Source organism: Lygodium microphyllum, chromosome 3 (genome assembly GCF_053477565.2).
Source record: "Lygodium microphyllum isolate KBCC chromosome 3, Lygodium_microphyllum_v1.1.10, whole genome shotgun sequence".
Taxonomy (NCBI): domain Eukaryota; kingdom Viridiplantae; phylum Streptophyta; class Polypodiopsida; order Schizaeales; family Lygodiaceae; genus Lygodium; species Lygodium microphyllum.
This window is the reverse complement of record NC_141137.1, coordinates 33,235,150-33,307,238: the sequence shown is the minus strand read 5'-3', so window position 1 is coordinate 33,307,238 and position 72,089 is coordinate 33,235,150. Positions and strand designations below refer to the sequence as shown.

The following is a 72,089-nucleotide window of genomic DNA, read 5'->3' as shown; positions in this document are numbered from 1 at the left end:
ATAACCAACTGGCCCCACTATAGCAGCTCACATTTTTTTGCGCCTGTTTCAAAATCTAGCTCAAAAATCCCATTTTTTCTCATATCTTGGGCATCCAGAACCCGATTTAGGCAAGGTAAGAGTCTACTTGGGATTTTGGCATGCTGGAATGCAATGGCAATGTTAGATTTTTCAAATTCTGATCGCATATTTTTTTACAACAGATCTGAGTTGATTTACAGTAAAAAAAATGTCATGCTCTTAGCTTATGTGATACTCTCGAGGCTTGGTATTTGATGCCCAGATGCTTTGGCCCATTATCCAATGGTTTGAGATGCTTTGGGGATGTTTGCCCAATGTTTTGAGATGCTTTGGGACTTGGTTTGAGCTTCCATAGCTCAATTTGTGCAAGGATTTACTATTGTACATTGTTTGGGTAGCAGCAAGGTTTTATCAAGGACGGCTTATGCATAATGCTCTTTGTTGACATTCAGGTGTCTTGTTGGATGTATTGATGCTTGGTCATCATGGTTTATGCCTAGATATGCTATTTGAGAGCTATTGAGCCTTGATTTGGATGCAGACACTTTGTTCTTGGTTGGGATTTATGCTACCTTGGTTGACATGTTATTTTACCTCCAGTTTGGTTATGCCTATGGTCTACGGGTGCTCTTGACTACTCAGGATAATATATTGATATATTTGGATGATGCCACTTTGATTTTTATGCTCCCAGATGCTTCTTGAGCAAAGAGTAGAGCTCAATTCTTGGTTACTGTCATTTTCTTTACAGCTGGCATTTCACTTGACAAGGTTTATGCCCCGTGCTACCCATTATGGGACTGATGTTCTGATGTGAATGCTTTTGGGTTTGGCTGTAGTATGGCAAATGTCTAGGCTTGAATCGACATGCATTTGAGAATTTTATGGAGCTGTTTGCATTTGGTCGGCTTATCACTTATGCAACTTGGATACTATTTGGCCCTTAATGCCCCGATTATGGATCTTGGATTTACTTGGGTACAGATACATGTTTGAGCAATGCTTGTTCCATTATCTTGGCAGTTGGTTATTGAGATTTCATTGCTCATTGATGCTTGATTCTTTGCAGGTTACTCCTTGATTAGTGGACTTCTTGATAGTTCTTGGGTTTAGTAGTTATGGCTTTGTTGCTTCTATGTTGCCTAGCTTCTATGCTAGTTGGGTTGATTTTGCCCATAAATGTCAAAGAGTAGTTTCTCTTGATGCTTACTCGGCTATGAACTTTGTCTACTATTATCATGTACTTTACAGAGCCACTTATTTGGATGTTGTTGTACAGATACTTGGGCTTCTCCTAGAGCTTGATTCTTGTAGGATGCTTCAGTCTTTACTTGACTTGGATGTTCCTAGGTGGCATGATGTACTGCAGAGCTATGCATATGCATATGGTTATGGTTATGGATTAATTTCATGGCTAAATACCGTATGCTCTTATGACATATGTCTTATGCTTTACCGTATTGTGGTTGGTTATGTCATGTAGTTGGTTACAAATCTTCTTCATGTGGGAGCTTTTGCATCCTTGGTTGATGCCTTTATGTCCTCTCATCCATTGAGGTTTCATGAGCCTTTGCAGCATGCTTCTACCACTAATGTACTTGCAAATGATTGTGTTCATGAGCAGTTTCCCTCTGTTGGGGCAGCCCTTGACTCCTTGAGCTCCATGTGGATACTATGGATAGCCCTATTCATGATGACTTGGATTTCTTGTCGTCTTCTACAAGTTCTTCAGCTATATAGATGTTGTATGCTTCCATTGTAGAAAGCTTGGGCATGTTAAAAGAAAATGTTTTAGACAGATTAGAGGGCAGCAGAGATAGAGATGGACTCGACATGAGCACAGAGTTAGCGATGTAGCAAGTGTTACCACTCTTTCTAGTGGTGAGGTACATGCAGTTATCCATGATGATGCAGTTGAGCATAACCTCCTATCATCTAGTTTCCCTATAGCTTACTTGCTCAATGATCAGGCCTATGTCTTTGATTGGCTGTTGGATTCTTCAGCCTCTTGTCATGTTACCCCCCCTCGTAGAGCATGGTTCTCTTTTTCCAGGGAGGTTGACAAATTATTGATTTGGATCTTGAGCAGACTTATGCTATTGTTGGTACAGGGAACATACACTTAGCTTTGCCTGATGGGACTTCTCTTGTGCTCCATGATGTATTACATGTTCCTATACTCAATAAGAGCTTAATTTATGTCTGTCTGCTGCATGATGCAGGTTACTCTATTTCTCTTCAAGATAGGTCATGGAAGATTTGTCGTGGTTGTTTGGTTTTGGCCAAAGGTTCTAGAGTTGGTTCTCATTACACAATGCATGTCTCTCATGCAAGAGATTCTATGGTTGTAGATATCCGAATACCACATGCATTGTTATGGAATTATCGCTGAGGCCATATACACCATAGAGAGATGGAGACGTTGTCTCATTCAAACTCCATGCTGCCTCCTTTGTCACATGCAGATCTTGATGCTTGCCCTAATTGTACTTATGGTCCTTGCAAAGCCCCTTTGGCTCATGGAGATCATGAGAGGCATGATCCTCTAGATCTTGTCCATTGTGTAGTATATGGACCTATTCCTTCCTAGTCACTTGGTGGAGCATTGTACTTTATGACCTTTGTGGATCATGCTATCCACCGTTTTTGGGCTTTTCCCTTAGTACGTATTGAGGATGCCGCAGTTATGCTTGACAGGTTTATGGATTCTGTTGGTTGCAGGCCTAGGTGCTTATAGATGGATTATGAGAGCCATGCTATCTCTCCCAGCTTTTAGTCCTATTGTCAATCATCTGGCATTGATTTCCTATGCCCATGGTATTATGGGATTGCTCATGGCATGTGCTTGACTCTATGGGCAAAGGTTGCTTCTATGCTTACCACATCTAGGTTATCTTATGGCTTTTGGGTTGAGGTCCTACTTGCTTAATAGGATGTCGTGTCTGACTTTGGATAGTATTACACCACACGAGGCATGGAGTGGCATGAGACCCTCCTATGATTACTTGAGGATATTTGGCTAACAGGCATTTGTATGTATGCCAGATATGCTTATGTCACACAGATGTATCCTCCTTGGTTATGGAGATGGTGATTTTCAGGCTTACAGGTTATGGGATTTGGATGCCCAATAGGTTATACGTAATCGTCATGCTGTCTTTTATGAGACACTGACATCTCTCAAGCCTCTTGATGCACATTCAATGCACTTTATGGTTGATGCTACAGTCGTATGTCAGTCTTCCACTTCGCTGAGGCCACATACTATCGTGAGACCCCGTCTGACATGTGTCTGGATGCTGGCCCTTCTTCTATGATTGACTTTGGAGAGTCTATGTGCTCTCAATTGTCTCCTATGCGCCATGCTGATGCTATGCACTACTTTGATGCTTATGCATTATAGCTTTACACTCATGAGTTGTGCTTGCTTCATGAGAAGCATTCTTGGATTACTTCACTGTATGGAGCTACGGGATCACTTGTCTCCTGAATGTCATGGACTCAGAGATGCTTGACCCTTCTTTCACAGAGGTTCCTGCTTATTGCACAGCTCGCTTTTTCCAATTGGACGTTGGGTGAGATGTCATGATTCCTTACCTTTTCTCTTTTCCTTTTTTCTTTGTTTTTTCACTCACTAGCCCATTGGCCTTTTAGTGGGAGGTTGTTGGGGTAAAAGGCCCTTGGGCCTGCCCGTGTACAGTGACCACCCATATTCTTTATTCATATGTATGAGATGGTGCAATAAGGTTGTCATATATCATTCTTGACAACACCTACATTGTGTGTGCTCTTCTCTCTCACATCTTCCTCCTCCTTCTCCACTGCCATTGCATCCCCTTCAATTGCCATTACTTGTTGATAAGAAAGATAAGACATGGACACACACACACACACACACAGATGCAACACTTATTCTCCCAAAAAGAGAGAAGTTGATTTACAATGCCAATGCAAATAATGACGTAGCTTATGTTTTCAAGGATAAAACGGAGCAAAGGCTAGGGGCCTATTAAGGGGAACAATAGATGAAGTTGGACAAAATAGGGTGATAAGGAATATTGAGGTCACAAAGTGAAGTCGTCCAAGTACACAAGAATTACAAATCATGTCAATGGCAATGCATTGGACTATTGTCTTTTTCTTGCCTTGGCTTTTTGGAAAATCAAAGTGGAAGCAAGGATTGAAGTGTGCACAAGAGGGAGAGAAGAGCTCACAAGTACAAGAACAAGTCTTGCTTATTCAGTTGCTCATGAAAGTACAACTTGGGTCACTCTCACTCAAAGGTTGACGTAGACCCCTGGGCTATTTATGTAGCCCCAACTGGCTAGGGTTAGGGTTTCCCCTTCCCCTTAGGACCATTCACGCATGCCTTCCCTTATCCACTCCTGCACATGAGGGTTCATATGCCTATACTCTCAACACCCCCCCTCAATGCCAAGTGTTATTGGAATACAAAGCATAAGAGAATGTCCCCCCCCCCCCCTTTAACCAAAATTAGGATGCCTTTATAGAATGGGCTTACAAGGATTGGGAGGAAAATTTGGCCTCCAATTCCTTAGGCACTTTTGGAACACTGGGACACTTATTGGTGGTGATATGCCCAGTCTTTTTACATTTATTGCACTTCATTTTTTCGGGATGCTTCTTCTAGAAATTACTTACAATATACCCTTTTTTATGACAAAAGGAGCACTTTGTGGAAGCTGTATGGACTAACACTTGCTCACGGGAAGTAAATGTTGAAGTGCCTTCATTATGGCTCCTTTTCTCTTCATCTAGGCATGATTGGATGGTACTTGCCAAAGTTGGGTTCGGGATATTAGTAAGGGTAGTAACAAGGGTTGGAAAGACCTTCTTTACATACTTTAGAAGGATGGCAATGGCATCTTCATCATGAATTGGTGCTTGAACAGAGGTCAGCTATGCCATGAGCCCCTTCATATGTGAAATAAACTTACTTAGATCTTCTCCTTGTTTATACTCCAAGCTAAAAATTTTAATCTTTAGAAAAATCTTGGAGTTCTTCCCTGTAGCGCCATAGAGCCTTTCAAGCTCATCCCACTTCTCCTTGACAGTGGAGAGTTGGTCAATATGATGAATCAAGGATTCATCCAGACGAAGCATGATGATGGCCTGATCTCTTTCATCATCTTCTACATCAAGGGGATTTGATGGGTCAATAACTTTGGTCCCTTTTATGAAGGGCCAATAGCCCCGTTCCATCATTTTGTATTTTATTAGGACTTGCCCAGGGATGGAAATCTTTTCCATTAAACTTGTGGATTTGAGGCCTTACATCTGCATAGGCCATGGCCATTATAGGAAGGTCTTACTTATTGCCTTAGGCAATGGTAGTGTCTAGTCCTTTACAGGTGGCCAAGTACACACCAAATAACAGAATTGATAGCCCTACAAATGATAACCAAATTTAAAGTTGTAAGGATGAAAAAGGTTGGAAATCGTGCATATGTAATATCTCAAGGTAAGATTTTGGCGGTCTTGTCCTTCAAACAACCCTTGATTTAAGTCTCATTGTTTTCCTAGGTTTCAATGAGGTGAGGACTTCTTGCTCCTCCCCACCTTGTGGTTTAGTGTATGAACATTTGGTTGAGCAAGGTTGATCAAGATTATATCTACAGCTATTGGGCAAAAAATAAGGGCAAGCAATGAAGCAAGGAAAGAAATTGTGGTATTAGAGCTCAACTATCAAGAACTAGGTCAAGGAAGAACATATGCTTATCAGCCATGGCTTGGTGTTGATGCAAGCAAACAAAAGACCTTACAATAAATGAACAATAGAAAATTCTTAAGTAGATCAAGCATCATCAAACATTTTCCAAGCTAAGAAATTCAAATGTTGAAGCGGGTCTTGTCTCTAGCATTCATAACACATTGACTCAACTCAAGGTACCCACTCAACAAGTGGGCTTTGTCAAGAGAACCTCTTTGATGATGATCTTGAGTAATGGTGATACAATAACATCTGTCAATCAATCAAGAATTGCTATTGTATTGGGTGCTCATTGAAGGAATATAGCAACTACAAGTACGTGATTGGATATGAAAGATGAGGATGAAGTGTTGCCACTTAGTGCTTGTCACAAAGATAATTTCCTTGAAATAGTAGTATCGCATATGTAACTAGAGATTTGGTATATGCCTTCTGGACATTGCAAAGATGAGAGTTTTACCAAAAAAAAAAGGACATATGTAAGCAAATAATTGAGGTAAATTTTGTTATCAAACATCCCATACATCTTCTCAATGAATCTTAGGTAACATGTTATTCTTGCCATCTTTGATTGCTTGGATTTTGATTTGGACTAGTGTTCATGAGTGCATTCTAGAATATTAGGAAAGCCTTTGAACCAATATCAAATCTGATATTGTAGATTGATACTCTATAGCACTGGAGTAACAAAACTTTTTGCTTATCATATGTAGGCTACTTGTTCCATATGTCACCAAAGAAACTAGGTTTACACTACCCAATTCATTCTAGAGTACCAATCAGGTTATTATGATGTTTAGCAGTCATTCCATATAGTACCAAAAGCTCAAGGATGCACCTTGGCTTTTCTCTCAAATAGAAGGACTTTATAGGCACCAAGTGTCCTCTTTTTATAGAACCAAACCCTATGTGAAGTTCAAATTTGAGATTTTCCCATATATTAGAGGGTTGTCTACATTTGTTGTTAGGTTCCTCTTGGTATCCTAGATAGTCCCTAAGAATGAAATTGAGCACCAAAATTGAAGCTTAATTGGATAGTAGTAGTGGTTACATACAGTACCAAAAGTAGAAGATTTGGTAACAAAGTGTATGTGCAGTACTAGATTTCATACTTATTTGTGGTTCTATGCACCAAATTCGATACTGCAACAAATTTGATGATGTATTCTACCTTGAATAGTACCCAAGCATGCAATATGCTCCAAATATGAAGCTAATTTGAATAGCAAGAGTAACATACATTACCAAAAGTATCTTATAGGGTACCAAAGTGAATGTGTAGTACCTAATTTGGTGCTTTTTTGTGTTGCACTGGTTCTATAAAATACCAAAATTAATATTGCAATAGATTTGGTGCTTTATTGTACCCTCTATAGTATGAATCTAAAATGAATAGTAGGCCTGATACAATACCAAAAGTGCCTTTACTAATACTAAATTGTATTCACATTACCAAATTTGGTGTTTTTTTGTGTTGCACTAGTTTTATACAGTACCAAAGTTAGCATACAATAGATTTGGTTCCCTACATCAAATTAGAGTTGATATTCTATAATACCCAATAGGTATTTTTTTCCATTTTGATACTCTATACCAATTTTGTAAGGAGTACCAAATTGGCACTCTATACTAGTTTGGTAAGAACAGTATCAAAATTAGGTACTTTGTAAACTGTACCAAATTTTGGTACTATTGTGGATTCATGGGTTTTTATAAAAATATTTGGACTATTTTATTGTGAAAGTTTGAGCTCTAACTTGGACTATTTTCATGTGATAGGTTGAGATCTACAAAAGATTCAAGAGTACTTATCCTATAGTGATGCTATCACTTAGATCCTTTGAGACACTAAAACCATTCTTTGTTCGAAAGTTGAAAGAGCGATATACGTGCTATTATGTATATCATGTCTTGATGACATATTTTAAAGAGGCTTTCAATCAGATGTGCCAAAACAAGCTTGGGCATCATGGAAAAGGCCATCTATGTGCATGCTCCATTTTTTGTGCAAGGAGTGGCTCAAGTCAGTGTTCTACAAACTAAGTAGTATGTCAGCACGTAAGTATTTTGTGGGTATCCATATTGTGCCCAAAGCCTATTGTCAATCAATTCCTTTGTAAAGGAATGCTTGCTTGGAAATTTTCCCAAATGTGGTGTAAGCAAGTTATCATTTTGTCAAGGGCCGAATTGCAATAGATAGTAGGCCCTTGGAGCATCTATGAGCTCAGATGCACCCCCTTCTCAACCTAACCCACCTTCCTCAAGCTGCCCTCACAAAGGTCCTCCTCAGCATCCCCACAAGAAATACAAGTGGAAGCCATGTACAGTGGCCTTGAGAGAAATCAGGAGGCATCAATGTTGTTTTGATCTCATCATTCCGAAAGTGAGCTTCTCGAGACTTGTTCACGAGATTGTGCAAGACCTCTACCGCACAGAAAGCAGGACGTGGTTTTTGGCACAAGGTTAGGATAGAATTGATCGCTTCACAAAAGAATAAATTGGTATAGAATAGTACCAAATTTGGTGCAAAATAGTATTCCCAAACACATGCTAAAACCACAATCTAGGACAAAGATATAGATGCTAAGCATTGTACTTAGCATATATACAAGTTGTATAACACTACCAAAATCTCTACACTACAATACCAACTTTGGTACATCATGGTACCAAAATGAATAGAGGTACAGATGTCCAATATACTAGTTACCATTTACACATGCTGCTTTATATAGTACCGAATTTGGTACACACTATCAAAATTAATACCACATACTACAAAAATTAGGCAAAGTAAAATAACCAGTGTATAGATATTAACCACAAAGTAAACACCACACAAATACAAGTGTACACCATAGGCAAAGCAACAAAAAAACCATAGGTGGAATTGCAATAATCTATATATTACCAAGGGTAGAAAACTCTAGTCACATTGCTCACTGGATGGCAGGGGGTTCAATGTAGACATACCCCTTCACTTGTATGAAATGGTCAATACAAATGAGGAGATGACATTCTCTATATCAAACAAGGGGTTCCTTTGAGAGTAAGCAACTGGGAACAAAACTTCTATCAAGCCACGCAACCATGGGTAGATGGCATCCATAAGGTAGAAGGGTTTAACCAGGTCATAATACATGGGCTCATATAATCTTATATAAAGACACAACCCATAGTCATTCTTCAATGATTTATATCTAGAATCATCGACGAGAATTGTATTAGTACCATTGAACTAGGGGTGCTTCTCCCATACTTTCTTTAGTGACTTCAAAAAAATAGGCTTCTTATTATACTCTGCTTTTATGTTTTGCACATGTTGGAGACTCTCAACCCAAACATCACAATCATTCTAGGAAGGCATGTCTATACATGTAAAGTAAGAGGTTAGTTTATAGTAAATTACATGCATGCATCTCATTATTAAAAGCTAAGTATAACAATACCTAGAAACAGTCATCCCATTTTCATCGATCGAGGAAAGCATGCATTCATGATCTTGCACAAATTATTCTTTGTGTAGCATGACCACAACATCCCATAAGCCTTCTTCCTTAGTTGTTGGATAAATAAATTATTTTGCATCGAGTCTTACAACATAGTAGGCCCACCAAGATACTTGCACAACCTAGGGTCTACTGACCCCATACGAGAATAGCAAGTCCCAAACATTTTTCAAATCTTTTTGATAACCTTTTAATAGCACATGGTTGATGTCAAGTATTACAAGCTAGTCAAAACTAGCCTGCACATCCTTGAAGAGCAATGTGTGCAAGGGTTGCTTGTTTTACCACCAAGACTACCTTGCTACAATATCCAAAGACCAAATGAGAAAAGGAAGACATATAATTTAATAATAATGTTCCAAATAGCAATACACATACCCAAGTGAACTATACAAACACCACAAAACCAAGGTTGGTACTAAGCAATATCCAAATGATACAATGCACTACTAAATTGAAAGTACAGATTGAGCAACAAACTCCATTAGCTGAACCCTAAAGCAAGAGAACATGAATTATGATACAACACACTAAAGATAGAAGACGATGAAAAAACCAAAAGAAAGTGCTATTGATTCATATAAAGCATAGCACGAAGTACAAAATGCCATCATGCATCTTTTGACCACGACCTACTACAGGGTGCTTCTTTACTTTGACACAAAAAAGCCCTGACAAAGTAGCAAGCTCTGACAAAGTAGCTAAATCATTCCTTCATGTTCTCTGTGTACTCCCACTTCTCATCAACAGCCTCCTTAACATCACAAGCCCTAGCATCGCTAGGCTTTGCATGCAACACACACCTTGGCATCCTTGGCAACATCATCCTTTGCATCAATCACCTTGGGATCAATAGCATTAGCCGCATCATTAGGCATTACCTCATCATTAGCATTGGCTTCCTCATCCTTGTCACGTGCACTAAGTAACTCTTCATCCAACTCTATGTCTCGAGGACTATCTCTCCCAAATTTTCTTTCTTTCCTATCTTGTTCTCCATATCAGTCTTAGCATCTCCTTCTCGGCACTCCAACATGTTCTCCAAGTTATCAATGTTTGAGGTATCCACCACATTGTCCACAACCATGCTCACTCCCTTTCCCATCCATGGTACTAGCACCCAAGTCATGCAAGACATCCCATACATCCTTGTAAGCATCATCCTACCCACACATATCATTGGTAGCTGACTTGGTAGAACCATGGCATTCCCTCACTCCCTAACAAACATCTTCTATTTGACAGCCTCGACAGCACTTTTTGTAGCCACGTACACACACAAAAGGAATACACAAGGTTTGATCAAATGACCCCATAAACATAGAAAACCAACTTCGTACAAAACATTATCTGCATACTCTTTAAAGTAGCATGCCTAGTGATCCATGCATTTGTCTCCATAGGAATAATAGTGAGTTACAACCAAACTTAAGACAAGTGTCACTTGTTTGCAAAAGAATAGTAAAGCATAAAGAATGGTACTGTTGTCAATAGAAAAGCATAAAGCTACCGATAACATAAGATGAATCCAAATCCTCCCCCCACAAGTAACACAAGACCTAAACACATGGATGGTATTCTCAACATCCACAATATGAGGCCTTTGTAGCAAGGTGAACATCGTTCCATTCTTCATATTTTCAATGAGCTTGTTCACAAATTTTAACTAGAGCTTGCATTCTACACACTCAATCTAAAACTTTTCATAATCTTTCTACAAAAGCACATCAAAGGATTAGCTATATAAACCCCTAATATCTCAAGTTCCATACTTGCATGTCAGATAGTACCATAAAAAATAACAACAAACACTATAAGCGAGAAAGTACCAAAAGTACCAAAAAGCTTCAAATACCAAAAAGTATCAAAAGTACCATAAACCAAATACCAAAAGACAATACTAGAGGTACCCTAATATCAATTTAACAAAGTAAAAGAGGCAACAATAAAAATTACCCAATAGTGCCAAAGGGATTCAAATAGAACCAATTATTATATAAAATAAATACCCTAAACCAAACATACAACTATGGTAGTACAAAGTACCCAATAGTACCAAGAGCACCCAAGTTTCATACCTACCAATCAATACAAATGAAGTGGAAGAAGCATCAATAAATATCATAAGCCAAGAAGTACCAAAAAGTACCCAAAAAACCTAGCAAAACATTTTCCAATACAATATCAAAAGCACCAAAGAATATCATAGAGAACCAAAAACTTGCAAAGAGTATTGGAGAGTACCAAGGAGTACCAAAAATATCAAATAGCACAAAGAGTTTCAAAAAAATACTAAAAGCACAAAAGAATATGATGGAGTACCAAAACTAGCAAAGAGTATTAAAGAGTACCGAGTATCAAAAATATCAAAAAGTACAAAGAGGTTCAAAACATCAAAAAGTTCCAAACAAAAACAAAAAACTCAATAAAATTACTAAAATTTTAATAAACAACTCTGGCTAATACCACCAAAATTATCAAAAGTAGTCTAAAAGTACCAGAACTACCAAAATTACAACCATAAGGACTTTCACGACTTTCATAAGTAATAGAACTACCATAGCAAACCAAAGCCACCAATGCTTTGAGAATAAACAAGGTTGTAAAATTATAAATACTACCGAAATAGTCAAAAGAACCCAAATTATTAAAGCTAATGGCATTGTCAAAACTAGCAAAACTACAAGCAAAGCCAAAACCTTCCTCCATACCAGAATTGTCTACACTACCAAACCCTCAGAAGGATCAAAATTATCTATAAGCTAGTGCTACAACCCACCAAGCAATACACCAAATGTACCAAGAAGTACCCTAAACCCTAAAAACACCACCAATACAAGCCAATTTTCAAAACCACCATGTAAGACACTTATATGATCTCCCCTCCAAAGAGGAGTTTCTTGTCACAACTAAAGAAAGCATGCTTCCAATGAAACAATATTCTCCATGTGTCTTTTGTAAGACACTTATATGATTTCCCCTCCAAAGAGGCTCAATCATCCTAAGATCTCTCAAAAGAAATATTCAATCACTATCGATAATATAACATCACAAATATATCCCATATTATAAGATGAAGATTCGCATCCTTTTTGTTTCCATAGTATCCATCATAATGTTTGTATATAAGAGGATATCATAGATTATAAATTAAGACATCTAAAATACCAATGCTATATATATCTTCATCACAATGCATGTTATATATGCATCTATAGAATGAAAAATATTTGATATTCCATAGTAAGACAATAGAAATCTTTGTCCCCATAGCCAATTTTGAGATGATCCACTAGATCTTCATATCCATAGTAAGAGAATAGAAACCTTTGTCCCCACAAACAATTCTGAGATGCTCCACTAGATCTTCACGTCCTTCTAATCGCTATGAGCTCTCTATGGATTATGTTATGGTGATAAACTCTACTGAGCCACTTACCTATGAGGAGACTATGCGCAAAGATGATTCTCATTCTTGGGAGAGGGCTATGTAGTGTGAGTTTGATTTACTACAGAATAATCATATATGGAACTTAGTTTCCATACATTATGGAAAGTGTGAATTGCCATGCAAGTGAGTCTACAAGTTGAAGAGTACCCATGGTCATCCTAAGCCAACATATAAGGCTAGATTGGTTGCTAAGGGCTTTAAGCATGAAAAGGGAGTTAATTTTGATAGGTCTCTCTTGTTGTCAAGATGACTATCCTATGCTTGATCTTGGCTTTTCAGCATCTCATTATATGCAGTAGGAATCGAATGAAAGGGTCAAATGATAGGAAAAAGGGATTATCATAGGCAATCACTGACTCCACTATATTGCCACTTACTTACAATGGATTTTAGATTATCAAGGATCAAGCACAAAAAACCAATCTAAGTTATGGATTAGAGTGAAAGGTTCAACTATAATGGAATTCCCTAACGATTTTAATCACAAATACATTACATGAAGCAAATAGGTTATTGACTTGATTGAAAAATGCATTCTAACAAAGGGAATAACTTCTAATCCAATGAAGGACTCAATGCTTGAATCTCCTTAACAATTGAATCAAGCTCCACAAGTGGTTAAGGAGAGATCAAAAATCAAGAAAATACAAGCTTTTAATTGACTTGATGCTAGATTCCACTCAAGTCCAATAATGCAAAGAAGCTCAAATATTGATATACCTCCCTTTTCTAGTAACCTTCAATGCATCTCAATGCTCAAAATTGAGGAATGTCCTATAAACCTTCATAGCTCCAAGATTTCTTCCATTGATTCTTTCCACAAACTTGAAGTATAGCTACTAGGTAGTGCCTTTTGTTAAAGATTTGAAGCCTTCTTCAATAATCTTCAAGATTTCATGAAGATTTTAGAGTTTCCTTGTTTTCCATAGAGTATGGAAGAAGAATATACTCAAAAAAAAAGGGAAAATACTAAATCTTAGCACAATGATTTTCCATTAGTATTGATTACTCTAATCAGGGACCAAGAAATGAGGATATCTTTGAGAACCTTTGAGTTTTCAACCAACTTTCATGGCTACCATGATTGTTTCCAATAGTTAGAATTTCATAGAGTGATGGAATGGCAAGTAGAGTGAAAGAAGGCCTTCAATACTTTGTCAAAGAGGCTCTATATAGTAGAAATCAAGCATTGAAGCTTATCTAGTATGAAAACATGGTGAATAATGAAGACACCATACTACTGTATACTACGAGAAAATTGCACAATTTGCATTGAGTTAATTGTTGCACCTTTTGCTCAAAACCTCATCACCATGATTATAGGTAAGCCCCAAATAGCAAGTAGAATCATACTACAACAAGCACCTATGCTATAAATGCATAGAAGAAGAAGAGAGAAGAATAAATCCACCATGGGAGCTTTAGTAGAAAGCTTGGGAAGAGGAAATAAGAGTCTTTCAAATAATAAAAGAAGAAAAAGACTAATTCCAAGCCCAATGACCCCTATTTTGTCCAAATGTCATAAAACATGGCTCAAAGTTTGATAATGCTCTACCAAATTTGAAATTTGATATATCTCCACCATTTTCTTCTAGATTTTCTCTAAAAGCTTCGAAGTAACCATAGTTTGCTATAAGCAAGTCTACTTAGTCATGATTATGGTGTATAGTGAATGTGACTAAATATTTAACTCACACCATGTCTTCAATATGCTTGAAACTAGATGACTTAAAATCAACTTCCCAATTGAACCAAAGCTACTATAAAGAATCTGATTCCCCTAAAGGTGTGGCAAGGCCTTACTCCATACCTTCTTCCTAAACCTTGAAACCTTGATTTCTAGCAACAAACTATCTAGTGCAATGCATCACTAGGCTTTTCCATAACTTGCACCCCTTTTTGTGCCATTAAGTGTGCATCTACACTTCCGATTTTTGTATAAGTTTGGCCAAAAGAAAATGTCTTAATATTACTAAGCTCCTCATGCACATATGCTTTTCCTCTTGTAGGATGAGTGAAGTAGGCGACAACAAAAATTCAAGCAATTCTTTCTAACAATTCTATCCACATCCATTTGTGATGACTATTAACCTTAGCCATCAATTCTTATATAAGCATAACCCTCACATTCCCTTTCCAAAACCACTTGCTATTTCATAATATGAGTAATTTGGAAAAGCCTAAAAAGCAATTCTTTCTAATGTTAGCAATTATTTCTTACAATTCCATCAACATCCATATGAGATGGCTATTAACCTTAGTAGTCAATTCTTATATAAGCATCACCCTCACATTCCCTTTCCTAAACCACTTATATGAGCAAATTAGAAAAGCCTACAAAGCTACTTAGCACTAGTTTTTTGTTTTGTGTTAGGTATGCCACAACTAAGATTCAAAAGGCCAAACTCTTAAGCCCTTGGCCTCATCAAACAAGGAGACCAATATTGTACTAGCTGGATATGCATCAAGCACCCCCTTTAGGAAGCCAAATAACCTAGGACTTCAGAAAGAATCAACCAAACCCTCAACCCAGTAAAACACGTTATCCCAACAACCTCCTCCATAAAGAGTGCCATGCCCATCTTGGACATCTACTTGTATCTCTAGTACTAGTTTCATGTTCCCATCACTTGAAAGAAGCATCTAGAAGAAAATTTCTAAGTTGGAGAAAATGGCACCCCTACGGTTGGGCTGGATTTTCTAAGTTGGAGAAATTTCCTGCACCATTATGAGTTAGTCCATTCATACAAAGATCAATGACACATCATCTTTTGCAACTTTATAGCTGTTCTTAGTGTTCCCTAAAAGAGTTCACCCATAACGCTAGAGAGTAGAGATAGGTAAGATGAACGCATTAAAACACCCAACGAAAAGATTAATGTGTTGATAGTTTAATCGTCAAAAGGCTCACAAGCAAATGGTAAAACATAGACAAGTGGCAATTGCATCGCTTGAAAAGCAGCAAGAACACACATACTTCTAAAACATAGATTCTACCAATAATGACTTTAAATCCTGAAGTGTAGCATAAGTAGAGTGCGTGTTTGGATAAGGCAGTCACGGGAAGTTTCTGACTGCATACACTAGGTGGAGCTGCTTCTCCTGTACGTACAGGCATGCGAGCGAAGAGGCAAGGGAGGACCAGGTATAGGAGGGCGGTAGTTTGCCTGAGGTACTAATGTCTGAAACTAAGAAACCAATAACAAACTCAAAATACCTGTGGCTTTGGTGATGAGTTCTGACCTTGATTATGAATCAAGGCCTGGTGGGAACAGATCCTAATGGAGCAATGGACTTAGATTCATATGTCTTGGCACAAATAACAAGTCGTTTGATTGATGTTCAAGCAGTAACTAGAGCCATGGCAGCAGACATGCAGACAATCAGTGACTCAAGGACGCAAGCTCTGTTGGCAACCCCTAAGAGGTGTTTGTTGCACAACCATGCTCAAAATGTATTTTGACAATGCATGGATGATCCCATGGAAACCCATTTTACATGAGCAAATGAGCCTCTGAATACAAGGTTTACAAACTCACAAGCACTTATCACTGTTTTCACACAGACAATGGGACTATAAGAGGCTGTTGGAAGTCAGAATGTCACTCTCCTTTTGGCAAGAGAATAGTTTTTCCTTTCCCAGTAAAACCAGTTCTATACATGATCATCAAGGGGATCTGGGTATTCAGGCTGGTGGCTATAAAACAAGCTAATAGATGACTTCTATATAACAGATGGAAAAGCAAAGCTTCTTCAACGTATCCACTTCAGGAGGTCAGTTTATATGTGCAGTGCTTTTATATAACAGATGGAAGGGCAAAGCTTCTCCCAAATATTCCTCAGAAACAGAATTTTATATGTAAAGTGCTTGCATTTGGCTCCATAGGCCCCATAAGAGTATACAATATCATTCTCTTATGGCATTCATCGCTTTCTCCGTTTACTGATGAACAACTCTTCAGCAGGTCCAATTGCACGAGCTAAAACTGCAGGGCTTTTCTTTGCTTTACTCTCCAATGCTGCTTTCTTTGCCTTCTGAACTATGGTCACTTCATCCTCCTGTGTATAACATCAGAAAAAAGCCAACTGTTTGTGAAAAACTCATCACAATTATTGTTTATACATCAGAAAAACCATAAAAACTAGTCAGACACCTTGTCCCATAGGCCACACTTCCTACACATGCGGCAGGATTCACCAGCACTCCTGAAATGCTGCAGATTAAATGCCCAGGCCCATTCAAACTATGATTTCAGATAGTTGTTATTGCAGATAGAGAAATGTATATTTTTCACACAGCTCGATATGTAAATTTTGCGCACACGCACACACAGAGAGAGAGAGAGAGAGAGAGAGAGAGACTTCACAGAAATGTGTGTAGTTCTTGACAGGCTGCCGGCATACGTAACATATAGAACTCCCACATCTACAAGTAAGCTGCACAGAGACGATATCTTGGTAGTGGAATTCCTGAAATCCATCTTATTGGACTGCCCTTTTGGATGCCAAATAAGATTCGTACCTTATTGCACCCACCATCTTTGACTAGTTGAGCTTTACATGTGGTACATTCTCTTATCAAACTTCTGGACATCAACTGAAAGGGAAATATTTTATGTTATGCCTAATGGAAATCCAGGCGGTATTAATTGCAAAAAGAATTATAAATTCAGTAGTCTGTGAAAAGTGCACCTCTTCAACTTCATTTCGTATCTGTGTGTCAGCTGGCTGCAACAAACTTATTGACAAGTCACAGTCAGCAGCTAGGACAAATATGTACCAAAAACACACCAAAACTGTTCAATGAGTTATATGAGTTGGACCTTCTCCACTTCTTCGCAACAAAAAGGCTTATGTGAAGCCCCTTTGCACTTTAAGCAAGATGCCTGAAAGGATGAAACAGCTCAAATGAAAACAATTTGCAGGTCAATTATCACTTGAAACCTCAGAATGCAGATGCTTACATTTGAAGCAATTCAAGCCAATTAATTATCATCCATATTTAAGAGAAGCAGAAAAAAAATGTAAAATATAATCTATGAAAATATAAGGATCTGGAGTGGTATCATCTAGAGTTGGATCTCTCCAAGTTGAATTCCTGATACATTTGCGACTGAACAGGTTCACTAGCAATCTGATCTGACACCAGGAAAAAAAGAAAAAAAGGGACAAAGGCTGTCAAAAAGGTAAAAGCATCATAAAATATGTCTTGTATAGGGTATTCTAACACAAGCCAGTCATCTAGAACACCAATGCATGGAGCTGAGGCAAGATCATCTACAAAACCAAGGTTCTCCAAATCCTGCCCGGTGGTTTCTATGGAGAGAAGCACTCAAACACTTGAACCTGTTCCTAGGGATTTTTTATTTTCATAGTTGTTTTTTTTCCTCCTCCCTCCTTTTTTTTCTTTTTTTTTTTCCTCCTCCCTTTTTTCCTGGTTTGGGGGGCAAGAGAGAGATTAACCCTTCCTCTTCAAAGTCTGCCCGTTTGGGGCAGAATGCTTTTGCAGTTTTGGCAAGCTTCTTGGATGATGGAATTTTTTAGGCATTGGTAGACAAAGCTCAACCGAGGCATGAGCAGTCCCATCTCTGATCTTTTGTGGTTTCAGATATGCACTTTGCCACTTGGAATGTTCATAGGATTTGTTCCCGTACTAAGCAGCATGGCATGGCATATTTTGCAATAGAATTGTTGGGATGTGTTGTGTGCTACTGAGCACAAAAGTCATGATGATGCTGGTCAGATATGCACTTTGCCACTTGGAATGTTCATAGGATTTGTTCCCGTACTAAGCAGCATGACATGGCATAGTTTGCAACAGAATTGTTGGGATGTGTTGTGTGCTATTGAGCACAAAAGTCATGATGATGCTGGTCATATTTTGGATTTTCATGGTTTCCATCTTTTTTGTGCTGGCAACAAGGCAATGCACTATTCAGGTGTCCTTATGGTGGTGCATGAGTGTTGTCCACTTGGGGGACAACTATGCATGTGATATTGCAAGCATTGGCAGTGTGTACCTGAAATTTCAGCACGGTTCAATGTTTACCCTTCATCATGTGAGGCATGTACCCTAGGTCAAGAAGAGCTTGAAAAGCACAGGGAAATTCCAGCCGGTGCACATTAAGAATGATGTCCATGGATGCTTTCTAGTGGTTGAAATTGTTTTTGAAGGGCAGGTTTTATGGCTGGTTGACCTTTATGTGCCTACTCGTTGCATCACCAAGCCTTCTGGAACCGTCTTCATAATTCTCTCTCTCTGGATAGACCAGGTGCTTGTGGGAAATTTCAATATATGCATTGACTCTTCCCAGCTACTTTAAAGCTCTCTCTGCTGGATACCCCTGGAAAGCCGGGCTTGGAATGCTTTTGCGATGAAGGTTCTCAAACAAGATCTTTGGTCATGGCTTTCTCCATCAACTTTGGGGTTTACATTTCACTCGGCCCAATACTTGGCCATGTGGTCTCAATTGGACCATGTCTATACTATGCACAAAGATTCCTTTTTACCAGAAATTTTGAAAATGCAAGTGGTGCAGCAATATGTCTTGTCAAATCCTTTTCCTTTATAGTCGGATATGATTAGGCAACCTATGGATGCTTTCACGGGTCTCTTGGGCACGCTTCCCTTGCAATTTAACTCTTCTTTAAGTCATGCTGTCATCAAGGGATATACGAGCCAGCTCCTTGAAAGGTTTCTATGCAATTTTCCACTACAAGGCTTAGCCTTGTTGAAAGACTGCTTCTTAACATGTAGACAGTGTCAAGGCAATATCGGATTTACCATGCTTCACTAAGCAACATTTGCATGTTGTGAAGGACATCTTGGCCTTGGTTCATCTACTGTTTCTTGATTCTCCAAATGATGCTTTTCTAGTCTCATTATTGGCAAAGTTGGCTCAACTTTTTCAATGTTTTCAGCTACAATCTTATCAACAAGCTAAGCTCTGGGAGTTGACCAAGGGTGTTCGGGACAGTTCTTGTTAGACTCGTAAATTTTTTCAAGCTTTGCCTATACCCCATGTGCAGGAGAATATGACAAGGTTGCAAAATGTAGATGATCACATGGTTACCGACCATAGAAACAAGGAACGGCCGTTCCAGCCTGTAGGAACGGCCTAACGCCTTCCAAACCCTCCAAGGAGGTGAAACGGCCAGGGAATGTTCCCTACCGTTCCCAAGGCCATTCCCCACCGTTCCTTGCCGTTCCCTGTTTGGAACGGCCATTCCAGGCCCGTTGACCGAAAATTGACATTTTTCTTGGTTTTTTCTTTTTGCTTGGGTCACACTCCTACCACATGTTCATCCATCTCCATTGCCTAATGTGCACACACTACTCTCTCTCTCTCTCTCTCAAGTTGAAGATTCAAAGTGTCGAGACAACCCACAAGCTAATTAGGAGTCCATGCAAAGTTCAAATTTGATGCATTATCAACTTTTGCAAATCACAATCAAATTTCAGCCTATCCTCAATTCCAAGGTATTCATCCATTTATATTGTCTAATTTCAAGGGAAATTGAGAAAATTGGGGCAATTCAAGGAAATTTGGAGCTATGGGGGTAATCGAGTCAATTTTGGGACATTTGGGTCAATTTCAAGCATTGAGGGGTATTGGGGCAATTAGAGGGACATTCTTTGGGGCAATTTGGGTCATGCAAGGCATATTTGGGGCACTTAAGACATGTGCCGTTCCCCCTGTTCCCATTCCCCGACCTTGGATGTTCCCCCTTAGGCGGAAGCTGACCTACTAGAGCACAGTCCGCCTTTCCTTATCAAGCTGAGCCCTAGTGGTCAACCAAGTCCTCCTAGCGACGGCTTTGTATACCACCTCTTGTTGGTGCTTCTCCTCATCTTGTGTGGCTCAAATTCACCATTTAGTATGGAAATTTCTCTAGGTTGGCTCAAACGATTCCAAGGATTCTCGGGCCAAGGTAGAGTGGGCGACCATCATCCGGTATCGATCTGAGGGAGGGCTTGGGATCATTGACCCAAAGTTCTAGAGCCTAGCCCTTTTGGGCAAGCTAGTGGTCAATGGTCTCATACTAGGTGGGCAGACCTGGAAAGTCCTTCTATAGGAGGGTCTCCAAGAGCGCAAATCGAGGCTTGGCAGTGGATGGAGGCCATCCTTGAGATGGATGTTACAAGGGGTCCCGTTCCCGTTCATGTTCCCCGTTCTAGGTAACTATGTCACCAACCCCCAATCTATTGTATGTACATATCGGGACTACATTGAAAATCTTTTGGATTTATGGCAAGCATGCTCTCCTCAAGTTGCTCACATTTGTGCAATCTTTTGTACCTTGGTCAAAGATTACATTCCCCAAGACATGCAAGACACCTTAGAGATTGATATCCGTGCGAATGAAGTTCTCGAAGTTTAGTTGCATTTGCCTAATGATAAAAGTCCCAATTGGGATGATATTACCAATGAGTTCTTTGAAACCTGTGCATCTCTTTTGGCAAAATCATTAGTGGCCATGTGTCAACAGGATTGGGTTTCCGGTAGCATGCCTTTATTGTGGAAAAAAGGGATGATTAAGTTGATCCTTAAACTTCCCTCCCCTTCAAAACTTACACATTGGAGACCGATTTCCTTAATGGGCATTATGTATAAGATCTTTACGAAAGTGTTGGCAAATCATCTTCATAACCATCTACCTAGTCTTGTGCATCCTCATCAGTATGGTTTTATTAAGGGCAAAAACATTCTACACAATATCCTGAATGTGCAGATAGCCATAGATTACGTGTGACACACGCAACATGAGGTGGTTTTGGTGCAATTGGATTTGGAAAAGACCTTTGATTTTTTGGAACGGTCTTTTCTTGCAAGTCTCGTGCAAACCATGGGTTTGGACCTCATATGTCCAAGTTGATCTATAGCATTAGTATGGGCACTACTTCCCGTATTATGCTAATGGTGGAGTCACTAAGCCCTTTCCCTTGCACGTCGATAGGGCTATCCTTTGAGTCCACCTTTTTTACACTTGCTACTCACCCTATTCTTTCTATGTTTTTATACCTTGTTGATGTGGGATAGCTAGTTGGTTTCTCTCTTCGCACCAATATTTTATCAGCCAGGCACTGGCTGATGATGCACTTATGGTTCGGAAAGCATATGCTTCTAACCTTAATAAATCTTTAGATGTTTGGAAATTGTTTGGACATGCATTAGAGTCTCCATAATAATGCTACCAAATCCTCCCTTATTGCTTGTGTTGGCTCGAATTTGCTAGATTTCAGATAGTAGGGTGTGGTTGTTTAGCAGGAAGACATTGTCTGCCATCTTGGTTATCCCTTGGATATTGATGTGCAGCCAAGACTCTTGCTGAAATGAATATCACAAAAATTGGAAGCCAAGTTTGCTTATTCGAAATCTCAAGCTTGGCCATTCCATGTGTGCCTTAGTGGCATAGACCATTATGCTCCCTATGCTCACTTACTTTTTGCCATTGCTGCCTTAGACTAATCTTGCCTTGAAGGATCTCATCTGGCACTTCCGTTTTATGCTGAAGAAAAATTTGTGCATGTACTAGTATATCTTGGACAGCTTGGAGCCATGTTTGTACCCTAAAATCCATGGAAGATGGGGCTATTCTTGATGTTGAGACCCATATGGCAGCCCTTCGTTGGTCTCTTTTCCAAGCAATGTGTGCTAATCAACAACCCTGGACTATCATTGCCCGTTGTTTTCTTGAGAATCAAGGCCTTTGGTATGGTAATACAAAGATTCAAGGTTTGTGGTGGCATGTACTTAATGCTAAGGTTCAGTTCTCTACATCTGCTTCAGTTCTTCTCAACCATTTGATGTGCTCATGGAAAATGATGCTTTGCAAGGTCCAATGGCAACCAACAAAGGACAAACTAGCTGCCAATTCATTGCAAATGGAAATTCTAGTGATATTTCATCTACTTTCTTGGGAGGACAAATCAGAGGAGAGACATAAGTTCAATAGCATGGCTCGCCTTGGATTGGTGATTGGTCTCAATGGCTGATGCCACTCTTGCCTCAAGACACACTAATTCCACCATTAGACAGATCTTTGGAGTCCCTCATGGCTACCATGATCTTTGGAGCAAGGTCTCCAGACTTTTGTAGAACCAACAACCCTTTCATATCCTAGATTCTAATTGTCCCGAACAAGATTAGAAACTTGTAGGGCGTTTGACTCTCAAGTCTTCTTCGATCACATTTATCGTCTCATGATAATCAAAGATTGCTTATCCATTCAAATGTAAGTTATTCATTTGGAGAATGTTGGTGGATGGCACAAGAAGTCGGTATGGATAGCAAGCACATTCGTACAAGAACACAAAACATTCTCAATAGGAAGCAATGAAGTAACAAAGTTCTTACCCTTACCACAAACGATGGTCACCATCAAGTAATAAATGGGCCCTCCACTCATGGAAGGGGCCTCCCTTGCTTGGTAGAGACCCATGCGGGTTCACCGCCAAGCAATACGAGGACCCTCCATGTGATAAGGAAGTCAAAAACAGTTTTAGCCTTGTTGAATTCAAGTCTTTGAGCTTCTAATTTCTGGCATGCTTCCCAATGCTGCTGCAAAATCCTAATTTTTGTTGTCTACAAATTAAGGTTACATCAGAGAAATCTGAAATTTCTCAACCTCTCATGATCTCAATGTTATAATCTTCCGAGTAAGGCTATAGAAAGACTAGGGGATGAGAAAGAATGCGAAGGAGAGAGAAATTTCAAACTTTCTTCACGAAGAACTCAAGAAAATCAACCATTTACTGCTGTTGCTCTATCTCAATACCCTATAGATGTTGTCACCTACTGCAGATCAATCTTCTCTTGCCCCTAATTGCCTCAAAAGATCCTTCAATGGCTATAAATCAAACCAGCAACATCCCCTCCCTCTCTCTTACAAGCTAAGTGCACTAAAATGCCTTTCTTCAGTCTCTAAAGATATTTTTTAGTCTTGCATAGGCATTTTTGCCAAGTGGCAACCTTCCCAAATGGTTTTTCTAGCATTATCCATAATTAAATATTATTTTTCTGTCTTTAAATACTAAAATTTAATCTAATAATTATTTCGATACCCAGAAAAATAATAATCTAACCAACCAATAATTAAATTGGCTAGGCAACTTCCATTCCCGCGTGTCTCTAAGCCATCTTTTACCATCAAATTGGCATTAAGTACCATTAAAAGTGACTTCTCTAATATTACCAATTAACACTTATGGCCAAATGAATGACCTAAGCCAACAACTAGCACCAAATACCACCAAGTACCTATGCAGCATAACTTATAACAACTTTTGCCATTGACATCCCATGATTCCTCAGGTCCCAAGCTCGTAAATTTACTCTAATCCAATTACACCTCACATGTGCAACATTTACTTAACCATGTGATTAAATATTAATCCACATGTTAAGTGAGGTTTCAAAAATATATGTTCTCATGATAGCCCTCCCCCTTAAAATCCTTGCAATCGTCCTCAATTGCACTACCAAATGCGTCAAAAGTAAAATAGTAAACTAGAATTTCCACAATGCATCATATTTAGCACAACATTACGAACGGCTGCTCAACCATTTCATATGCCCAACATATGCTGAAAATTACCAGCCCACATAACATAACATATGAAACCAGTCTTCCTTCCATGGATGGGTGGTAATTCCCTGATTATAACTTAGTAGTTACAATAGCAACATTTATTACAAAGCTGAGAAATGCAAATTAACTCACAATCTTGGACAAAGAATACCCTATTGGCGCCAAAATCGATGCCCCTTTTAATATTTCTTTAACTTAATTGAAGAATATAATAATGTCCAATGGGAGTTTCCCAATCCCTTTTGGTATTCCAACTCCCCTTCCTACCCAAACTGACCAACAAGTCTTCAATCTGATTTACCCCTTGATTCAAGGGGTCAACTAGCCATCATCCGCTTTGATGGAGATACAATATGCTCCAAATTCATTAATTTGCTTGTCCCTCCACTTGAATTTGACTAAAAACAGCATAAACCCTATTAAATCCAAGTCTTGGAGCTTCCAATTTCTGGCATACTTCTCGAGGCTACTGCTAAACCCTAATTTTTGCTACCGATTAGGGTTTATAGGAGAGAAATCTGAAATTTCACAACCTCTAGTGATTTTAATTCTATAATCTTCGGAGCAAGGCTCTAGAAAGGGCTGGGAGATCAAACAAAATGCTGAGGAGAGAGAAAATTCAAACTTTCTTTGCAAAGAATTGAAAAAAATCAATCATTTACTGCTGTTGACCTATCTCAACAGCCTATAGATGTTGTCGCCTGCTGCAGATTGGTCTTATCTTGCCCCTAGCTGCCTGAGAAGGTCCTCCAATGGCTGCAAATCAAACCAACAATATCTCCTCCTCCTCTCTTGCAAGCTAAATGCACTAAAATGCCTCTCTCTAGCCTCTAAAGACGTTTTCCAGTCTTGCATGGGCATTTTTAACAAGTGCCAGTCTTTCCAAATGATTTTTTCAAAATTTTCTATCTTTAAACACTAAGAATTAATCTAATAATTATTTTGGTCCCCAAAAAAAAATCTAACCGACCAATAATTAAATGGGCTAGGCAACTTCCGTTCCCGCATGTCTTTGTGTCATCTTTGACCATCAGATTGGAGTTAGTTACCATGAAACACCACTTCTCTAGTGTCACCAACTGACACTATGGCCAAATAAATGACCTAGGCCAATAACTGGCACCAGATACCACTAAGTACCTATGCAGCATAACTTATAGCAACTTTTGCCTTTGATATCCCGTGATTTTCTTGGGTCTCGAGCTCGCATATTTACTCTAACCTAGTTACACTTCACATATGCAACATTTACTTAACCATGTGATCAAAAATTAATCTAGATATTAAGTGAGGTTTCAAAAATGCATGTCCTCATGACTACCCTCCCCCTTAAAATCCTTGCAATCTTCCTCGATTGCACTGCGAATGCATCAAAAGAAAAATAGTGGATTGGAATTTCCACAATGCATCATAGTTAACACAACCTTACGTATTGCTACTCAACCATTTCATATACCCAACACATGCTGAAAATTACCAGCCCACATAACATAACATATGAAATCCAAATTAACTAACAATCTTAAACAATGAACACCCTATTGGTTCCAAAAATGGCATTCTTTTCAATATTTCTTTAACATAATTAAAGAAGAAGTTAATGTACAATGGGATTTTTCCAATCCCTTTAGGTATTCCAACTCCCCTTGCTTTTCAAAATGACCAGCAAGTCTTCAATCTGATTTGCCCCTTGATTCAGACAATCAATTGGCTTTCACCTGCTTTGATGGAGATGGAAAATGTCCCAAATTCATTGATTTGTTAATCCCTCTATTTGAATTTGATTGAAAACAAATTCAAACTTTTTCGCGAAGAACTGAAGAAAATCTGTCATTTACTACTACTGGCCTGTCTCAACAGCCTGTAGATACTGTCGCCTACTACAAATTGGTGTTCTCCAGTCTATGGCTGCCTCAAAAGGTCCTCCAATGGCTATAAATCAGACCAACAACATCTTCTCCCTCTCTCTTGCAAGCTAAATGCCCTAAAATGTCTCCCTCAAGCCTCTAAAAAGGTTTTTTCAATCTTACATGGCCATTTTTAACAAGTGGCAACCTTTCCAAATGATTTTTCAAGCATTATCCATAATTAAATATTAATTTTCAATCTTTGAATCCTAAAAATTAATCTAATAATTATTTTGATACCCAAATAAATAATCTGACTGACCAATAATTAAATTGGCTAAGCAACTTCCATTTCCGCATGCCTGTACGTCATCTTTAACTATCAAATTGGTATAAGGTACCATTAAAAGCCACTTCTCTGCTATCACCAACTGATACTTGTAGCCAAATGAATGGCCTAGACCAACAACTGGGACCAAATACCATCGAGTACCTATGTAGCATAACTTATAACAACTTTTGCCTTTGACAGCCCGTGATTTCCTCAGGTCCTAGACTCATACATTTTCTCTAACCCCAATTACACTTCACATGTGCAACATTTCCTTAACCATATGATTAAAAATCAATCTACATGTTAAGTGAGGTTTCAAAAATACATGTGCTCATGACAATCCTCCCCCTTAAAATCCTTGCAATTGTTCTCGATTGCACTATCAGATGCATCAAAAGAAAAACAATGGACTAGAATTTACACAAGGCATCATAGTTAACACAACACTGCGCTAGCAACATTTAATATAAAACTGAAAAAATGAAAATTAACTCCTAATCTTGGACAATGGACAACCTGGATATTTCCAATCCCTTTCGATATTCCAACTCCCCTTGCTGTCCAAAATGACCAACAAGTTTTCAATCAAATTTGCCCCTTGATTCGCGCAGTCAATTCGCCTTCGCCGCTTTCATGGAGATGCAAAATGACCCAAATTCATTGATTTACTGGTCTCTCCACTTGAATTTGACTAAAAACAACTCCAACCTTGTTGAATCCAAGTCTTGGAGCTTTCAATTTCTGCCATGCTTCACGAGACTACTGTTAAACCTTGATTTCTACTGCAAATTAAGATTTATAACAAAGAAATCTGAAATTTACTCTAACCCCAATTACAGTGAAATTTACTCTAACCCCAGTTACATCTCACATGTGCAATATTTTTACTTAACCAAGTGATTAAAAATTAATCCATACGTTGCATGAGGTTTCAAAAATGTATATTCTCATGACAACCCTCCCCCTTAAAATCCTTGCAATCGTCCTCAATTACACTACCAGATACATCAAAAGTAAAATAGTAGACTGGAATTTCCACAACGCATCATAGTTAACACAACAATGCGCATTGCTGGTCAACCATTCTATATGCCCAACACATGCTGAAAATTACCAGCCTACATAACATAACATATGAAACCAACCTTTCTTCCGTGGATGGGTGGTTATTCCATAGTTACAACTTAGTTACAGCAGCAACATTTATTACAAAACTAAAAAATCCAAATTAACTCTTAATCTTAGACAATGGACACTCTGTTGGCCCCAAAACTGGCCCCTCTTTCGGTATTTCTTTAACTTAAGTGAAGAAGATATTGATGTACAATGGGATTTTCCCAATCCCTCTAGATACTTCAACTCCCTTGTTATCCAAAATGACCAGCAAGTCTTCCATCTGATTTAGCCCTTGATTCGAACAGTCAATTGGTCTTTATTTGCTTCAACAAAGATGGAGAATGCCCCAAATTCATTGATTTGCTGGTCCCTTCACTTGAATTTGACTAAAAACAACATCAACCCTGTTGAATTCAAGTATTGGAGCTTCCGATTTCTTACACACTTCCCAATGCTGCTACTAAACCTTGATTTTTGTTGCAGACTAGGGTCTGCAACAAAGAAATTTGAAATCTCTCAGCCTCTTGTAATCTCAATGCTATAATCTTTTAATCAAGGATGTAGAAAGGCTAGGAGATGAGAGAATGTGAAGGAGAGAGAAAATTCAGACTTTCTTCGCAAAGAACTCAAGAAAATCAGTCATTTACTGCCGTTGCCCTATCACAACAACCTATAGATGCTGTCACCTGCTGCAAATTGGTCTTCTCCTGCCCCTGGCTGCCTCCGAATATCCTCCAATGGCTGCAAATCAAACCGACATCTCCTCCCACGTTGTTGCAAGCTGAATACACTAAAATGCCTCTCTCCAACCTCTAAAGACATCTTTCAATCTTGCATGGGTATTTTTAGCAAGTGGCAACCTTCCCAAAACATTTTTTCAAAATTATCCATAATTAAATATTAATGTTCACTCTTTAAATACAAAAAAATAATCTAATAATTATTTCAGTTCCCAAAAAAAAACTAACTAGCCAATAATTAAATTGGCTAGGCAACTTTCCCTCCCGTATATCTCTGTGTCATCTCTGACCATCTGATTAGTGTTGTGTACCATTAAACGCCACTTCTTTAGTGTCACCAATTGACCACTTATGGCCAAATGAATGACCTAGGCCAACAATTGGCATCAGTTACCACCAAGTACATATGCAACATAACTTATAGCAACTTTTTCCTTTGACATCCCGTGATCTTCTTGGGTCCCTTACTCTAACCCCAATTACACCTCACTTGTACAACATTTACTTAACCATGTAATTAAAAATTAATCCACATGTTAAGTAAGGTTTCAAAAATGAATGTCCTCATGACAACCCTTCCTCTTAAAATCCCTGCAATCATCCTTGATTACATTGCTAGATACATCAAAAGCAAAATAGTGGATTGGAATTTCCACAATGAATCATAGTTAACACAACATTGCGCACTACTACTCAACCATTTCATATGCCCAACGCATGTTGAAAATTACCAATCAACATATGTAACCAATCTTTCTTCCATGGATGGGGTGATAATTCCCTAATTACAACTTAGTTATAGCACCAACATTTATTACAAAACTGAGATATGCAAATTAACTCACAATCTTGGACAATTGACACCTTATTGGCCCTGAAATTGGCACCCCTTTCGGTATTTCTTTAACTTAAATTTAAAAAAGTTAAAATACAATGGAATTTTCCCAATCCCTTTCGGTATTCCAACTCCCCTTGCTATCCAAAATGACAAGAAAGTCTTTGATCACATTTACCCCTTGATTCGGATAGTCAAATGGCCTTCACCCGCTTTGATGGAGATGAAATATGCCCCAAATTCATTGATTGGTTGGTCCCTCCACTTGAATTTGAATGAAAATAGCTTCAACCCTATTGAATGCAAATCTTGAAGCTTCCAATTTCTCGCACGCTTCCTAAGGCTACTTCTCAGCCTCTGGTGATCTCAATGAGGTAATCTTTGGAGCAAGGTTGAAGAAAGGCTAGGAGATGAGAGAGAACGCAAAGAAGAGCGAAAATTCAGACTTTCTTTGCGAAAAACTCAAGAAAATCAATCATTCGCTGCTGTTACCCTGACTCAACAGCCTATAGATGCTGTCGTGTGGGCTGCAAATTGGTCTTCTTCTACCTATGGCTGCCTCAGAACGTCCTCCAATGGTTGCAGATCAAACGAGTAGCATCTCCTACCTCTCTTTTGCAAGCTGAATGTACTAAAATGCCTCTCTCCAACCTCTATAAATATGTTTCTTAGTTTTATATGGGCATTTTTAACAAGTGGCAACCTTCCCAAATGGTTTTTCCAGTATTATCCATAATTAAATAATAACTATCACTCTTTAAATACTGAAAATTAATCTAATAATTATTTCGGTGCCCAAAAAAAAAATCTGACTGAAAGATAATCATCCTCGATTACACTGCTAGATGAATCAAAAGTAAAATACTGGATTGGAATTTCCACAATGCATCATACTTAACACAACATTACACACTACTACTCGACCATTCCATATACCCAACACATGCTGAAAATTAGCAACCAACATAACATAACATATGAAACCAACCTTCCTTTCGTAGATGGGTGCGCAATATTTATTACAAAACTGCAAAATCCAAATTAACTCACAATCTTCGACAATAAACACTATGTTGATCCCAAAATTGACACCCCTTTCAGTATTTAACTTAATTGAAAAAGTCGATGTACAATGGGATTTTCCCAATATTTTCAGTGTTCCAACTCCCCTTGTTGTCCAAAATGACTAGTAAGTCTTCAATCCAATTTGCCCCTTCATTCGGGCAATCAATTGGCCTTCGCCCGCTTTGATGGAGATAGAATATGCCCCAAATTCATTGATTTTCCGATCCCTCTACTTAAATATGATTAGAAACAGCTTCAGCCCTGTTGAATCCCAATCTTGGAGCTTCTAATTTTTGGCACGCTTCCCAAGGCTATTGCTAAACCCTAATTGATGTTGTTGCAAATTAGGGTTTATAGCAGAGAAATCTGAAATTTCTCAACCTCTCGTGATCTCAATGTTGTAATCTTTAGAGCAAGGCTCTAGAAAGCTTGGAAGATCAAACAGAATGCTGAGGAGAGAGAAGACTTTCTTCGCAAAGAATTGAAGAAAATCAATCATTTACTATTGATGGCCTTTCTCAACAGCTTGTAGATGTTATCGCCTGTGACAAATTGGTCTTATCTTGCCCCTAGCCACCTGAGAAGGTCCTCCAATGGTTGCAAATCAAACCAACATCTCCTCCCTATCTCTCGTAGGCTGAATGCACTAAAATGCCTTTCTCCAGCCTCTAAAGACGTTTTTTAGACTTGCATGGACATTTTTGACAAGTGGCAACCTTCGCAAATGATTTTTTCAAAATTATCCTAATTAAATATTAATTATTAGTCTTTAAATACTGAGAATCAATCTAATAATTATTTTGGTCCCCAAAAAAATAATTGGCTGGCCAATAATTAAATTAGCTAGGTAACTTTCATTCCCCGAGCATCTCTGCACCATCTTTGACCATCAAATTGCCATTATATACCATTTAAAAGCCACTTCTCTAATGTCACCAACTGACACTTATAGCCTAATGAATGACCTAGACTAACAATTAGCACCAGATACCACCAGATATCTGAACAGCATAACTTATAACAACTTTTGCCTTTGACATCTCATGATTTCCTGGAGTCCCAAGCTCATAAATTTATTCTAAACCCCAATTACACCTCACATGTGCAACATTTACTTAACCATGTGATTCAAAATTTATCTAGATGTTAATGAGGTTTCAAAAATACATGACCTCATGATACTCCCCATGGGAGAGGCATCCCTACTTGATGGTGACCCATGCAGGCTTCACCGCACACAAGGGTCACCAACAGGCGATATGGGCACCCTCCACCCATCCTTTCGATTGGATCTTTGGCAAGGCTAAATATCATGGTCCAACACAATCTCATATGAAGATTTGTTTCACTTTCTTAGATTCTAGGGTTATTGGCATATTTGGGTCACTCGCAATACATTCATTTTTTATGCACCCTCCAACATCTAGCATCATGTTGCAAAGCTTAAGGGACTTCTTCAATGGTAGCTTGATTTTATTCAGCATTTTGATCTTGACCAAAGAAGATTTAGTTTCTTGGCATCATGCGGTCTTTTCAATGACCTTGCCCTAACTTTTGTACTTCTTTTATGATTGATATACATATTCTTTATTTACAAAAAAACACAGAGAGAGAGAGAGAGAGTCCCGTTGTGCTACAATTCAGCAATATATCCCATGGAATAGATGTATCTTCTACAACACATCTAATGAACCTCCCACTCGTCTTTTCATTCATACCCAATGGCCCAACAAATGTGAGCTTTTCTTTCCCGAGCCTCAAATTCTGTGACATGTCAAGCACGACCATCTGTTCATGGCTCTTGGGTAGATTGCCACCAATTTCCAATTTGCAAATAGAACATTTAGTCTCTTTTAGTTTCAAAATTGGACTGGCCTTTGGCATATTTGTAGGACACAAAAGGCATTGATATCTGATTCAGTCACAAACATCATGGTTGTATTGGCCATCTAAAAGAATTGTTTGTTGCTATGGCAAGTGGGTTCCAAGGTTCCAGCTGGTCATGTTCTTAGAGAAGGCAACTCTGTGGATGGAGATTGTGTCTTCTACTCTAGTTCACCCTCCTTTGTGAAGTACCTTTCTCCCATTAGCCTAGTATATTCTTGCACGGTTTTCTAAACACATGGGCCAAAAGGCCCTCGCATATATCCTCATCCTTGAATTCAATATTCTGTGGGTGGTCTATGGTGTTGGAGGCGGGAGGTACTTGGTTGCATCTCGTATAAGTTTAGCTTATTGCCATTTTACCATGTTGCATATATAGTGGAATCTATTCCCTGTACTTTCAAATTATTGTGTTAGATATATCAGAAATTAGATGGACAAAAAAACAGGACTGAAAAATGAAGGAACAAGAGAGCACAGAAAATCCACAGTACAAGATGAAGAGCTTGAGGGCAAGATCGGTCATGCACATAGTGAGCATGGACTTGTAGTAAACTGTGCACGGCACAAAGGATGCAAAGGCTGAAGAGAATGATTTGCTGAAAGGCTTAGGTAGCAAGAGTGTCAGTAGACAGGCATCTATATTACAGACTACAAACACAAAAGGGGGCTGCCCAGAATACAATGGCCAGATGAAGCAAACAGTGGCTATCTCCCAGAATATCAACTTCATGAAGAGAGCTCCTAATGTCTTCATTAACTAGTGATCGAATTCACAAGGCCCCTCTCAAATCCTAGGCCTGTCTAGACTTTCAATGCCTATGGAGCACAGATGATAGAAGTGCTGAAGGCAAAGAATGAACCTAAATAGGCCTAGATTGTCCCCAGTAGCACAATATATAGCTTCAACTCCTGACTGAGAATCCACTTCCAAATCTAGCAACATTCAACCTTGCTGTGCTTCATGCAAGCATGAAACACCAGATCATCAATCATACAATCTCTTGGGTTGCTGCACACACCCAAGCCTAATACTTTGCTTCCATCAAAGGAAGACCAGCAGTAGGGTCCTTGCTTCTCAAGGTATGGCACCTGAACCCCAGGTTAAACAAACCTAGTGTGGATCATCAAGTGGCAATTACAGGCCCTGTCCATCCTGCAAAGTAATACCCTCTACATGCATGTGATCCTATGGGCCTGAAACCCAGGTGAAACAATCCTACTGTGGATCATCAAGTATCAATGTCACAGGCCCAATCTGAATCTGTCCATCCTGCAAAATAATGCCCTCTACATAAATGTGATCCTATGGGGACTTGTGCCTTGCATACACCAAACTAGATCAGCAATCAAAGTGTTGACTGCAATGCCTCAAGCACCTTCTCCCTTACAGCATCCAATTCTCCACCTTACTACTTCCTCTCGTGAGACTTTGAGGTAGGATTGTTCACCTAAAAAGGAAAAAGACTCTTCCTCTTCATCATTTCAATTAAGACCTCCAGAACATGTTTGACGTGGAATTTCGGACTATAACAATAAGAGATTGTTCATCGAGGCCCATCTTTACTCCTCTACATATTCCTCCATCTACTTCTACACAGATTACCATCAACTTACCCCGAACAAAAAAGCCAAAGGGAGGTGCATCTCAGTCATGGCAACCAAGCTGGTAAGGAAGGCCAACCCTCAACTAGGAAAGAACAAATCATCAAGGGAATGACTGGCAATCCAATATCTTCATCTCAACTAAGCCAGATGGCAAGTTCATATGCACCATTTGGTTTCTACAAAAATCTCCCTGTATTGGTCCTCCTGATATGCAAGAACCCATTGTGAGTTAATCCACATACTTTAAGCATCAAAGGACTAAATTCATGCAAAACATGCAAACAGAGCTAACGTTCTAGGGACCCTCCAATGATCATTACACAATCCATACGTGCAATTCTATTTACCCTTATTAATATGGAATATAACTTAAATGACATCATCTCAGACACTATGGATGAAACATCCACCTAGGATCCAACTTGCACACAAGACACGGCACAAGCTACATCCGCAAACATATATGGGTAATGGACATCAGACTTGCCTCCTAGCCATAGAGCCAAACAAAAGCCTAGGAGCTAGTAGCACATTGGATCACAACCATGTCCCAAGAGATCCAACTTGCACACAAGACACAACACAAGCTACATCCGCAAACATATATGGGTAATGGACATCAGACTTGCCTCCTAGCCATAGAGCCAAACAAAAGCCTAGGAGCTAGTAGCACATTGGATCACAACCATGTCCCAAGAGCTAGCATCCCATACCACCGATTCACACTATCCCAATATATGGACACGTTGACCTACGGGCCGAGAGTCCAAGAGTAGTGAATCGTGATCACAGAAGAATGTGCACAATAGGGCCTTTGAGTCCTATATACAAGACTTGGCTGCCCTAACCTTGAAGTGCCCTTAGTGAATCGTGATCACAGAAGAATGTGCACAATAGGGCCTTTGAGTCCTATATACAAGACTTGGCTGCCCTAACCTTGAAGTGCCCTTAGTGCATTAGCACTAAGTCACTTCATGGCCAATAAGACCAGTGCTACTAACGCCCATCCAGATGTCCAAGGATGTAACAATAGAGATCTAGTAATTCACAAATAAAAAGATGAGATCAATCTCACGCGTGCAGTGTGCACACGCATAATAGACTTGATGACAACGTCTCCAAAAAAATTGGACACATGGTAAAATCCATTCACAAGAGAAGAGTCTATATCACATACAAAGCAACTACCATATCATGTTTGTTGTTAGCTAACAAGTGTCTACATTAGTTAGAAATGAGATCGGTGATGGCTTCGCTCCCAAAAATACACAATTCCTTGCTTCCACAAATTACTTAATTGAAAAACTTGAGTATTTTTGAAACCAGCCTTCCCTTTACAAAAGGGTGGTGGAACCCTAAAATGCACTGATTTATAGCAATTTACACCAAGTAATAAATTCATCAAATAAATGATAAATTGAAAAATTAACACTACCACATTGGCCTAGAATGCCCTAACAGCAGTCACCAACTACCATTGTGCATCAGCTCCTGTCAACTTCCCCCAAACTAGTCTCCACAACCTTCTCCAGCCTTGCATGGCCCAAAACCACCCTAGGCTATCAGGGAAAGATCTCAACATGGAATATACACTTACATACAGCCCAAAATTGACCCAGACTTAACATTTGGCAAATTTCTATTTTCATTGGGGCCTCCACAAGCAAATTCAACATGAATAGCTCTGTGGCGCTGCCTCACTTAAATAACATTAAATATTGCCCAACTTTGATGTAAATCCTAACCTCTTTGAACTTAAAAAGTGTTGAAACTTTCCACAAGGTTATTAAATCATTTAAATCTCTAACCCCTATGACACCAAAAGTCATTTCCAAGGGGTACCAAGATCTGTCGTAGGTACCCCTCTGGCACCTATCCACAACACTAGGATTATCCATCACCATGACACATTCAAATTCATCTCACATGCAACTCACATGTGCACAACTTAAGTGTCCAACGAGTATTAAGTTAAAAATTCACGTCCTTGTGACAATTTTAATAATCAAGATGAAACTTTTGTCAAAAATGGCATCAAATCCCTGGTTAGAGACTTCTACGCAAAGATATGTGCATTCTAAACTTTCGGCCCACATATTATACATTGCACAAACTTTCACGATCATGCTATATGACTAATTGTAACTATCCATTCTAGCAAATCTAGCCAACAATTGTCCCATATGCAGGTCTGACCCTAACATCCAATTGGGATGGAAGTATGCACTATCCTTCTTTCAACCCATTGGGTGAGGTCCACCATATAACCAGTGATGAGTGGCCAACTCTAATACACTATTCTATATATCTAAACATTTCATTTGAAATCCATATTCAGTAGGTTGGATATACAATGGCCTACCTTCCAAGAAGGTAACGGTCATGGCAGAAGTTGGTGGCAGCTATTTCACATTGCTGCAGTATGAGCCTTTCCTTTATTGTAGAAAGCCACATGTGAGCCAAATCAAGTGGCTATTGCTTGATGCAGAGATAAATGACCATCAGTCCCCATGGAGTCAATCTTTCAACCATTTAATATGATGAAAAATTATATGAGTTGCCCCAGGGAGTGATGCTTTATCACCTCCACAATTTTGTTTTAAGAGTTTTGGTGAATGCAAGATGGCATCCTGTCACAGAGACTCTTAGGCCGTTGTCTAGCATCCAGAAGAGTTTTTGTGAATGCAAGGTGGCATCCTGTTGCACAGACTCTTAGGCCATTTTCTAGCATCCAGAAGGGTTAATGATACCAGGAGGCAATTTCAAACCATCCAAAGCTTTGCTATTGACCAAAGAATCATCAAATTCTAATGCAAATCAAGCACTAGTGACTACATCCTGTTCAGTGCATATGTTAGCTTGAATAAATTTGTCAAGATTGCTGACCACACCTTTCCACAATCTTTGTTTGGGCAGACAAAATCCACAATGTCCGGATCCACTTCACATGCCAAACCACAGAAAGAGCAGTGCACCTAGAGAAAACCATACGCCAGTTAACAGGTAATTAAACATCCTAGAGAAAATGAGAATGTGAACCAAATGTAGAGCTGTTGAGTGAGACTAACCAGTCCTTGAAGCTTGGAGCGAGCAAGAGAATCACTAGCCTGACGATGTTCAAACTTCAAAAGCAGCTCAGTTTCTATAGCCCTGCATATCTTTTAAACATAGTGATCCCATGAGCTAACTTATTTTGAGCATATAGGTACCCAATGAGGAGCTTGAAATTCCCTTCTGTATTAAAGAAAGGGCATCACAAAACCAAGGATAAAGTGTACCAGGCACTTCCAAAAATTGTCACGTGCATACAATTAAGTGTGCCATTGGCTACTTACCTCTGACCAAGGAATAAATTTATTGCAATCCGCCATGTCCATACATGCAAGAGGTCCACAAGCTGGCAGACTCCCAAAAGTGGACTCTTCAATGCGCCTCCGCAGGCATGCAAAGCAAAAGAGATGTCCATCTCCACACTGCAACCATTCAGCTACGGTGCTCATCCATGGACTTGAGAAGCGAACCTGCCCTTGTAAATTGTTGAAACTTACCAAGCTTACCTGCACCATCTTTTCAAAGGGCACATCCATGCAGCAACATCCACACTCAAGTTTTGAATCGAGATCATGTGACCACGATGCTTGGGCTTGATCTGGTAATGCAGCTTGCATAAGAGCACATTCTTCGTCGTGCAGAGGAGGTAGTGTATCAGGCGCATCATCAGAATGGCACGAGCTTTCCACCCTCATGATCTTCACACGAGGCAACCAATTCACTCTACCTTTCTTGGACGAATCTGGAAACAAATGCTCACAATCGTTAGGAAAGCAGCCAAGATTGCTGTCCACAAATCCTCAGAACGTGTGTGTCCTATCAGGCTTATTTCAATGTCACAATCAAATCTTCAGAATCTGTTCTACAAGGCTTATTTCAAGGCCACAATCAGATATCCATGCAAAATGGTTTTTCTAGCTTCTTGTCATTTTCCAGGTTCTTCATTCTCTTACTGTCTTATTGTGTACAAGTAATGGTTTTTCTAGCCTTTTGTTGTTTTCCAGGTTTCTTCACTCTCGTTCTCTTTGTATGTGCAAGTGGTGAAGTAGCTGCATGTCAAAACGAGAACATTGAATCAATATTAAACCAATACATTTGATTCCTCACAGATATGCTGAATTGAGAGCCTCAGTCCCCAATAAAGCTCTGCCAAGCTAAAGCAAAATGACTAGGGTGCTGCCATATCTGAGCTGGTTTGAAGATAAAAATCCAAACATAGACCCAGTACAGTCTCTCGAAGAGCCCCATCAATGTAAACCCTTCATTAAAGAGAACTGCATGTACGGAGCACAAACCCAGAAGTTTTTCTTGCCAACCCCAATTTTTCTATATCCAAAATGAGACCACTAAGATTCATTCTAGTGGAGGTTTTATTCGGCAAAAGCTGAAAACAGAGCAGGAAACACACTGTTCCGGTAGAAGAGTAAAGCTACAAGCAATCGAATTTTTAGTTTCATGTATGAATGGAGAGGTACCACGCGTGATGCATGAACAAGTCACAGACATGGCATGCCCCATTTTAGGAAGTGCACAAACACACAGACGGAGCACGGAGAAGAGAGAGGAAGAAAGAGACATGCAAAACGTTTGGATGATAAGCCAGCAAATTTGGCTATCACGCAACCATCGGAGAGTGATTCCTAAGCAAAATCTCCAACAAGAGTCATGGACAAAAGAAAATGAAACAACTGGGCAACACAAAAAGAACAACAAAAGTGGCTAGGGTAAGGGGGGCCATAACGTTGCAGCTAAGTACTATGTGCAATAGTATCGATTTTTGAACTTCAAAGTGGTTTTCGAACTTCAAAGTGGTTACTCCTTGGATCTTGTGTCACAATGTAGCTGGTCAAGGAGGGGTTTGTTCGGTACTCGTTGACCTTCTAGCACTCATGATTAGAGTAAGGGGGGCCGATAAAGTGACGGTCGTTGAATTAGTGGCAATTCTCTGTCACACCTCTCATGGTAATTTAAGAATGTAGAAATACATCATTTTGGGAAGAAGAGATGACGTGCACACCAATGATTGGAGGGAAAAGGGTCACAGACTGTCACTGAAGTAGGCCATGGCTACCTTTTCTCAAGGCTTCTTACTATCATAGTTTTGCAAGCAAATTTTCCAACAAGCAAAATTACTTCAATAGACATTACAAGGGCAAAACTTGACTGGTAGCAAAGCCAATGAGACCCATTATACACTGGTCAGTTTGACTTGCAAGAGCCAAGCGAGACAAGTTAATGAGTGTGTGTACAGGGGTGCTCAAATTGCACTCTAGTTCAAACATGATTTTTGGCAATCAACCTAGTGCCCTCCCAAAGGGGGTTATCGAATTTGCTTACCAAATCTCAATAGACTTGGCACAAATTCATCGGGATAGAATGACCAAAACTCTGTGTGAGAGCTAATTTGATAAGTACATGATAAATGAACATTGATCGCAAAATCTTTAAGCATATTTTTTAGTACATGCTCTAAAGAAATTATGTTCCATAGTGCGTGATGTCCATAGGAGGAGTGAAAGGGTTGAGTATTGGGTCCAAGGAGAATGATCTACTTACTTGACACCTTGTTGGCCACCTAAGACAAGATGTGTGGTTACTTAGGGCATACCCAGTTGAGAGCTCGAGGGTTGAATCCTAGATTATCACCACTTTTTTTTTTGCCAATGGGATTGGCATTTTGTAAGTATTAAAGACAATCATGTTAATGACAGCTTTGTTAGAAAGTATTGCTTTTGTGCATTGTTGATTGTTGAGGGAAATTGTTTTAAGAAACTTTTATTAAGGTTACGACAAAGGAATGTGTATGTTAAACAAAGTGTGATAGTAATTAAGCAACTAGAAATATGCTAAGTAACTGGGCAGAAAGTAGAAGAATGGAAGTCCCAATGACCCCATCCTATGGATGGGTAGACTCAATCACTTGGGTGGCTATTTCACTTAAAACTTGTAGAGCATTCAATGGCATTTAAAACCTAATATAATCCCATTTTAGGGAATATATTGTGTGACTATGCTACAGCAAAGAGGTTGATGCTTTCTTCCTCTCAATTCACACTCTATGAACCAAGTGTGGGATTAGTTCATCGAGATGATGGCCAACCGAACCCAAGGGTACAACACAAGCTTGAGTACTTTAAGTTGTGAGCACATTTCCTTTACAAGGTAACATTGGATCCTCTAATCATTAGTTCTCCCAATAATGCAAATATGAGTGAAGAGAATAGATATTTGGCTCTCGATGGATTTAGTTGACTACTAAAAGTTTACCCAATAGTTTTAGGTTGGGTACCCACATAGTACTACAGCAAAAAGAAAAGAGCATAAGCTAAGAGTGCATGCCAAGATTGAAAAACGAAGAACATAAGTTAAGAATGCATGCCAAGATTGAAAAACCAATACAAATGCATAGTCCACAATTGGATCAAGTGATATTTATTCTATGAATTATCCATCGATGTTATTATAGTCTATGGTTTCATTGTATAAGGCTTCTTCCTCTAACTTGTCAATGATTTTACATTAAATACATGAGGATTCTTGCATGGTAGCCTCAACACTTGGCCTCTCTCAAATCTAGGTATCTACTATATTACATGGTCGTGGGTTGTTGTGGTTGCCTATAGTAAATTTACGCTATGGCATGGAATCTTTGTGATTGATTGGCTTACCCATTGAATTATATTATTTGCAAGTCTTAAGTGAGTAGATGAATAAAATTTAGAATATGCAATTTTGATTCCATGAGATCCTACAATTTGCACAAGAGGGATCCTTGCTCTCACTTTTCTACCAAATATATTCTAGTAGGTTCTAAGGATGATATGATACAATCTAATATAGATATCCTACTTGTAGACTCCTAATGCCTTTGATGAGATATTTTGACACCTTATTAAGCTTCCAACTAGCTTTCTTCAACTTCAAGTCTACTTCCTCTTATTAGTTGGCCTCCACTAACTTCTTTGATTCTTCAACTTTAACTTTGTAGCCTTCATGGGTTAACACTAGATTACTTGATACAAGCCAATGTCCAAGATGGACATATCACACCTTTTGCAAGAACCTATCACAGGAGAAGGTGTTTTATTGAGTGAGGATTAGGGCTATCCTTTCCCATTTCCCTGCCTACCTAGTCCCCTCTATGCAGTGCTTAGTGCATGCCCCCACTAGCATGATGGTCTTCCAAAAGCTATCAATAGGAGGAAGTGGAAATAAGCAAACATGTCTGATGAAATTGGGGGTTTAAGGGTTTAGACTTGTGATAGTGCTTGGACAACTTGTTGTGCATACCTTGCTCACAAAACAAACAAAAAACTAGATTACTTGACAAATATATCCCATGTCTCAAAGATGTAAACATGGTTTATAGCTTTTAAAAGAGTCAATAAGATTGCTAAGTCAAGGGAACTATTTGCTGAAAAAGAGCTACCTAAGATTGAATTTGTGAGCAAAGTCTAGTTTTTTGACTCATTTGATTAGAGCTCCTTAGCTTCAAGGCATTCACAAAAAAGGTGATCAATGGCCCCCTCTTTCTTGTTACACAAAACACCCATAGGGGAAATAGGTAGAGCTCTAGAGAACCGTTTCCATGTTTGGGAAGCTCCTTCTCACAAATTTCCATGACCAATTTATTAAAATGTTACATAACACAACTCACAATACTCATAAGCATACTCACAATGCCCAAGAGATAAATTACCTAAAATCACTTGGAATGTACTGTCAAGAGAGAAATGACCAAGATTCATTGAGAACATATTATTCAAGAGATAGAATACCAAAAAATAATTGAGAATGTATTGATTTTGGTTGTGTACAAGAGGTCATGTATGTAAAAGTATAACACATAGACAACATGTTTTACATTTTTTCCCTCAAACTTTGCCTATTAGGGTCCTTCAAGGGGATATCCCAACCTTTGCCTCCTTTCTTAGTGTCCTCATGGGGGTTTTCTAGGGGATATCTAGTCTTGTTTCCCCTTTAGAGGGGTCTTTCTTGTAGGCCCCCTTTTTGGAGTTTTCCAACTTTATGCTTCGCTCCTCTCCTAACATCTCTCTTTTGCAATCACATCAACCTTGGATCCATTGTCTTCTTTTCTCCCTACTTTATGTTAGTATTAATGTTCTACTTGGTTGACATGAACCTCTTTCCCTTAGTAACCTTGGGGATATTTCCTATCTTGGAGTTTTCCTCTTTTCCTTAGGGTTAGGTGGTTGAGAATCTAGATCTGTATGAATGTTCATGTGTTTGTCAATAAGAATTTTTAAGGCTTGGCTCTTACAAGCCAAATACATTCTTCCTTGTAAAACAATCTATTGTGAACTACAAAGATTTGAGCATGAATGTCGTTAAAAACAGTAATATATATATTTTTTTATGTAAAGGAACAAGGTATTTGTAAGCATAAACTCTTTATGTATTGGCTATTCCTCTTCATTGATATAAAAATATGTTTGCTTGGTGGGGAACTTAAAGACTAATTTTTAATTATCATCTCTCAACATGAAATATTTGAAAACCTTCACTTACTCCTCATGATAGGGAGTAAACAATAAACATCTTTTGGATTTTCAATTGTTAGCATGAGCATCAAGTATCTTCAAAATCACAATTTAAGATCAACTCAAAGAAGACTCAATGCTTGTAAAAACTCATTAAGAATACATCATATTTCTAAGAGAGGACCCAACATTTGTGTAAATGCATCAACAATGCAACATATGCACAAAAGGAGACCTTCTAAGGGCCATATCCTACTGTGCTAGGAGGCAAGCAAATACCATCATATTGCCTCCCAATGCATTGTAGGGTTCTAGTCTATTTGGGAGATAAAAATGATAAATATGAAGTCAATGAAATGTGAGAAAGATGTGCCTTAAGAAGATAAATATTGTTGTGGCATTGATCTCCTTGTCTTTTCTATGAAGGAAGGAATGTGGTGTCTTCATGGGATATGCTAAGGTATTGTGGCTACCCCCCAACCCCAACATCTACGACCACCTACCTTGGAATTTGAAATAGCCTCTACATATTTCCCTTATTAGGGTCAATGATCTGGCTAAACAATCTCTCCCTTAATCTTTTTTTGTCTCCTTTTTCTTTTACTTCTTACTTTCCTTTTGCTTTTACCTCTCATTCTCTCCTTTGTCTACATGTGTATTCTACCTAATGACATCTTCCTTTAGATGAATTTTTAATTTTGATCTTGCATGTGCACAATGTTCTCTTTTTCAAACTTTCTAGCATGCAACTACTTGGCCTTCTGCACCTTAAGGAAAGTGACATTAGTTGTATCTAGCACTAGTACTCCTATTTCTTGGGATGGTACATTTTGGGCCTATGTTGTGGGTATGTTGTGTGTTTTCTTTAGATATAATATCACTTGAGGATTTGGATCCACTAAGACTTTAGGGATCTTTCTTGTTGTTTATCTCACTCTATCATGGCATATATCTCAAAGACAATAACAGATCAGAAAAAAACTTGAAAAACATTAAAAACTTGACAAGAAATGGGTGTAAAATAGGGAAATCTCTAAATAAAAAAAAGTAATGATGGGGGGAAAAAAACTTAAGAAGATTGACCAAAAGACTACAAATAGTGACCAAACATTACAATGTGTTGGGAGGCAATTCAATGCTATTGAATTGTCTCCCAATGCACTGTAGGGTCCATGTTGATAAGATTTAAAATTAAAAAATACTCCACATTGGATAAGAGGGTAGCAATAGTGGAAAGAGCAAAATAAACTTGTGAAGATGGACCAAAAGACTGTAAATAGTGGCTAGAGCCAATGTGTTAGGAGAAAACTTGACATTATGGTAATGGAAGTTGGAGAGCTAGAGTCAAGAGATCCATGATAAAAATAGTTAGAAGTGAATATTTGTTTAATACTTCCAACCACCACATGGCATCCATACACTAATCCCAAGATCTTAGGTGACATGTGGCATGCTAGTTAAGAGGACATGTAGAAAGGGTTGCGTATTTATATGAACATTTTGTCATGTGGCAATCATGCCATGAAAATCATGGAGCCATTAGTATACATGGCATTGCTGATATCATCCATGGTTGAGAAGAAGTTATAGATCCCTTTAGCTATACCATACTACATTTGTTCCATTACACTTGAGATGTTAGACATATCCTCTCCTTGCTCTTTGCATCTACATTGCTATGTTTCCCATGATTTCTACACAACATTGTGGTATATTTTCTTGTAAAATTATATCCATCTTGACGAGGAGGGACAAAGAGAGTGTTAGAGATTATTATTTTTCCTTCCACATTATACTCTTTCAGAAACCTTCTACATAATAGCAATTTCATTGTTGCAACTTACACCCTTTTCTAGAGCTTTTGGTTTCATAATTGGTGTAGCTTGCACACTCTTATGTAGGCACAAACCACCCTATGACCCAAATAATTGATCATCAAAGTAGTTGCAACAATTAAGTCATTATGTAGTAGCAAGACTTGTAGCACGCTAAACATGAAGCGATTTGTTATTTTGCACTTGGACCCTATGACACACTTGTTAGCAATGTTAGATCACCTCCCAAAGGGCTGTAGGGTTTAGGCCAAGTTCATATTCAAATGTTGCCAATTTAAAATTTTTTTAGATGGTTTGCCTCAATTGGTGTACCTTATACAAAAGTACATTTATCATTTCCACTAGTGTCTTTTCTTGATATCCAAGAGTACAATAGCAACATCATAGGGTTTTTCAACCAGAGTGTGTCCATACTTCCCAAAGTTGTCCCACTTCATAGGTCTCTTCCATGTTTATGGTCTAGCATCTCATCATCACTTGCTATTTGCATCAAAAATCATGTTTCCCATCTTTTTTGCATCACAAAATCACGTTTTTTATCTTTTTTGCATCTTGGGCACCTTCCTTATTCAATATATTATTGAGCACTCTTTAATTGGTCCATAATGTATTATAAAGGATAAACCACATTGTGCATGACTTTTTTGGGTTTAAAGGGGACACTTTGGACTCACATTTTATGGCATGCCGGGAGGCAATCCAATAATGTGGGATTACCTCCCAATCTTGTAGGTTCCATGTTAGTTCAAGTCCAAATTTCTCAAATCTCCCTTATTCTTATATGGTTTTTTTGAATTTTGGTTTTATTGTAAGTCTAGAGAAGAAGAATATAACAATCACACTGTAAACGCCCCGAACAACGTAGTATGCTTAACACTTATGATATTTGCTTGTTTTCGAGATTTAATATAAAAGAGAATGAACACTTAAAGATGAAAATGAAAATTACTCACAAAATTACAGCCATGAAAATGTAAAAGTAATGGAGACAAGATTGAGGGTTGAAGATGGGCAAACCCCCCTCCCCGGAAGGAATGTATTTTTGCTCAACCCAAGTCCCTTAGGGAAGAGCTCAATTACAATCAACCTGAGAGTGAGAAGAAGTAATTCTCACTCTCACAAGATCATGCAAAGATGTACAAACACACATGCATTATCTATTATGCAATGATAAGAACTGATTTCTTTACAGTATGAGAGAAGAAAGAGGGGAAATCGGCCTTTCTCCATCGTTGAACAATAGTACATGGATAGGGCTTGCTTCTTGTTGGTAAAATGGAAGAAAGAGCTTGAGAAGGAGGTGCTGTAATGAATTTATAGGCTTGCTGTCCTGTAAAACAGCAGTGATAGAAGAGGGAATATGGAGGAATTTGATAATGGAGAAGTGGGGGATGATGATGGGCATGGATGGGGCCAGTTTCTGGCTATTTGTGGGTGTTGTACATGAGTTTACAGCAAAGAAAAATGATGTTAAATGAAGAAAAACGAGCTCTTATTTATAGGAGAGGGGAGAGCTAGTACAAAAGGGGAAAGTGGAGTAGCACAAGACAAGTGTCCAGCCACATGTCATGAGATGTGACAAGTAGTGGGACACTTGGAAACTTGTGTGACAAGCGTCTTGACACTTGTCTCTTCTCTATGGCCTTCCTTTTTGGGTTGAATACTGTCAAGAATAGAAACAACCAAATTTAGTAAGCACAGTCAGAGTACAGAACTTACTATTTTTAGAATGACATCCCTATTTTTTAGGACTAGCATTTTTAGGCTAATTTGAGGCTCCTAAAATTTAGGGACCTCCTAAAATTTAGGGATCTCCTAAAATTTAGGGACCCCCCCAATATGGGTGTCATATGAAAGCTTTTTTCGTGTACATCACAAAAATGGTATCTGAATCTTCATGTGACTTTCCTATGCAAAGAAATGTGCATTTCAAGCTTTCAGCCCACACATGCACATTATACAAGCATTTCATGATCATGCCATCTTGTTGATTGTAATTTTCTGTTCCGGTGGATCTAGCCCACACTTCAAGGCATCAATCCTTTCTGTGTGTGAGTCTAACCCTGATATGTGTGAGTTCTAGTCACAGGCGCCTAATCGGGCCATATATGTGGAAGTGTGAACTATCTTTTCTCTAACCCACTGCGTGGGTTCACCATAACTTGTGACCATTCATCAATGGCCAACTCCAATGCACTTTTCTTTATATCTAATTAGTGCAAAGAAAATAAATTTAATAAATCATTATATAGACAAATTAATGAAAAAGGATACAAATTCTATTTCTATAGAGTTGTGACACACACAATTTGCTCATATAGAGTCCTTAGAAGATCCTAAGATTGGAGAGGAGATAGTAGCTAATGCAGAAGCCTTAGAGGATCCTGATATAGAGGACATTTATATTGGAAGATAAATTATTTGTATATGAAAGGATGAGTAGGAGTGAGAGTGAGAGGGAAGCACAAGTGAAAGAAAGAGAGCAATGGCTATAGAGGTTTGAACTCAAGAGAACAAGACCAATATGTGGGAATTCTAACCATCACAATGTGTGATCTACCTTTTTCTCTATTATTCCATAGTAAATAATAGAGAATAAACATGACAATGATGGATAGATGCCACTTGTAGTGTATAGGTGTGTGGGCACTAAGTACAAGATAAATATAGGAAGCTAGGCACTTGTAGCCTTTAACCCCCAACAACCTCCCACTTAAAGGCGAATGTATCAAGAGTGAGGAGAAATAAAAATTACAAATTGTACATATGAGTACAACAGGATCATCTTATCCTATGCCTATTATCTTCCTAAGGAAGTCATAACATTCCATTGGGAGACTTTTAGTGATGTAGAAGTAGGATTCTAATATGTAGAGATCTTGACAAGCTCTATCTGTTTTGTCTTCAATCACCTCTTTGATGAAGTGATAACAGACCACAATGTGCTTGGTCTTCACATGAAAGATCAAATTCCATGCCAACTAGATGGAACTTCCATTGAAATGCTATGTCAAGTCTAGTGGCTATCATGGTGTATAGGCTACAAAACAATATTGAACTATTCATTTTATAAACAATGATGCGAGCTTTATAAATTGTACTGCTTGTGTCTCTTGACCTACTAGAAAGAGTTAGCATATTCCAGCTAGACTTCACCATATCAAAAGCAATTTGCAAGAGAATTTAAGGTGTTCAATAATTTGACATGGACATTGAGGAGGTATTGCCCCTAGAGGAGGAAGCTATGTCAAGGGAACTTGATATCGAAAACTTTGAAGATGTAATTTAACGGAAGAAAAGGAGAAGATATACATCCTAGAGATCTTAAGACACTTTAGCAAATCTCCCCTCCTTTTTTATACTTGGGAAGGAATTAATTTGCTGAATGATATTGAGAAATTCACTTGGCCCAATGGGGACTACTTTATAGGCATTATTACAAAGTCACAAGAAGAGGAGGACTTTATGGATGAATCCAATGAACAATTCTCCTTCTTGGACACCAACATAGATTTTTTGGATAGAACTAGTGCACTTGGATTTTTCCTTTATAAAACTCAAATATTCAAGGAAACTACCAAAAAAAGTTATGGATATCCAAATGTGGTATTCAACACATGGAAAATGAGGTGGATAAAAGTGCTCATATGGAGGAACCAAATGTGGGTTCCATCGAAGGTTTGGGAGAAAGAAAGGCTGATAGAAGATGATAATCTTAAAACTATGAGTTTCACTTCTAAAACATAGATTTTTAGGATAGAACTAGTGCACTTGGATTTTACCTTCAAAAAACTAAAATATTCAAGGAAACTACCAAAAAAAAAGTGTTGGACATCCAAACTTGGCATTCAACACATGAAAATTGAGATGATAAAACTGCTCCTATAGAGGAATCGAGTATGGGTAAAGGTTTGGGAGAAAGAAAGGTTAATAGAAGATGAGAATATTAAAACTATGAGTTTCACTTTTATATTTGGTAAGCTATTTTCCAAGTACTTAAATAATCCATCTTAGATTATGTATTTATTTTTTATAAGTATTAGTTTATGACTATGATGCATTTCTATGTCTTCTAGTGGCACAAGGGCTAAGATTGGGCTAGATTTTGCACTTGTCCATTATTTTGCAAGATGAACTCTAAAGATTTTGAAGATTTATCATGCCAAGCATGTCATGCCACTATGTATATTGAAAACTTTGTCTAAATATTTAGGGTTTTTTCACATATTTCTAAATAGAGATAAAGTTATCCTTATAGAAAATTATGCTATAATTAAGATGCTTGATTATGCTCTAAGATCAAAGGCTCAAGAAGTGGATACTTCTTATGCTATAGTTCTTATGCCTTGGTTGCTAATCTTGTGAAGGACCCCTCATTGCTAGACTACAAGGGATAAAGATATTTCATAGATAATAAAAGAAATATTAATGTGTTAGAAGGAAAAACGGAAGATGAGCAAGTAGATGATGAAAAGTGGTTGACTCATTTGCAAAGTAATATAATTAAAATCATTTGTATTGTGTAAATTGTCATCATATTCAAATAAAGAAGGATGTTCAGATTGACTTCTCTACAAAGTAATGCAATTAGAATCACATGTATTGTACAAATTCTGATTATCTCAATGACGAAGTCCATATTGAATATCACTTGGATCTTCTTTCGTATATTCTTCAAAATTTTGTAGATTTTTTAGTGAACTAATAGATTGAAGTTATCTTCTATTGAAAGTGTTGAATATCTCACAGAGGGATTTAGATTTTGTTAGCCTACTACTATATCTCATGGTTCTAGAGAAAAATATTATTGTTTGATAGCGGGCTTTCTCCATGCCTTAAGTGTTCCATATTGATAATGGTCCATAATTGTCAATAAAATATGTTTCATGCCTTAATAAAATGTGCTACATAGGAAAAAGATGTGCTAAGGCTATAAGAAAATGTAAAACTTATTAACTTAAGTTGAAAGACAAGTATTATATAAAATGTGATGTCTTCTTTTGCCCAAGCTTTTACTATGGTATCTACTTGAGTTTTTATTGTATTGTTAAAGGTTGAAAAATACCTCACATTCTTCGTGGTTTGCCTCAAGAGTTAAATGAGCTTATTAAGCTCTATCCAAGCCTTCATGTGTACACCACGATCACTAGATCACTAGTCACATTAGTTATTCACATAATTCTTTTCAATATCCTCAAATTATATTGTAGTGGATATTATCAAAGTTGGTGATAAAAAAAATTGGTTTTCGCCTCCCATTGATATAGCTCTTAACAAATCACCCAATTTTCCAAATTGTTATGTCTTTCTAAAGTTGCACATGACCCCCATGAAAGCCCATTCTTAAAAGGAGTTATTCACAATTCTTAATACAAATATATGTAACTTATGCAAGCTTGATAGATAAGTATAATCCAAATGTTTCATTTTAGCAAAAAAGGTGTGGCTAAGTATATTACTCATAATAAATTACAAAGAGGTGTAAATTCTCAACAATCTACCTCAAGCCTCTTAGGGCAATCTAGGATGGGGGGGGGGGGAGGTCTTTAATAATCAACCATATGTAATTTTGGACTTCTAAAGCTCTCATGAATGCAAACACAAAGAAAAGTTGTGCTCTTGGTATTCAAACCATATGTTGATGAGGTTCTTACTTCTTGTAACTCAAAATGAAGCCTCAAGCTTCTTCTAATGGTGAAGAAGGAAAAAGAATAAACAAAAGTGAAACGTAATACATAGAAATTATAAAAGTACAAATAAAAAAAACACACATGAAAATAAGATATAATAAATATTCAAAAGAGAGTCACTTCAAGGTAATAATCAATATTTTTGGGGAATGGGATGTTTTTCTCGAGGTCATTCAAAATTTTTGGAAGTGGAACTATTAAACATGAAAGTAAAGAGAAGAGAGAGAAAAGAGAGAGGTAGCATCTTTATTTAATTCTAATGTTAGCATTAAAATAAAGAAAAGCAAGTAATTAATACCCTCATTTCCCTATTTTTATCTAGCTAGGATGTGATTAAGAAGTTAACCAAATTCTCTCATGGCTTGTTTTGCCTCAAAGTCTAGCACTATGTATAGACTAGAGATGACACCTTCAAGACAGCAAGGATATACTTGGTAAGAGTTGAATGACCATAAATAAACAACCTTAGGGGACAATCCTAAGGATTACTCGTATATTAACTATAGCCTACTAGTCCTATGCTAGGGAGAATAACACCTTGTAAACCCCAAATGTAGCATTTAGAAAGACAGATCCTAAACCAATATGACAAAGATCTAGAAGCTCTACATTTGACCTTCCCGATTCATACATACTCAACTAGCCTAGCCTTACACTGGAAAGATATTATTCCTAAAGAAGATAGTAATGCTAAGACAATGACCTAACACAAACTATCCTTGGCAAGGAAAATTTGAAGGGTTGGGTGGGGCAACTTAAGCTAAGTTTCACATGTCATTATGAGTAGTAATAAGGACCAAAACCTAGCAAACTCAAGGGACCTCATTAAGGCTATCATCTTGAACAATGATACTTTAGACCTAACCAATGTTCTGTTAAGAATTAGCCCACTATTCTAGTAAAACTAAAGGATTGCAATTTGGGATCTAAAGAGGACTCATCAATCTAGTTGAAATGGTTAGAAACTACAAACCATACACCATATATAATTGGAAATAGGAGGATCCAAACTTTTGGGAGTATGTCAATTCTTAGACTTTTAAGTTCTTGAGTTAAGATGGAAAAAATTTAGGGGCTTACCAAATCATGATCCCTTGTTTATGTCTTATACCAAAATTCTTAAGAAAAACATGAGGCTTGATAAAAGAAATCCTTAAGGTTTATTTTAAGAACCCTTAGGAAAAGATAGTTGAGATCAAGAATAAAAATTGAAATCATAACTAAGCCAATATGTTGTTTTGGCTTAACACTTGTTGCTTATAAGGATGCATTGTTTTGACTGATTTTGTACTTTGTATTGGTTGTTCTTGGTCATTTCTTGTGATAATCAACATGATCCCTCATGATGAAAAAATCTCACTTGGTCCTAGGGGAAGGAAACAATTGGATGAGTAAAGATTATACGGTGTGGGACTAGAGAAAATGTTAAAATAGGATGTTATCTGATGGTACCAAGTGGAATGGCCATTTCTCAATGGATAAAAGTTACTCTAGTGATAACATGCTAATCTTCCCCAAGAGTTCACATCAACGAGAAGGTTTGGCACCTTGATGTCAGAGGCTCCCCAAGGCCTTTGGTATGCCACTAGAATTTTAGTATTGCTATCTTCTAGGCAACGAATTGTACAAAATTTCTTGAATGATAGGCTAATGACTAAGTGATAAGATCTCCACAAATGTAACGACTCACTCCTATGGAAACCAGGGAACCTATGGGGCTTTGGTCTTAATCTATCACTAGTCCATGATGGAGAGGGAAGTGATGCAAAGTACGTCAAAAGACCCTACTCTAGATAGTGGGTATAAACCTAGGATTAACTAAGTATCTTGGAATTTGGAAGCCCACCTTGATTGAAGGAGTACTGTATAGATATATTTTAATAAAGCACTATTTCAAAGGATTGTTTGACTTGTTTTTGTGCACAAGCCTAAAGAACATGCAAAGGAACCCTATGTAAAATGTCTAATTAAGGAAGTTATTTTTATATTCAAGTAGTATGATGGCTTGCCTTGTCTAGAAATTTAAAGAATGCCTTGGTTGTGCAATTGGAAAATGGGTTAGTGCACCTTTGACAAACGCACCTTATAGATGGGTGGACTTGATTGGCAGAGTAACTTCCAACAAGAACATGTTACCCTAGAATGTAAGATAGATCAATAAAACCCTAGGTTTACCTATTCTAAGGGAGTTGAGTGGTCGAGTATTGTTCCTTGAGGCCATGAAAGTAGCTACCACTATCTATGTATCAAGTACAAGTTATTTCAAATTTTGAGATATTGCCTTCTAACAATGTTTTTGGAATTGGAATGCCTAGGTTGACCATATATATTTAACATTTCAAATTGAGGACACACCTTATTTCAAGATAGTTTACGAATCAAATGGCTCCCATGAGATTAACTACTAATGGATTTGCATTCAGTTAGGTTAGGTCCATCTCACAAGTGCACACCACTAGGATCGGATTTATTGTGTGTGATCTCATTTTGTGATTCCTTACTTCCATCACAATGATTGTGTACAAATCACCAATATTAGATACTTCTCTACCTAATCCCTAAGTATCTATTCTAAACACAAGTCCATATCACCATGGCTGATTACATGCACACATACAAACCACCATGAGCACTGTGTGATATGACTTTTACTAGAAGTCATAAAATTTGCAATATCTAGAATCCACAACTACCATTTGATCTAGGTTACCATCAATATATACATGATATATGTCTTGAATCACCTAAGAACCTATCAAATGACCACCATGATTGCTTGATGCTGTGGACACAACACCACAATCGGGAGTTGTGTATGATGTATGTGTTCCATTCACTCTAGATTCTTATGTATTGTTTGAATTGGACACACTCATGCATGATTTTCAAACTATAAATCTATATCCATCTGGTAGGCATCGCAAGGTACTTTTTTTGTGTTCTCACTATATCCAAGACACCTTGCACACCCTACATTTGCAAAAAGAAGATCACCATAATTATATTTGGATAGCCCTTGATTGCCACAATCAACAATTTTGAGCGTATCAACATGTCAAGAAAATCATCTATAGTATACTACAAAGCCTCCAAACCAATTTACCTTTTTCACATTCCACACTTTTGTACTTGGATTCCAGTAAAGAGAGTTACATAGCTACCTGATGCTCCACTATTTCAAAAATTGGCATATTAGCATCCAAGGCTAGTTTTGGCCTAAATATTGACTTTTTCCCTCACTCCCCAAAGTAGATTGTTTTCATCTCAAAAGGATACTCTCTCTACAAGCATTGGCGTAACCCTCTCACAGCTATTATGATACCACACCATTAGCCTACAAAAAAGTGTATCAATAACATGTCCACTCACTGTCACCACCAACACCCTAACCATCATCACTTCATGTAACATGTACCCCACAGTAATAGTGCAAAAAGACATCACCATGCAGGAGTTGAGAAAATGAAAATACAAACCTATGAGCTAGAACGGGTAAGAGAAGGGAAGAAAAGAAGAAAGAGAGAAGAGGGCTCAGAAGATTTGATGACAATCTCCTACACCTTCAAGTTGCACAAGTATACCTTCGATTCTCTTCTCATGATTTCCTGTGTTTTGCTCAAGTTGCACTAGTTATAAAGCCAAGAATGTAAGTCCTCTCTAACATAACATTGTGCTCATTTTTTTTACAACCTCATGTGCATAATTAGGTTACTCAATCCCATCTCCTTTTTTATCACCCACACTCAAGCACAACCACTTGAGATGTAACCCTTCGAGGCATTAACAATTGAGAGTTGCAACATTTTGAGTCAATTTACTTGAGTCTAGCCCTTGAGATTTCTAACACTTGAGTTCTCAATGCTTGAATTCATCCACCCCCACCTCAAAGGGTCAACCGCTTGAGATTCATCACCATAATTCTACCACTGCATTGAATACTTGAGACCCATTGCTCGAGCTTACCCATTCCACCATTAAAGTTTCTCATCCCACCCTCTAATTGACACTATCACAATCAACACACCTCATTGGACCTAACAATATTCACTAGACTCCACCACATTTGAGTCCCCATTGAGGCCACATTTGAACCATATCACTCATGCTAGAGACCATCCACTACCCTAATTCAATCCCACACTACTCAAGTCATATTGGTTAGGGAAAGGACTACCTAACCAACATCATCCCATTGTAAGAGCCACTCCACCACCACTTATCCATACATCTCTTTGATTTTTCTAAACCTAGGCTCTAGAACTTGACCCTAAGTTGCACTCTTAAGTACTCATGAGCACCATTCCATAGAATAGGCATCCACTACACTAAGATCATACCTAACCTCATTGGCTAAACCCCATAGATATCCCCTTCAGCCTTAGGCAACTTGTCAACACTCAGAGGTTAGAGGAAATGGAAAGAATATAGAAACAACTTATAAAATCAAAATCTACAATATAAACAAGCTGAATCATACTACTTACAAAGTCCATCTCAAAGGAGGCCTAGCCATTGCTCCCAAGATGCAACGTCAATCTCGTCACACAATGCCACCTCCTTTTTCTACTTACACTTATCAAGATTTTCCTTTATATTTTTATTTATCTTCTTCCATTGGTCCCAATCAAACCCGCTATGATCTCCTAACCCATTGTTGTAGGTATTGTGTTCCTTTGAATGAAAATGGACTACGGGTTGTGAAATGCATGTCTATATATCATCATTGGAAAACTTCTCACAGTAGATGGTAGTGGAAACTCATCATGGAGAGTACATACGATATATTCTTTCAAGTTTTGGTCTTGGTCTCTCCATTTCTTAGCAATGCTATATATGTACATTTGCATGGAAATATCATGCATCCTAGAGATAACTCTCTTACCTTTATCCTTCTTTATCCTTCATCATCAACTAACCTATAAGGCTTGTGATCACATACAACATGTTGACAAGAGTCATGGCTAACCTAAGCTTTTAAGATGTAATGGTCTTGGACTAGGAGGGGGCATCACTATATAGGTTGGGTTGTCTATGGCACTACTGTTGGGGGTAAAAGTGCCTTCGCCTAGCTGACTGTGTATTACTACACTGATAGTACTCGCCACTACACACTATAGGTGGCGGGTGCCTGCCACAGTCACGTGCTTTTGAGCAGTTTTGTGATGAGCGGGGTATTAAGCGTCAGTTGACCACCCCTTACACCCCTCCCCAGAATGGTATGGCTAAATGCATGAATAGGACCATTCAGGAAAGGGTCCATAGCATGCTTAGCCAAGCTTGCTTACTGCATCACTTTTGGGCTAAGGCAGTTACTACTGCAGTCCATCTCATTAACAGGTCACCTAGCAGTGGCATTTACTTTTAGGTTGCAGAGGAGGTATGGGTAGGCAAGCCCCCCTCTTATGATCATTTGCATGTCTTTGGATGTGAGGCATTCAGCCATGTGCCCAAGGACAAACACAATAAGATGGATCCTAAAAGTGTCAAATGCATTTTCATTGGCTATGGAGATGCAGGAGAGATGGGTTACCGTCTATGGGATCCGCAGGCGGCGCGGAAAGTGATCCGCAGCCATGATGTCATCTTTCATGAGGATAGAATGCATATGCAGACTGAGAAAGTGGTTGAGGTACACAGAGTTATCTTTCAGGAGGAGCCCCCTGCTCCCATTCAGTCCGCTCCATGGCCAGCTAGACAGCGTGTAGTATCACCTGATGCTCTTGGCCTAGATGTTAGACATACTGATGTTAGATAGGATGTCGATCAGGCAGCAGAGCCTGGGTTGAGGCATTCTACTAGAGATAGACGACCTCCTGACTGTTTTGTGCCCTCTATGGATTATGTATTGGTTACAGATACAGGAGAGCCTCTTACTTATGACGAGGCTATGCACATGGGTTATTGTCACTCTTGGGAGAGGGCTATGCAGTCTGAGCTTGACTCATTGTATAAGAATTAGACTTGGGATTCAGTTTCCTTGCCGCAGGATAAGAAGGCTTTGCCATGCAAGTGGGTGTACAAGCTGAAAAGTACCCCTGGACACCCCAAGTTGGCATACAAGGCTCGATTGGTTGCTAAGGGTTTTAAGAAGGAGCATGATGTTGACTTTGATGAAGTCTTTTCTCTGTGGTCAAGATGACCACCCTATGCTTATTCTTGGCCTTGGTTGAACAGCTTGACCTAGACTTATACCAGATGGATGTCAAGGTAGCTTTTTTACATGGGGAATTGCATGATGAGATTTACATGGAGCAACCTAAGGGCTTTGTAAGCTAAAGAAGAGTATATATGGCTTGAAGCAGGCACCTAGGGAATGGTACCATAAGTTTGATGCCTTCATGCAGTCATAGGGCTATAGCCGCAGTGCTATGGATCCGTGCTTGTACACGAAGAAAGTCCGTGATGGTTCTTTACTGATTTTGGTACTCTATGTGGATGACATGCTTTTAGCAGGGACAGCTCATGAGGAGCTAGATGCTCTTAAGGATCAGCTCAAGAAGAGCTTTGAGATGAAAGATGTGGGACATGCCTCTCATATACTTGGTATGCGCATTACGCGCGATAGATCTTAGGGATTCCTCTATCTGTCATAGAGAGAGTACATTCATAAAGTCCTTGAGCGCTTTCGCATGTAGGATGTTAAGCCTATTGGCTGTCCATTACCTTCTCATGTGAAGGTTTCATAGGCCGATTGTCTGCAGACAGATGAGCAGAGGGCCAAGATGGCCAAGATTCCCTGTGCATCAGCTGTGGGCAGTCTTATGTATGCCATGATAGCCACCCGTCCAGATATTGCTTTTGCAGTTGGGGTTGTGGCACGTTATATGGCTACATTGGGTAAGAAACATTGGGATGCCGTGGAGGGTATCATGAGGTACGTAAAGGGCACAACAGATATGTGTCTTTGTTATGGCAGCCAAGATACAGGAGTCATGGGGTACACTGACTATGATTATGTAGGACATGCAAATAATAGGAAGTCCAATTCTGCCTATGTGTTCACTTATGCTGGAGGAGCTATCTCTTGGATATCCAGGGTGCAGAAGTGTACGACCCTTTCTACTATAGAGGCCGAGTATATTGCAGTCATAGAGGCTTGCAAGGAGGCTATTTGGTTAGGCCGTTTGATTGTAGACATTGGTATGACAAATGCTATGCCTACAATTCATTCGGATTCTATGAGTGCCATTAAACTAGCCAAGAATATGGTCTTCCATGTGAATACAAAACATATTGAGGTGAGGTATCACTTCATTCACGAGGTCGTTGAGGACAGGTCTGTTGACCTTGTCAAGATTCTGACTGAGCAGAATCCTGTAGACTTGCTCATGAAGAGCCTCACTACCGAGCACTTTGCCTTCCTTAGGAGATTGATGGGCATTGGATGAGATGATGTCTTTTTCCTCATCCTATTGTACATGTGTACATGTTGTACTGTCTTTTCTTTTTTTCTCTCTCGTTGGGGTAGATTCACCTTTAAGTGGGAGGTTGTTGGGGGTAAAGGCACCTCCGACTATCCGTCCGTGTATTACTACACTAATAGTACCCGCCCACTGCACATTGCAGGTGGGGTGGGCACCCGTCATAGTCACTTATTCTCTATTCTTTTAGTGACAGTTTGAATAAAGGAAGGCCCGGCCACACATTGTGGTTGTTGGAGTTCCCACTTTTGAGTCTCTCTCTCTCTCTTGGCTCTTGCTCTCCATCTGCCATAGCTCTTACCACCAAGCTTCTTCCTCCTGGATTCCACTTTCCTTTCAACTACACCTAGGTATAATAGGGCCAACCTCATGAGGCATGGCAACATTAGAATGAAATGCTCTTTGTCCAATGATGGGGAAATGAGATCTTTGTTTGGGGATGGGGTAATAAAATCTCTATCCATGGTAGTAAGTGGCAAATCATGGAGACATTGTGGTAGTACCAAAACCTCAAAGTCTTAGTCATGCAAGGTTGGTATCAGCCCCCCACTAAGAGCAAGCGAACATCACTTTATTAGAAGGAGGCATTGATGGCCTCATAGACAAAGGGATTGAAGGAGACAATGCTAGCATATCAAGCTGTAAGGTCAAAGGGAGGGGCATACAACATGGTGAGCAATGTTAACATGGCAAGATAGCATAGTTACCTCCACAAGTGTTGCAACCAATATAGTTGTGAGAATCTAAGGGAAAATTCAGCTATCTTCCAATGGACAGAGTGAGAACAACAAGCCTTTGAGTAGTTGAAGAGTATGATGATTCAAGCCCTAGTGTTGAAGATGGCAGATTTCTCTAGACCTTTTGAGGTCCATACCGATGCATCAAGTTATGCCATTGGTGGTGTGCTCATGCAGGATGGCCATCTAGTGTGCTATGAGTCAAAGAAATTGGATCCAAAAGAAAGGATATGGGCTACACATGAAAAAGAGATGTATGTAGTGGTATAGTGTTTAAGGAAATGGAGACAAGCCAACAAAAGTGTATACAGATAACATCTCCCTCAAATTATACCTTTGGCTAGAGAACAGGGAATGGATGACTTTTACATGAAGCCTCACTTCTGGATCCGAGATGTCTTGGGTGTTGATTCCATCATTGCTCAAGAACCTGGTCCTTCTTTATGTTCAACATGGCATAGACACCCCTTTTGGGCCTCCTTTCCACTTTGTGCTCCAATCCTAGTGCCTTCTCCACCAAGGCTTTACTCAACTGGACCTGCACCTGCTTGGCTCCTTCTCCTCTTTCGATTGTCATAGTGCCACATTCTCTATCTCCAGAACTCTACACACTTAGTGTGGTTGGTCTCTTGCCTAAATTTCTTGACATATTTACCAAGATTGCACTCTTCCACAACTCTTTTGGCACCCTCCTCCTTGGCCATGACTTCTTCAATGTTGTTGATAGTTTTGAACTTTAGTGGTTGTAGGCACAGTTCTCGAGGGAGATGCGGTACTTTGCCGTTTCTTCTTTCGTGAATGGAAGTCAATGGACCCAATCCTGCAGTGCTGCCATTTTGAGTTTATGCCATGATACATAGTTTACCATTAGTGTCCTTAAGATAATTTCTTGTTGAAAGGTAAGTAGGAATTGATTATGCTTTTACGGAAAGAATAAAATACTTAAGTACAAAAAGAGAAATTTCCTTCGAGCAGTCCATTCATTCCAAAAAATTTATGATACTTTTCCTCAATCACACATTGATTTTCATCCATTCTTTTCTGCTTTTGGACATTGATTGAGGCTTTTTTCCTTTTATATTTCATTCACCTTACATGTTTGATTCGCCTTACCCCCTCCCCTTTGGAATTGAGAAGAATGCTTCCTAGGATTAAGGGTTGAGAGGTTAAGAGCATTTAGTGCATTCTCTCAGTGTTTTACTTTCGCATGAGCGAAGCATAGAAGTTTGGATTGTATTCTAGATTAGCATAGCGGTCTAAGTCGAAAGGATGGATGCCTACTTGAGTGATGTAGTTAAGAACATCCATTAGAGAGTCATTGAAGTCTATTCAACTGGCAATGTGTAACTCCTCCTTAGTTAGAATTTGATCTAAACATGGGTGGGTCATGATGTGCTCTTCTAGGGGTCGGTTTTACGAATGGTGGTCAACACCCTATAGGAGGTTGGAGCTACGTAAGTGGAGTCATAATTTGAGGTCTTGATAACACATCATTGCTTAGGGGTGGTCATGATTTGGTAGCCCTCTTGCTTCCATTGAAGCCAGAGAGCATTGCATTTCCTCAAGAAAGAGGAGTCATTGTTAGCAAGCCGTTTCAACTCCTCCATTTCCTGGTTGATAGCAAGGACTGTGTTCTTGTCATAAGACGTAATGAGGCATTGTTTTCATGCATGTTCTTAGGATATCTCAGTGGCAATTAATTCCTTGGCTACCTTGGGAGCCTTAACAAATACAAATTTGGATTCCTCCCATGAGCAAGGCAGCATATGTACCTTCGTTGTTGCTAAAGGCTTGTCCAAAAGACCTAAGTCTAGCTTGTCGTAGCTTTTAGCAAGTGTTGTGAAGGTGGCATCTAAGCATCTTAGGCAATCAAGCAAGTCATCCATCGTATTTTCAGCGAAGTCCATGACCAAGGTTAGAATTGATATCCGCTTATAAGAAGGTCTAAGGCCTGCAGGTGTGGTTGGGGTTTGACGAAACTAGATAATTCAACAGACTGATGGTTGCGGCTTTGGTTGTTCTTGATGGCATGATTGAGTCATTGGTGCAATTGGCTTGGTTTGTGATAGGGATATCGTGCTACTAGATGATGCTAGTGAGGTTTTAGGGACACTAGCAGGACTAGGTTGAGGGAGTGTTTGAGTAGTAGGTTGCGGCTTCAGTTGATGGATCTGTTTAGGCTCTATTGGTCTATGAGTTTGAGGCTCTATGGATTTTGCAGGCTAAGTCATTTGTGGCACTGGTGCTTTTTCTCTCACATGGCTTGGTGTGTTCAAGTTTGAGGACGGCATTTGAGTAGTGCCCTTGGCCATCTTGGCTTTAGGTACCCAAGTCCAGGTATTACCCTCATAGTAGCCTTGCACTTGCAATAAGGTCTTGGGGACCCATCATGGCTTTTCGATACCTATAGGTTCTTTTGTGTTTCCTAGATTTTGAATATGAGTTTGTAGCCTTGCAAGGTCGTGATTGTGTGCTTCTAGGTGGCGGCCCTTGATATTTAGGCATTGATTTGAGCCGCGGTTCCTGGGCCTTAGCTCTTATTTTTGTGATTTGCTGGCATTGATGTTTGGCAGGTTGTGACAAAGTCATGACCCCACTCCTTAGGCTTTATGGTGGATTGCTCTACCAGTGTATTTGCAGGCTTTGATGGAGCCCCATTGCCCTTGCTGAAAGTCGTGACTATACGTACATTGCTGATAGCTAGATGAATGTGATATGATTGGTAATCAACATTACAAAGTGTCTGCTTTTTAAATGTATATCTTAATAGTGATTCTGTACCTGCATCCTTCACATTCGGCAACACGTAAAAGATAATTGGTATGCTTTTAGACTCGATAGAGACTGCAATCTTGCACTTTCTTAGAAGTGCATATGATCGACCCCCAAATGGGCTAAGTTTGGTGTTACTGGGCTGCAATTGTGGTTTGTCAATTTGAATCCAATGATTGTGAGTCAAGATATTAAAGTTAGCTCCCTCATTGATCAATGCATCAAATGTATGTGTTTGCTGGGTAGTGACAGTTATGCGTAGGTAAGCTAGAGCTATGGCTTCCTCATCTTCATTTTCAATTTTTGCGATAGTGGCTACTCATACATTGACAGGGGACTCTAGCTTTGAAGGCTCATATAGTGGGTGTGTGGGCAGGTGATACTTCTTTATGCAATTGCCATTGAAAAAGCCTATGCCCTCACCCTCTAGGGTTTCGAGTTCTACATTACTGGTTTGGCTAATGGTGTGAACTCTGAAAGATCATAGCCCTCTAAACCTCATCTTCTGTTTATGACCTTTGACTAAGTACAATAGTACTTAGTCTCTCTGTTTGAAATCTCACTACTTGACATGCTTGTCAAACCAGCTCTTTCATCGTGCCTTTTTGTAAATTAGTGCATGGATGGCTAGAAGTTGAGTCTATGATAAGCGTTCTATCTCGATTAGGTGCTTCGTCCATGCCCCCCTTCCATCCCATCTCTCTTGAAGAGCTATTCTCAAGCTTGGAACAAAGAACTCTATAGCTAAAATTGCTTTAGTTCTATAGGTCAACCTGAAGGGAGTCTGTCGTCCTATAGCCATTTTATATGCTGTCCGATAGGCCCATAAGGCTGCCATTAGTTTGGTATCCAGTCTCTTTACCTCACTGCGTAAGGTAAAGACCCAAAATTGGCACTTCAAGGGGTTTAATGAGAGATGATACAATCGACATTGTTCAAAGACCGCTTGGAGTTTGTCGAGGTGTTCCTTCCAATTAGAGTGAAGACATAGATCATCAACGAATACTTCTAACTCTTTCCTAAGAATGTCTTTGAATATGGCACACATGAGCCTTTGGAATGTGGTTGGTGCATTTGTCAACCCAAAGGGCATGACTATGTAGGCAAGACCCCCCACTTAGTGGCGAATGCAGTCTTATGCTTATTGTCAGGATGCACTTGCACCTTGATTTACCTTGAGAAGCTGTCCATAAAACTATAGGCCTCTTTACCAGCTACTTGCTTGAGCATATGCTCAATGTACGGCAATGGGTAATTGTGTCTCTTGGTAGCAGTGTTGACTTTCTTATAGTTGACGCACACTCTGATCTTTTCGTTTTTTTTTCAGTACGATCACTATGGGTGAGATTCAATCCATGTGCTCAATCTTGTAAATGAATCCTACTCTCAACAATTTATCGATTTCTTCTTTGACAGCGTGAGTGTGCTTGGGATTTATAGGATACGGTCGCTCCTTGATCGGCATTGCATCAGTTGTCATGGGTATATTGTGAGTCACTACACTCGAATCTACCCCTTTTAGCTCATCGAGGGACCAAGCAAAGATGTCTATATACTCCCGTAAGAGAGCAATGAGAGTGGCTTTCTCCTCCTTGGTCAAGTCATTGGCTATAAAGATAGGCCGAGGAGTCTCCCCTTCCTTAGCTAGATTAACCTCCTTGACTTTGGCTAGCCCTTCTATTGGTTCACTAGCTTGACATTGTTGTTTGGCTCCTAGCAAGATCACTACCCTATCATCTTTCTTAAACTTTGTAAATCGTTTCGGTAGGTGTTGCGGATTTTTTTGCTCCTCAACTTGCAGCTCCTTAGGTTGTTTCTTTCATTCTTCCTTCAACCTTCGGCACCTTAGGTGGACTGGTAAGTCTCCTTTGGTGTGTCTGGTCTTGAGCAGTTGAGGTATTTCAAGATCACTGTCTGAGCATACTTCTAGCTCAAAATCAAACATTTTGCCTTCGTTATTAGAAGAGGGGGTCTCTCCTGGCAGTTATAGCTTAGAGGGTGAACTTGTCTTGAATAATGATGTAGCACTTGGTTGGACGAGGCTTGCTTGCTCATAGTCAATTACTCCTACATGATCCAACCATGTGCGATTGCAATCCATACGCATGACTCCTCTCTCGATTCTAAAAGTGTTCTTCTTTTGAGATTTGGAGTCTGTTCGTATTTTCTCAATTACACGTCCCTCAGTGTCATATTCTATCGTATTGATCTCTCCTTTGCTATCGTTCACTAAAGGAGTAGCAGACCTTGTATTCATCGTTAGAACTATCCTCATTCAACTACTCATTATCTCTTAAGTCTTGATACAACATTTCCTTTTCATCAGTGACTAAGGCCCAATTGTACATTAAGTTTAGGTCGTGCACCTTAGTCCACTGCCACTTGGATTTATCCAAGAGTTCCTTGAGTAGCTTGAGATTGGTTGTTGGGTTGCCAGCTAGCTTGTTTGTCAGATGCTCTAAGATCTCAAGGAGTTCTTGCTTGTTGTTTGGTACATTGAATATGATAGGGTTGGGTTGTCTATGTGAGCTCTTAGCCATCATGCAGACTGGTACTGAGGGCATGCCACTAAGCTTACCAATTGCCTTATAAGGGCATGCTCGTACTCCTCATTATCCGAGAATGGCAGATTGTTTGTGGCTAGCACGTGCATCCAATATCGCTTATCCTTAGGACAAGGGATATACTTAGTGAGCAGCCCAATGATTTTCTAACTTGTGCATCACCCTTCAGCATGGTTGAGATGGCATCTAAGTCAACTAGTGTAGTCTTCCAAGTATCCATCTCTACTCGTAGCGCTTTCATTCGATTGCCTAGGAAGATCAAACTATTGCTCCAATCTTCTATGACTCGTGCATTGTGCATCCAAGGTCGGCCTAACATGATGTCGTAGTCCACTCCTTTTATGACTATGAAGTCTACAGAGAACTGGACTCCCATGATCTTCAATGACCAATTCTTTAGTACTCCGAATGGCTTTATTTCATCTTATTAGCCAGTGTGACATTAAATCTAGCATTCTTGATAGCCAAGTTAATGCATTTTAGTGCCTTCCCATAAATCATTAATGTGCAAGGACTTGGGCATTGAGTGTAGCGTCAGACTTGGTATTTGCGTTACTACGACATGCTTGTGTAAGTCAGCTACTGTAGCCTGCTCTATTGATCCTTCTACCCATTGCTTCAATTCTTGCCATAGCATTGGATGTTGCCTAAGCATATCTCCTAAGCTTAAAGTCACTGGGGTGGTCACTAGCATTGTAAAAAGATTGCTAGCTACTTGTTTTTCTCTTGATTCTGTGTTTCTTGGCCAATGGCCTTGGTTGATTTGCTGGTCGTAGCGTTTAAGCTCTGTTTAGGTGGTACTGATTGAGGTGCAAATGCGTCTCTCAACTTTGGTTGTCATGAAGGAAAAATTGGTGTGTTCAAGCTTGAGAGATCATTGATCTCATCCTCCAAGATGGGATCAATGTCCTTAAGGTGCTCCTAGGCTTCCTTCATCTACTCATTGACTTTTTCTATGGCTTCTAGTTGGCGCTTTAGGTTGGAGTACTCCCCTACCTTAGCACTCCCCTCCTCAACAGTCTTTGGAGCGGGTGTCTTTGCCTCTACATCTGTGAACTTCTTTTCAATAGGCAATGTTGTGGCACTCTCGGTTTTAAGTGTGACCTTTGTATCAGTTTTCTTTTTCTTTGCCTATGGCTCTTCTTTCCGATTGAGGTTGCATTTAAGTTGCTAGGCCTTGGCAGTGATATGCCGGCCTGCTTTGTCTGTACTTGAGTCATGGCATGCAACGGGATGGGCGTGGTGTCACCATCGAGTGTTTCGACACTGAACAACCCCAATGGGACTGATGGCATGATTGCCAAGCTAGTGGATGGCTTCCGTCTAGGGCAATCAGAAAAGAAATGTGTGATTCCACACTCAGTGCATCTAAGATCAGCCTTATCTCGATTAGCATGTTCCCTTTCAAGCCAGTGTGAGGAGATATGTCCTAGGTGATTGCAAGTCCATTGGCTCTTAGGTCTGTCCTCCTAAACCTTTGTCTCTACCTCTACCTAGCGCTATCACCGATACTGGTCAATAATCCATGAAGATTGGATTACTCTCTTCATCATACGAGATGTAAGGGCTCACATAGGGCTCGTTCGTTATTAAGCTCCTCCACATCGTAGACTAGAGTGTCGCTCAATGGATGGATTACGAAAGGTCCAGGTGGCTGAGTTATGCCTTTGGGATTTATCTTCATCCTAGGAATGGATGATTTAGCGTCATTAGGTGCCGAGAGAGCCAATAGGGCTCCCCTCCCAAAGAAATTTGACAGCCTATTCCCTAGGTAAGGTTGGTTGTAAGGTTGTGAGTATGGGAGTCCCTTGGCAGTTTGCAATGCATGGTATCGTGGCCGAACCTGCCATGATTGTTGCATGGTCGGGACCTAGGGCCCTGACACTCAGCTGCAGGTGGTTTCTACCACAATACACGCATTGGACGTGTGGGCGCATAGGTCTCCTCATCATCTCTTGTAGTCTCGCTAGCTCCATCTTCATTTTTGCTAACTCTTGGCTCTAGTTAGCACTCTTTCCCTTATCTTGGCTACTTGTTGGGGACGGACTGTTTGCTGGATGTGGTTTTCCTTTATGAGCTTCTAGAGCTCGGTTTGAGCTCCTGGAGCTCCTCTCCTTGAGTTGAACATCCACTCGAATGGCCTCTTCAAAGACCCTAGTCAGTGCATCTCTTTTGCAAACTTGAGTTGCCTACCAAGGCCTTGTAGAGCTCTTCACTGCAGATTCCATTGATAAAGATAGTGGATACCACTCTCCCAATTGGTCATTCATTTGTCAGGATTCTCTTAAAGAGACTCCGCATGTGGTTAATGTAGTCTCGTATGTCCTCCTTCTCTTTCTACTTTATGTTCATCAACCGCACTATTAGATTATCCAAGTACCCAGACTTCGAGAATCTCTTAATAAAGAGATTCTTAAGGTTATTGAAATTATTATGCTCTACGGTGTCTAAGCTCGTATACTAGGTTGTACGCTTATCGCCTAGGCATAGACCAAAAGCCTGCAAGCATTGAGTGAGATTAGTGAGGAGGTTGGCCTTGTAGACCTACTCAAATTGCTCCACGAAACTATAGGGGTTGTCTTTTGGCTGGTACTTATCTAACTACTTAGCAACAACAGGGATCTTTGATTGGCTCTTAGAGCCTTGGGTGACTCCTAATTCTGTGAGCAATGAAGTTACTAGTGCTGCCGCACTTTGCTTTGCCGACATGTTATCCAATAGTTGCTTCATGAGAAGCTCGTGCTCAGCATAAGGCCTCCCTCTAGCACCTCTCTTTCTTTGCGTCAGGTCCTGCTCGGTTTCTATTTGCTAAGTCTAACAGGATCTCTTGCATTTCTACATTCTATGGTAGGCTTTTAGCTTATTGTTCCTTATTGTATGCCACTATGCCTTACAAAGCTTTCTATGCTAGTTTTCTCTCCTCTTCAAGGTCCACAAAGATATCCTTGAATGGCCTATCATGGTGGTCCATCTAGGTTTGTAAATTGTACTTGGTTAACATTTGTTGAATTTCATCCAAAAAATCTCCCAAATTGAGCTCTTTGTTGCGCTTGTGGTTCAAGCTAGTCTCTGCTATGTATGCGGTCTCTTATTCCACCAAGTTGTTGATGAGGTTGATAGAGTTGGGTAGATTCACTTCCCCAATGATGTCCTTGATGCATCTGACTTCTACGTCATGTCTTCCTCTTGGTCCTACAACTTGAGGTTTTCGATTACCTGTCCAAGTCCCAAGGTCTTCTCCTACTAGTGGGTTTGTTCAATTTCTTAAGTCTGAGTGAGTTCCTTATTATTTACACACAATCATCAATTTACCGTCACTTAGTGTGTGTCTGTGCTCTTTTCCATGCACTATGCAAAATCAGGCTTTCAGCTTTTCTTCAGGTGCACTCCAAGTGTCGAAAAACAATGTGGGATGCAATACAGAATGGTAAATGTAGCTTCAGTACTCTCATCTACATTCTCAACCCAATAGGGCTTTAAGCTCAATCGGTTGGCTGTTCTCGCTTGTCTCTAGGGTCTGTGGTGTGTCCTTCCCTCAGTCAAGGTCTAATTGAGGGTCTACAGCTTAGTTTGGCACTCTTAGCGGGGTGGACAAATAGCAAGTTGGCTAGCATTGTTGCTATATTTGCAATTCACTGATTCTCTCATGTCTTGCACCAAAAAGGTGTTTTGTTCGTTTATATCACTCTTGGGGGTTTGTCTGCCGGCTATGGTCTAGGTCAATCAAGATCAGAAATTGTATGTTTAGGAAAATTCTAAATTCGGCCAGGTTGGTTTGAATTACAGGGTCTAAGTGTCAGATTTGGCCCATTCGAGGGCTGAGTGACAACTGGGCTGAATCGGTTGAGCGGAATGGCCGAATGATGTCTTAGAATACTTGGGCTGAATGCCATGTGGCAAAGTGGACCGAGTGTCCAAACGTTTGATTCGAATGGGCCAAATATGGTGGTCCGAGTGGGCAAGGCCAAGTGGACTGAATGTAAGCTAATCGAGGGTCGATTTTGGGGAAGTGGCCATCCGAGTCTGTGACTCAGACAGGCTGAGTGGGATGGCACGTGGCAACAACGAAGATGATTTTTGACTTGTTTGCGTGATCTATAGCATACTAGGTAGCAAGCACTTCTAGAATGGATCAATGGACAAAGGTTAAGGTCCGTGTATACCTAATGTGCTCGACAAACACTCCTAGAGGCCTATCAATCGATTGCAAGGAATGGGTCTCTCCAAGCTCTCTCTCTCTCTCTCTCTCAATATTGCTATTGCAAATGAGCTTCTCCCTTGATCTCTTGGGTTTAAACCCTTGCCCAGACCTCTCCAATCACTGCCCTTGCAACATTAACACATCTAAGCGCTCTATTTTTCCATTTTTTCTTGTTTTGTGCCCTGTTTGGGCCTATTTTACAACAACAATCCTAAAGCTTTTCACTTTGATATTTCAATCCTATCCTACTCTAACAAAAATCAAAACCCAAATATTGAAATGATTCCTCCTACTTGCCTAATCAAAAAAAAATCAAAATGCTTACTTGTTTGTGAATATTAAAATCCCAAAATCTTCTACTTGTCTCAAGCTTTAGTTTGGGAATGAAACCCTTACATCCTTGCTCGATTTGAGGCACGCAAGTGCTCAAGCTTGAATCCATTGGTCCCGGCGACGAAACTAAAATGTAGAGGGATGCCAAGACTCACGGACCGCTTATTGCTTCAAGTGTTTCAAGTGAACACAAATGGCTATCTCTCACCTAGTCGATGCGCCTTTGATTCTTGCTCGATTTGAGGCACGCAAGCACTCAAGCTTGAATCCATTGGTCCCGGCGACAAAACCAAAATGTAGAGGGATGCCAAGACCCACGGACCGCTTACTGCTTCAAGTGTTTCAAGTGAACACAAATGGCTATCTCTTACCTAGCCGATGCGCCTTTGATTCTATTGGGGTGTAGTGAGCTTACCTTGATGCCCGAATGAGCAGCCTCCTCCTTCAAGCAAGCTGGTAGCTCCATGATTCGTGATGCGAGCTCAAGCATCCTCAAGCCTCCACCTTCAAGATCCATCCTCCATAGCTGCGTGAGAGACAAGAGAAGAGAAGAGAAGAGAAAAAGAAGAGAGGAGATGATGGAGAGCTTCTCCTTCAAGATCCCTCACCCTCACACACTCACTCCCTCACACTCCCTCTCTCAAGCACACACAAGCAAGCAAGAAGGAGAGAAGGGAAGAAGAAGAGTTCACTTTAGCCACACACTAAAGAATGAGATTCTCATTCAATTTTGAGTTTATATACAAAGCCCTTATCCCTTTGGGCACCCATCCCCTTTTTTACATGACTAGCCATTGTGGCAAGGTTCTCTTTTCCCATTCCCTTCTAGTTGCCCTTTCTCTTTACCTATGTTGTTCTACCTTTTACAATTTGCATAGGAGGGAGCCTTGTGCTCTTTTACAAGAGTTTTAGGGGTGCCTTACATTTAAAAAATGTGCATTTGCCTTTGACTTAGCTTTTGAGGCCGCCCTTATGCTTTTGGTCGTTTCTCTTCTTGCTTTTTCTGCTATGTCTACATTTGGAGTGTTCTTGGATTTCTTTTTCTCCGTCATCTCGAACTGACGTTACCATTATTAAACTTAGAAATTATTATATATGTCAATAGAATGTCTTTTTGTAGCTAAATATGTTATCTTATTTGAAACAATCATATACATGCAATATAGTCTACCTCTTGCATTATGTATATGATTCAAATTGAATATTTTCTTAAATAAACACAAAACAAACTAGGCCACAAAAAAACATGAACAACCCTTACTAGGAACATGTATTTTAAGGATATTTCCATTGTCCATAACAAGCACTCTTTTTTAAAATTGAGGATAATAAGCACATTACAAGGATTTGGAGAATAAGAGAACTAGAGGTTTGCTTGTCTCTATGTACATGCTTGTAGAGCTAAGTGAAATGCTAGTTGCAAGACGTGAAGGAAGGAATCTCACACCAATTTACACATATGCAACTATCTAATAACAATCCAATCTTAAGAGCGATGGGCATTATCTTATACATAGCTTAATCTAACTAATATGTCAAAGAAGGAGCAATGCCCTAAGGACATCCAAGGAGAAATTTTGTTCCTCTTAACTTATGTGAGCAATCCTATTTGAGATTTTGGTGTATTGAATCCTCATCGCTCTTACACAATACCTATGCTAAGATAACATATATGTTAACATTATGTAAACAAGTTATGAAGATTCCCCAACTATTAAACAATTAGTAATGCTTTAGTTTATAATGAAATCATAGGCAAGAGAGCTTGGCATATGTTAACCCCAGTGTAAGAAAGGAAAAAAATAAAAAGAAGGCGGTAAAAGAAAAATTTAAAATATAGGGCAAAGCAACAAAAGATAGGCTGACAGCAAAAATAAGAGGAAAAAGGGCCAAAAGTGCAAAGACATCTCAAAGACCCAAGGCGAGTGCAAAAATGGAAGAGCTGCATTTTAAAATGCAAAGGCACTCCTAAATCTTTGTAAAAGAGCACCAGGCTCCCTCTTGTACAATTTGTAAAGAGTAGATGGACATGGGTAAAGGCCACAATGTAAATAGAAGGGAATAGGAAAAGAGGACCTAGGCTAAAATGGCCGGTCATGTAAAAAAGTGATGGGTGCCCAAAAGGGATTAAGCCATGTATAAAAGCCAAAAAGTGAATAGAGAAGCTCATTTTTGTGTGTGGCAAAACTAGCTCTCCTCTTCTCTTCTTCTTCATGTTCTTGCTTGCTTGAGCTTGTGCTTGAGAGAGGGAGTGTGAATGAGTGAGGGAGTGATTGTGTGAGGGTGAGGGACTGTGGTGGAAAAGCTCTCCATCTTCTCCTCTCTTATTCTCTTCTCTTATCTTATCTCATGCACATGGCAATGGAGCATGGAGGTTGGAGCATGAGGATTGAGCTCGCTTGAAGCTTGCACTTGGATTGTGGAGCTATTGGAGTGCTTGAGAGAGGAGGCAACTCGATCGGCATGGAGGTAAGCTCACTACACTTGTAGGTGTGAGAGCACACATGGCTATGTGAGAAGGTATGTCCTGGATGTGCTTCATGCTTATTGATCATTGATGACTCCTTGGGTGCAATCAGTAAGGCGGCGTGAGTAGGGTTTTTAAAGATTTTCCATCATTTGGTAACTTGCTACCACACTTGGACTCTTGCCACAAGGTTTGATTGCCATAACTGGACCATCTGAATTTGTTCCACTCGGACACACCTTTCCTCGTCAGAGTCACCAGACTTGGACACTTAGACTCGAACCACTCAGAGCACTCGTCCACTCGGACATACTCATCCCTCTAACTTAGACCACATAGTTCAGACTGTTCGACTTGGACATAGTCCCTCGGATCGGACCCCAGTCACTCGGACACCCAAAATTGGGCACTTGGACTCGGACCATTTGACTCAATCCCCTTGGACTCGAACCATTTGAGCTGGCCACTCAAACAAGAGCCATAATGGGAGAGTCCGATTTTGGGAATGGGACGCTTGATACTCAGACACTAAAACCAAAACCTGGAAGCTAACAAACTAGCATACCCTAGAGTAGACATAGCCCAACCCAGAGTTGAGCAATACCCTTGTAGGCCTTGAGACACATCAAAAGGCTCACAGAGCCTCCATACTCCAAAACTCATGACTTACCAGCCTAGGAAGCAATTGCAAACACAAGCTCTTAGACCACCCATCCGAAATGTCTTAAAGGACCCACACGAACCTATAAGAGCAACCATCACCTACAGGGGTGGACTAGAAAAGTGTGTTTTACACCACATTGTTTTCATCATAGTCACACACTGCATAAATAATCACTTGAAGTGCACCTAGAAAGCTAAAAGCCTGATTTCACACTATACACAAAATGAAGCACCCCACAAGCACATAAGGGCACTTAAAACTAAGAACTATCTGAAATAAAAAGGAGCTCACATGCAAGATAAGCAAGACTAGTGAGAGATTGAGCCATGTTAGAAGACATGCATAGGAACCCACTATAAGCAAGGGAGTATAAGGAGAGATGAGTGTGAATAGCCCTAGGGGCAGGGGAAACCCTAACCCTAGCTTGGGAGAGGCTATATAAACAGCCTATGGGCCACTATCAAGTGTGGGAGAGTGTACCCAAGTTGTACTCTAAGCAACTTAGTAAGCAAGATTTTGTTCTTGTACTTTGAGCTCTCTTCTCCCTCTTGTGCACAAATTCCAATGCTGCAACTCTGGTTTCCAACATGGTATCAGAGCCATCTCTGATCTCCTCAGCTTCTCTCAGCCTCAACTATCACTAAGTGCACATGAGCTATCATCTCCTTCATCTTATCCTTCTTTCCTCCATAGCTGCCTACAACCTACCTCCATTGGAGGACTTGGGGAGGACAAAGGAGGCCATATCTCCCTCTAATTTCTTCTAGGGACTTCTTGCCTATCCCAGGGCAAATTAGCATGGCATGATAAACCTTGGGATTAGTCGACGGCGTGGGTAGCATTGCCAAAATCCCAGAAACGGTGCAATTTTTGACAGCGTGGCGTCTTCAGGCATGGCGTGGGCAATAGCTGGTGCAATCTCAGCCACCACCATAGGGCTTCTATAGCCCCCCTAGTGGGCCATCCTCCCATGAGGGCTTCTAGAAATTCCTCTCACAGAGAGAGATATCTGCCAAACCCTAACTGTGTATTTTGTGGCAGCCATAGCCAGCAAGCTCTAAGCTTGACATTTTGTCATTTTTTTCACTCTGAGCTTCATTAACAGTGATTCTAATAGCTG

General features: G+C 39.5%; 1 protein-coding gene across 13 annotated transcripts; it reads right to left on the bottom strand.

Annotated features, from left to right (window-relative positions):
- Window positions 1-16,113: 16,113 nt before the first annotated feature.
- On the bottom strand, window positions 16,114-38,480 carry LOC148038208 (uncharacterized). Of its 13 annotated transcripts, none has more exons than XM_087669928.1 (12): window positions 38,361-38,475; window positions 37,738-37,833; window positions 37,282-37,526; window positions 37,069-37,206; window positions 36,802-36,891; window positions 36,625-36,708; window positions 17,536-17,598; window positions 17,405-17,440; window positions 17,235-17,309; window positions 17,075-17,149; window positions 16,867-16,926; window positions 16,120-16,771 (listed from the first exon to the last, which is right to left on the bottom strand). In XM_087669928.1, exons 3-12 carry the CDS (start codon window positions 37,477-37,479, stop codon window positions 16,637-16,639), a joined length of 954 nt encoding a protein of 317 aa, XP_087526054.1. In that variant the 5' UTR covers window positions 37,480-37,526; window positions 37,738-37,833; window positions 38,361-38,475; the 3' UTR covers window positions 16,120-16,636. The 13 variants fall into 13 exon arrangements, with proteins under 13 accessions (XP_087526138.1, XP_087526078.1, XP_087526054.1 ...); XM_087669933.1 differs by having other exon boundaries at window positions 38,260-38,403; XM_087669920.1 differs by lacking the exon at window positions 38,361-38,475 and adding an exon at window positions 38,080-38,247.
- Between the last annotated feature and the right edge of the window lie 33,609 nt (window positions 38,481-72,089).

What these genes read in the sequence shown, in the direction of transcription:
- LOC148038208 (XM_087669942.1), bottom strand. Translation starts at nt 37,479, where the DNA reads ATGAGGGTGGAAAGCTCGTGCCATTCTGATGATGCGCCTGATACACTA. An exon ending in AATTTATTCCTTGGTCAGAG is followed by an intron (nt 36,892 to 37,068) that starts GTAAGTAGCCAA and finishes TATGTTTAAAAG; the next exon opens with ATATGCAGGGCTATAGAAAC. An exon ending in TACGAAATGAAGTTGAAGAG is followed by an intron (nt 17,310 to 17,404) that starts GTGCACTTTTCA and finishes TTTCCCTTTCAG; the next exon opens with TTGATGTCCAGAAGTTTGAT.